Source organism: Polyodon spathula, chromosome 24, assembly GCF_017654505.1.
Source record: "Polyodon spathula isolate WHYD16114869_AA chromosome 24, ASM1765450v1, whole genome shotgun sequence".
NCBI classification, from domain to species: domain Eukaryota; kingdom Metazoa; phylum Chordata; class Actinopteri; order Acipenseriformes; family Polyodontidae; genus Polyodon; species Polyodon spathula.
Window position 1 is genome coordinate 14818922 of NC_054557.1, and position 70969 is coordinate 14889890.

The 70969-nt window shown below is 39.6% G+C and overlaps 3 protein-coding genes across 10 annotated transcripts in view; all 3 read left to right on the forward strand.

Annotated features, from left to right (window-relative positions):
• The first annotated feature begins 3493 nt into the window (after positions 1-3493).
• LOC121299204 (D-glucuronyl C5-epimerase-like) lies at positions 3494-37214 on the forward strand. 3 transcript variants are annotated; one of them, XM_041226836.1, is made up of 7 exons: positions 3494-3701; positions 4262-4325; positions 13689-14149; positions 21734-21807; positions 28526-29142; positions 31168-31410; positions 32857-37214. In XM_041226836.1, exons 5-7 carry the CDS (start codon positions 28539-28541, stop codon positions 33879-33881), a joined length of 1872 nt encoding a protein of 623 aa, XP_041082770.1. In that variant the 5' UTR covers positions 3494-3701; positions 4262-4325; positions 13689-14149; positions 21734-21807; positions 28526-28538; the 3' UTR covers positions 33882-37214. The 3 variants fall into 3 exon arrangements, with proteins under 3 accessions (XP_041082770.1, XP_041082769.1, XP_041082771.1); XM_041226835.1 differs by lacking the exon at positions 13689-14149; XM_041226837.1 differs by lacking the exons at positions 4262-4325; positions 13689-14149.
• Positions 37215-39380: 2166 nt separating this feature from the next.
• Positions 39381-57915, forward strand: LOC121299358 (membrane progestin receptor gamma-B-like). Of its 4 annotated transcripts, none has more exons than XM_041227074.1 (9): positions 39381-39444; positions 47616-47844; positions 48314-48441; positions 51124-51329; positions 51687-51813; positions 52507-52551; positions 54524-54620; positions 54895-55039; positions 56373-57915. In XM_041227074.1, the coding sequence occupies exons 2-9, from the start codon at positions 47794-47796 to the stop codon at positions 56648-56650; spliced, it is 1077 nt and encodes a 358-aa protein (XP_041083008.1). In that variant the 5' UTR covers positions 39381-39444; positions 47616-47793; the 3' UTR covers positions 56651-57915. The 4 variants fall into 4 exon arrangements, with proteins under 4 accessions (XP_041083008.1, XP_041083006.1, XP_041083009.1 ...); XM_041227072.1 differs by lacking the exon at positions 39381-39444 and adding an exon at positions 41532-41722; XM_041227073.1 differs by lacking the exon at positions 39381-39444 and adding an exon at positions 43299-43352.
• Positions 57916-60720: 2805 nt separating this feature from the next.
• The window catches only part of LOC121298783 (kinesin-like protein KIF23), an 11305-nt gene continuing 1056 nt past the window's right edge, over positions 60721-70969 (forward strand). The window contains exons 1-20 of one of the 3 annotated variants that reach the window (XM_041225996.1): positions 60721-60817; positions 61734-61806; positions 61917-62045; positions 62346-62451; positions 62586-62722; positions 62803-62912; positions 63095-63265; positions 64108-64149; positions 64615-64727; positions 64902-65023; positions 65248-65350; positions 65436-65515; positions 65610-65729; positions 66622-66781; positions 66878-67045; positions 67198-67364; positions 67464-67637; positions 67962-68171; positions 70160-70393; positions 70822-70913. In XM_041225996.1, coding sequence (XP_041081930.1) covers positions 60804-60817; positions 61734-61806; positions 61917-62045; positions 62346-62451; positions 62586-62722; positions 62803-62912; positions 63095-63265; positions 64108-64149; positions 64615-64727; positions 64902-65023; positions 65248-65350; positions 65436-65515; positions 65610-65729; positions 66622-66781; positions 66878-67045; positions 67198-67364; positions 67464-67637; positions 67962-68171; positions 70160-70393; positions 70822-70913 — 2525 coding nt within the window. In that variant the 5' untranslated portion in view covers positions 60721-60803. The remainder of the gene's footprint in view (positions 60818-61733; positions 61807-61916; positions 62046-62345; positions 62452-62585; positions 62723-62802; positions 62913-63094; positions 63266-64107; positions 64150-64614; positions 64728-64901; positions 65024-65247; positions 65351-65435; positions 65516-65609; positions 65730-66621; positions 66782-66877; positions 67046-67197; positions 67365-67463; positions 67638-67961; positions 68172-70159; positions 70394-70821; positions 70914-70969) is intronic. The other 2 variants (XM_041225997.1, XM_041225999.1) reach the window with 2 other exon arrangements.

A 70969-nucleotide genomic window follows, 5' to 3' on the forward strand; every position in this document is an offset into this window, starting at 1 on the left:
GGTTAAGAAAACAACCAGATTCGCCTTTCAATGTTATTTTGGCACAATGAGGGTAGAAAATACACTCAGTGTGTCAGACCTAAAAGACTTTCAAAGACTGTGAAATAAAAAATAAAGCAATCCCAAACCTCCTTTTACCAGTCAGGACTTTGCTTAAACCACTATATATAAACGTCCCTTACAGTGCGGCACACAAATATTTCTGAGTATTTTTTTCTACATGAGCAAGTCTAATAAGCATTCCTTAAGAGGCTGCGTTATCATCTTCTTTGTTTAAGGCCATGCTGATTCCATCTGTGATTTGTGGAACCTTAAAACCTCCAGGCCTGGTTTTACTGTACTCATTGAAGTCTGATAAAGGGCAATACCTAGAGTTCATAGCTTCTAGCATTCCCATGCTATTGGAACAAGTTGAAACTGCTCAATTACAAAAGTTACTGACTCATCCCTGCAAACCTGTCTAACATGAACCAGTGATGCTATCTTTTTCTACCAAACACCCAGGTCAGCTTGTTGTCAACTTGGGTCTGTGTGCAAACCGTACTGTGTGTGCTTTTCACATAGTGCTGAGCTCCGAACACAGCCTGGGTATTAATTAACAACAGGGCTTTCAGAACCACAGGTGAAACCTGGTTTCAGATTCAGCACGTTTATCAGGTGCCGGGAATTGGGATGTCCTATAGGATGATAATGATGGGGGGATTTTTCTGAAGAGATGTGTCCTGTGGGAGACTCTTACAGTGTATGGTACAGCAGAGACTTTTATGACTGATAAGATGCCTTGGCAAATTGGAGTAATGTTTTTTTCCTCTGGACACAGCAGACTGGTTGATGATGCAATTTTATCAAAAGGTCATGGAAAAACATCCCAATGTGGGATTGCACTGGGGAGGGGGGGGGGGCAAAACCCTCATTCAGAGCTCCAGCATCCCAGACATCATGTTCTGTTTTAGACAAAAGTATCATTCTTTAATCTCTATGTACTCTTCTGTCCGCTGAACTATTTTTAAGAAGCTAGCTGACAGACAGGCCACTTTGCCAGCATTCCTTTCTGGATGGACATTAGCTAGTGAACTGAATAATAATGACCTGATCAGGACACAACAATAGAGATCACACTCTAGGGTATTAAACAGGTTGGGGATTACATTCTCTGAAAAGATGGATGGTACTGAATTATTGTTACTTCTAATTTTGTAACACCTCAACTTGGCTCTCTGATAATAAAAGGGCATTTTGCTACAGATCAAAAGCTACCCTCTCTTCTGTGTAGTGTATAATACACAGTACATTAAAACTGGAACTGGCTTGAACTGATAAGTCACTGTTTACCTGCGACAGGTGGCAGTTTGAAGCTGAAACGCAGCATCCAGACACCCCAGGTGTGATCAGTGCCCTGCAGCTTTCAGCCTGTGAGACATGCAGTCACCACATAGCAACTTATCCCCTGGTGTAAGACTTGTTTGTGAGGCTGACTTAGACAAGGTACCAGCAGTGGCTCCAGCCCTAACACAAATATAAAGAGCTTGTAGGACAGGCGCTGGAGAGAAGGCATTAGGAGGTCTATGGCGTGCGGCACCGCAATCAGTACCTGGCTTCCCTGCTCTCTTTGATGAATACTTCCTCTACAGTTTGCTGCCTGAAATGTGCACATGACTGCAATATAGATTTGTAGTGAATATTAATAATTGAAAACGCACAGCATGGTGTTCATTCACAACACAAGGATGAACTGGAAAGGCAGCAGTGATTCATGGAGGTGTGATCCTGGAAACAGGCAACCTGGCGGCTTGTGTGGCTGATTGCAATCTCGCTAATGCTTCTCATCATTAGAGCAGTTTTGCAATTTAGTTGTGATTATCAGTCGGATTCAGCACTAGCGGACTAAGAAGACTGCAGCATGGGAGGGGCTGGTCCCCCATGCTAGAGACATTTTTCATGATATTGTAGCAGCGTGGTGGCTACAGAATTATAAACAAGACCCTTATCTCAGTCAAGCAAGTGCCAAACCCTTTGTATTTCCACATGCTCACGTCTCCTCACTGTAAAGGAATGCTAGAAATGATCTACTAGCGAGACGCACAAATACCCAGCTATGACACCCTGAAATGATCTGCAACAAAGCCCTTGCTTCAATGCAATTTCAGACTCAGTGTGTAACTGTGGGTAATGTTTAGTTTTTAGATAAAGTGAGGGGTCAGCATGTTCTTAACCAAATAAATAATCGGAGGGTTTTCTGCAGAAAGGGGGGGGCAATGGCTGAAAGTGGGATGGTATGTCACGTGGTATGTAAAGGTGCCCCTGGCACTTCAAGGAACTGATTTGGGAAGCCCTAACATTGCAACATGTGATTGGCCGGGGGTCTTGCTTCGCTCCAGTGCAAAATAAAACTCCACTGCATCAGTACTGTAGAGAAAAGTGTAAGGTACTGCACGCAGGAAATAAAAATTGACATTATAAATATCATATGGGAGATATTGAAATTGGAGAAGGAATCTATGAAAAAGACCTAGGAGTTTTTGTTGACTCAGAAATGTCTTCATCTAGACAATGTGGGGAAGCTATAAAAAAGGCTAACAAGATGCTCGGATACATTGTGAAAAGTGTTGAATTTAAATCAAGGGAAGTAATGTTAAAACTGTACAATGCACTAGTAAGACCTCATCTTGAATATTGTGTTCAGTTCTGGTCACCTCGCTATAAAAAAGATATTGCTGCTCTAGAAAGAGTGCAAAGAAGAGCGACCAGAATTATTCCGGGCTTAAAAGGCATGTCATATGCAGACAGGCTAAAAGAATTGAATCTGTTCAGTCTTGAACAAAGAAGACTACGTGGCTACCTAATTCAAGCATTCAAAATTCTAAAAGGTATTGACAGTGTCGACCCAAGGGACTTTTTCAGCCTGAAAAAAGAAACAAGGACCAGGGGTCACAAATGGAGTTTAGAAAAAGGGGCATTCAGAACAGAAAATAGGAGACACTTCTTTACACAGAGAATTGTGAGGGTCTGGAATCAACTCCCCAGTAATGTTGTTGAAGCTGACACCCTGGGATCCTTCAAGAAGCTGCTTGATGAGATTTTGGGATCAATAAGATAGTAGAAAATGGTGAAATGGTGAGCTGGCTGAAAAAAAATATATCAGAAGCTTGCGCGTAAAATCGAAGGTATGACGCTAACACTTTAAAATGTATCTTAGCTTCAGCTTTTTCAACAAATCTACCAAGCCACTCTCTCAGACTGCACACGCCCGCCCTTACCTAACACTTTCACTACACTCCATTATTTCATAGTTTAACAGCGTTACTCCCACCCATCCGTACCGCTTTGTGATTGGCCGGTTTTTTTCGATCCCGTGTCTATCATGGGCAGTAATCGAGTCGGTATACAAATTGTGATCTCCGCGCTGTGATTGGCCCCCACTGCTTCCCTTCTCTCTGTGATTGGCCTGCCTCGCCTCTCTTAGCCCCTCCCCCTTGCTCGGGGTTTCTCGCTTTGTGTCGCGGTAGTGCAGCTCAAGCTGGAGTCGTGGTCTTGTGCTGAGCATGTTGGATCTGTGGAGACCGAGTCGCCGCTGCAGTCTGGCTTAGGGGATTGCGAGAGCCGAGGAAAGCACCGAGTCCAAGGCCTGCGGAGACTGGAGTGTTATTATCAGCAAACCTGCGACTTGCTGGAGGACACCTTTCTGTGCCTCTGCACACACGGTGAGTTTGTGCTGAGTACTGTAAATGCCAGATCGTCTGTCTTCCGTTCTGTACTGTACAGTTGCATTCTCGGTAGTAGTACATTGATAAGAATATAATGCAAATACGGGTATAGGAATGCAAGATACTTCATTTAACTGATAAATACGTATAGTGCTGTGCAAACAAAACCTGGCACATTTTCATTCAGCATTGTACAGACAGAACATGCGTGGCGTTTACTTGCAGGATTTAATAATATTTATTGCTGCGATTTGAAAGAATGAACCACGTCTTTTAAGGATATGTAAGTAACAGTAATATAGCGTTGCTTACAGAAGCATACCTTGGACTGGAGACCAGTGGTTCTACAGGTAATACACGAGGAAACCAAACAACAACGATCCATTGCAGGAAAAAAAGCTTCTAAAAAACATTTTTAACCAGTTCGTTTGCGCGGTTTTGTACCTCCCTCGTGATGAATAATGCGTGTATGTATACAAAAACAGCGTGCAGTTTGCCTAGCATTAGAACGCATTGGGTTTGATTAATTATTTTTCTTCTTTTCTGTCGTTCCGTAGTTTATCGGTGTGTGCAACAGCACCCAGGGAAATCCCAGCCTGCAAACTGACCTCTGCCCGGCAGGTAAATCATCTTGCTACGTGTCGTTCTGGTTTGAATGTTAATGCGGAGGTTTAGTAATCTGTACAGTATGAAGTAGTTTATTTATACTGTCTGTATTTCTCTGAAGACTTTAATCGCAAATGACTCGTTTGTCACTCAGAATATAGCAGTTGGGATGGTGGTGGTCTATAAAGATGATTACAGTATGCCGATTTAAATAACACATAGGTAGGTATTTGCCATCCAAACCCATTCATAATCACCCGCTGCGTGAGATAGTCTTGTCGGTCCTCACTGGGTTAATGAAATAAGCAGGAGGTTAAGATCAGGGATCTTTTTTTCCCCCCACCTGATCTGCAGTCAGCAGGATGTATTTGTGTTGGGAACGATCTTGAGGAATTTTCCTTCTCCCTCCCTTCCCAGTGTACTGTAGCTGCTGCATGCCTCCTCTCTGAAGGGAAAGGCCCCTCATTGCCTTTCACTCAGATCTGGGAATCCAGCGTGAGTGAGGCTAGTGCAACGCATTGATCATTTTCATCACTGGGGAGAGTTGTTTGTATTTAGTTGTAATGTGTATTTGCAGGTCTGTAGTAAATGAGACGCACACTCTCACTCACTCACATACAGGCTCTGTTTTCTTGTTCATTCTGTCTGGTTCAGTAGTTTTTGTTATCAGGCAGCGCCCTTCACATTTTCACACCTTGCTTGCAGGTCGCCTCATGCCCGACTTCATTAATGCAGTCCTGCAGTGTTTAGAGTGTCGTGTTTAAACAACAAATCTGTAACACCCAGTTTTGTTGAGAGATGTAATTTCTGCTGTACATAGAGACACAAATCCCTTACAGTTCAAAATTGAAAACTGGTACATTTCAATGGTTAGGACGAAGAAAAAAAAATCTTGCTGGATTTTTATTTATTTTATTTTTAAAGATTAAATAAAAAGTGAGAATCCTAAATGTTGGTTTCACAGACTGTATGCTGTCTTGGACAAACATTTGCAGGAAAATAATGCATTGCAACTGAGTCTTGTTGCAGGATGGTGGATTTTACCCATCTACCTTGCAGGAGCAACAAAAGCAGCAGTCAGTAAAATTGGTTAGATTCTTTAAACGTATCATTCCTGTGGAATTTAGAATAGAATTGCCTAAAGTTCTTTCCTCGACCCAAACTAACAGACGGATTCTAATGCTGCAGCTTTCTTGCTATAAAGTAGAATGTACAGAATCCAATGTGTGGGAAAGACAAGTACTATATTTTGATTTGAAATCCCAGGGGGGTAAAAAATAGAATATATTGGAACATTTTTACAATGGGTTTTGTAAACTACTACTCCACTGACAGTGCTAATAATAATAGAAACACAGGAGAGATGAGGTAAACATTAGAAAGCTGTTGACCTACTTTCCTCCTTCATTCATTTAAAGCTCTCACTACTGTACATGCATGAGTAATAATAATACATTTTACAATTATCCTTGCTTTTAAACCAGGCTAACTGAGAGGTGGCATTGTCCTGTTTTACTTTTTGTTCACTTAAACAATAAAAGCTGTGCTGCTGGTGAAATTGAATTTGGGGATTTCTATACCACCCTCTCTTTTCCTTTTATCTGATAATGCTACAGTAAATTATGTTTCCAGGGGAACCAAGAGAACACTTGTGACTCGACCCATGAGCTACTGTCCAGTTTTCCCTGTTGGGTGTGTGGAGGTCTTCAGTTGCTGCTTGATCCTGTCTTTAGAAATGTACTCTAAACCGAAGCGATGGGATACACACCATCACTAATGTGTGAGATTAGCTGTTGCTGTACACAAGATCTCAGAAGAATAATTACAGGGTCCTGGCAGGGAAACCGTCCTAGTGGAGTTGAAGTGATATTGAATCCACATTCTAAGTAACTGACAGTAAGACTGCTGATCCTTTGTCTAGTCCTTTGAGGAGCACTGCCAGTTCCCTATCAATTTAGTAGTGGGGGGGTGGGTTGAGGAATTTAAAAACCTCTTCTGTTGATTGACGGATCATGTTTGATCTCTGTTCATCCACATGTGGTGTGCAACCTACAAGGTGACAGGAAGAGGTTAGATATTTGGAGCACAGCTTCATGTGATCAGGAGCTTCAGTGACAGTGGGTGCGACTTCTGAATTTAAACCATTGAGAGCACAATTCATTTTATATAGAGCAAGTTGTCCAGAGTAATTGTTACATTTATCTGTTAAAACTAGAGTCCCTTTTAAAGTGTTGTATTTGCCTGCTTTTATCTTCATTCCAAAAATAAATAGTCCTGTAGCAAGGGCACATCAAAAGTCACTTGACCAGTAAACAGGTAAGCCAGGAGGAAAAAAGTACAGCAATGAAACTTGGCAGCCAGATTGTACAACAGGATATGCTGGTAGGTTGCTTAATACAGCATGCTTCTGTCGTCTTTCTGAGAATCTAGGCTATAGACAAGTTGAACTAACCTGTTATTTATTAGAAGCTGGTTTTAACCAAGGATGAGCACGTTTATAGGGGCATAAGATCTATTGAAACTGTGCAATTATTTAAAAATGAAATTCATGCAGATACAGAATGCATTGTAGCATCCTACAGTAATCTACCAGGCCATAAGGTATGGTCTGATGTCAATCATTGTCAGTCTCATTAAAACGAGATGGCTACATTATTTTTATTAAAAGACCAACTTAATCCTGTTACTTTCTTTGTTTCTGTGCTCTTGTGTTGGTGTTTGCCAGGGTTTCTCCATCTGTTTTTCAGAGAGCTCCCAGGCTCGGCATTATCATTGCTCCTGGTTTGACAGAGAGAGTAAGAGCACGATCTGGAGAGGTAACGCAGCAGCAGCTCTCTCAGGAGCTCAGGCTGCTGTAGAGAAAAGGAATCGCTTGTCGTGCAGCGTGACAGTGTGTATTAACAGTTAATGTGGAGAACGAGAGCAGATGGGACTAGTTCAGTTGGTAAGGTTGAGTCAAGATGAACTGGGTGCTACAGTAAACGCACAGAACAATGTGAGGCAGTTCTGAAAAGGAGCTAGCAGAGAACAGCGTTTCACAGGAATGTTCTCTGTCTTGCTCTGCTAATCGTTCTGAAGTCCAGTGTTATGTCAGTGTAGTGTATCAGCTGGATTTATGACTCTGGTTGTTGTTGCGAGGGCCCTGTGACATGATGTTATGCACAGTTATGTTGTGTTTTTGTTATAAATCTCTATCCAGTTATCAGGAACAGCTGTTGCTACAGAGTTTAATGAAGTTGCTCAAGTGCAGCATGGAAGTCAGAAGGGACCATTCAGCAGTGTTCTCATTAGTTCCATTTCATTTTACAGTAGCTGGTACAGCTTTTAATACAACAGAACTGTTTGTTTTTTATATACAATACAGTAGCTTAATATTCAGGTTCTTACACGAGCCTCTAAGAAATGGGGAATAGATTTCAAGAATGTAATGCTCGAAGGGCATAAAACCTATGCTTGATTTTGACTGGGTGTGTGTCCTTTTTCATGTCTTTTTTTAAGCTGTTGTCCATCTTTGCATTCAGCAATGCTTGCATAGCAATCATCATAGGTCCTCCAGTTTGGAGACTGGCTTGTTTGTATTACTGTATCGTGAAGTAATGACTGAATCACGTTATCTTCAGTCTGTTCAGAACGGTACCTCCTAGAATATCATTAAATGTACACACCGCTGTGGCACCAGGACATCCATTACCAGCTGTTATCATTGTAGCCAGTGTACCGTAGCTGTGTGTTATAAAAAGGTACTGTATCTAGTGAAGGGGGGTGATAGCATCAGTGTGCTGAACATGGACAAGTCCCTTCATGCTGGTTTTGAAGCGCAGCCTGGGTATTCTGTCCTAGCTGAGCCCCAGGCAGGGCCGCTGCTTGTTCCTCACTGTTTAATTGTAGGCTGCTCTGGACAACAGCAAGAAATGTCATGGAGAATTACCTACCTCACAGTACCATCGCTGCTCATCTTTTATTTGTTTGGAGGAGGGAAACATCATTATTGAATCGTTTTTGTGTTGGTCTGCTATGTTAACGTAATGAGTGTTGTGTATTTTGTTGTAAGTTAGGTTTGGGACACGGCACTCGTGTTTATTTGGTAGGACTGCACTTTCCTTGGCATGTGAAGAAATGCTTTGTCAGCTGACTAGAGATACTGTCGTTCGGGGCCCCATTCCTGCAGCTTTTGGAAACAAAGTGTTAAAGGAACAAAAACTGTGTCCTAGATAAATGTTTCAGTTTCTAGCACTGCAGTTACTGGAGCTAGCCTTATCTGCTGTTGTAACCCATATTCAAAAATGGAACGGCACAAGCTGAGTTTTCTTCTACTCAGTTTGTATTGATTACACGTGATGCAGGAATGCATAGTCTAGCTAGCATGTATCTTTTGGCTGTGGGGATTTGGGATCTATAATACAGCAACAAAAGAATTCATATTTCCAGTAACAGGAGCCTTGTGAATTATTTTTTTTTCCCTCTCCTTGATCAGGCCAAGTAAAAAGTGCATAATGCTTTTACATGTGACTCCTGGGGAAATTGCAAGGCAGCATGATTAGCTTTTATGATGTGTCTTTCTTCAGGCTAAAGTGACTTTGCTAAACTGATGCTGAAAATAACGTTCTAAATTTTGAGGGCAGCAGAGTGAAATGCACTCATCATTTAGAGAGGTGGAGAGACCATTCAGTATTTCATTTTGAAGTGCTTGTTTTTTTTTTTAAATGTGTTACAAACTCCATGTGTTTACCCATTACCCTCCCTGAAGAAACTCGCAAGGCAAAAGATTGGGCAGTTTCTTGGCATTTTCCTTCTTTCCAAGAAAAAACACACACAAGGTTGAAGATAAAAAGCTGCACGGCAGGCTGTTGTGGAGCTTGAGGTTCTGTAGCTAGAACTACGTTGAGTGGAATGTAAGCAAATTGAAAATGTCTGTCTGTTTGTGACGAAGCACAGACGGAGAAGGGAAGCACGTGGCACACTGGCACAGGCTCGGAGTGATGGTTTGTGTTTAAGATTGATCAGGATTGTGGCGCTTGGCTCCTGTTAAGAAGCTTTCTACCGTATTGACCGCAGAAATTCAGGCGGTTCAGTAAAGCTTTGTCCTTGCACAACAAATGCACAACTGACCCAAAAGTGTTTCATCAGTCTGGGTATCCTGAATAGCACAAAAGCTGTTGAACAAGCAGTACCATTATGAAGTGTAAAACCACTGAAGCTCATTCTGTTTGTAAAGGAGCTGGATAATGGGCCTCGAGCCATCTCCTGCAGCTCAGTCTGCATTGAGGATCCCAGACGGGGCATGAAGGGTAACTTTTAGAACCAAGGCTGCATTTCGAAGCTGGGGGGTGGGGTGGGGGGGGATAAAGTTATTTTGAAGACTGTTTATCTTGAATATATGAAAAGACATAATGCAAGCCAATCAATCTACTTACTGAATAGTTATTTAAAAAATGTATGCACAGTTTGCTCTGCTGTCATTTTGACAGAGTACACCATTTTTTTAATATTAAACTGAAAAGTTGAATTGCTCAGTGTACTAGAACGACAGAAGACTCAAGTATCTTGGTTTCAATTAAAGAGCACGAATGAATACGCGAATGATTGCTTAGCTAGTTCAAAAATGCAGTTTTTGCTCCTGAAAGTCTTAAACATGGACCACACAGTGCTGTACTGTATTCCCCAGGTCCACGTGATAAACACTGAATTGATATGGTATGGATAAGAATGACTGCAAGCACAGGTTTCCTTTATTTTTTTTTTTTTTTTTTTTTTTTTTTTTTAAATAGAGCGAGCCCCTTTCTAACAAATATATAAAATAGAGCTTTTAACAGGAATTTTAAGCTTATTTTGATTATCAAATCAAGTCTGTTTAACATCTGTTTAAGAAGATGGTGTCTAATGATTCTTAAGTGAAACATTTTCTTTAAAAAAAAAAAAAGTGCACTCATATTGCAGCTACTCCTATACAGGGATGGCAATAAGACTCCTATTGCATAGCAGTCTAACCCATTCCTGGTTTTACAATGATTTTAATAACACACCTGGGCTTGTTAAATGCACACAGTGGCTAACAAACTTGTATTAAAACGGGAAATGGATGAAACTGCTATGCAGTAGGGATCTTATTTGTTTTTACAGTTTATTTGTAATTCAAAAGCAAAAATATTGTGTTGGAAAACATGGATCGAGAATTGATTAGGGGTTTGCTACGCATGTGGACTAGCAGAGCTATACTGGTGTTCTTTTCTGAAAAGAGACTAATATTGCAGATAGCAGACTGTTTGGTTCAAATTGCATGTACTGCTAAGCACTGATAGAGACGCTGCGTCTACAAACTGCCCAACAATGACTGCAAGCTAATGAGATAACAGTGCTGTGGACTAGAAGGGAACAGGCTCTAGACTTCAGAGAGATCAAAAGAGATAATGCCACTGGCATCAAAGGGGGTCGCAAGGAGATAACAAAAGGCAGATGTATGGACCTTTTGTCTCCAGGAGTGTGAAGAATGCACTGAGTTCAGAGGTTGTCACACTAGACCACACACACAGACACACACACATTAACACTCACACAATAAATTAAATTACCTTGACAATTGGTTAGTGTCAGAAAGGGGAGGTGGACCATCTATACAGAAGGGTATTTAATGTCATGCAAACATTGTAATGTTGAGTATTCTGTATGTCCTGTACCTGGGACCAGACTCCCTGCATATTTCAATAAACCTGGCAACTGATTGAAGAAAAGGACTCTGTGCATTTTCTTCAATCTACTTACTCACCATCTATTTTTGTAAGTTACTTCATATTGTATATTAAGTGACTTGGTGAAAATGAGTGCATTTTGAAAACAGCTTGATTTAAACAAAAAAAAAAAAAAAAAAACTTAGGCTATGCATTATGGATATAATATTTAAGGAAGAAAATATTAACAAACAAGGCAGATCTGGAGTGCATTTGCAAATTAAGATAGTTAAAAATAAAAAAAATAAAAAAACAAACAAAAAAAAATAAAACAAAAACCAAACCTAATTGATAATAGGCTTGTAACTCAACACCAGCTTTTGTGTAACCTGGCAATTGGCAGTTTTAAAACATCAACTTTTCAGGTGTATTCCACTGAATTTGAATTTACTCGGAAGTGAAGTTGTCACCTCTAATTATAATTCCACTTTCATAAATTGCCAATGTAATCAGTAACACAGGAAGACACCCACCTGATTCGATTGCTCTTTCAAAAGGTAAGATGTGATGGCATGGGGTTTTCAATCATTTCATCGTCGCCTATCACAATAGTCATAATGATCGAGAGTCATGTTTAAACTTTCTTCCTGAGTCGTAGTTCATTCTGTTACACGCTTTGTGTTTTTAAATCAAGCCAATCCACATGCCCCTCCCAGTTGAAACCTGTGGAATGTGGCTCTTCAGATCTGTATTGCTCTGGGAGCCTTGCTGTTCATACCTCTGTACAGTATTGTTCAAATGGAAACTGAACTCTCATAAATGCCATTGGCTTCGGGTATAATATAATGGCATGCCAGCTCTGAAACGGGCTACAGCTCTTTCCATAAATGAATGGATTTGTCAGAGTTTGCACTGTGCGTCTTTTACAGTTCCTGCAGTAGGGGGTCTGGACTGTAGACTGTTTTAAAAATGTCTCTGGGATAACAGAACCAATAACATGGCGATTCTACAAATTAGGTTTTCATGGTGTTTTTTTTCTTTTTTTCTAACTTTGTTCTGAGTCTGTGTGAAATCATTTCCTTTATTTTTCCCCAAAAGATCTTTTATTCACTTCCAAATCAGTTGCTCTAAATGGCATTTTAGCTGCCAGTTGGAGAGCGTTTTGCAAGATTAAGCCACCCAGCAGCCTGGGACATTTCTAATGTGAACAGGCATGAATATTGTTCCATTCGGGGAGACGGATTAAAAGTTGAATTGTTTCCCCTTGTTACTGCAAGCTAGGCTTTTGAATCTTTAAAGCAGACCGATTTTGGGGTATGCATGCACAAGGCTGAGGTGTGGAAGAGGCATACGTTTTTAATGAAGAGGAGAAGGAAAAGAACCCAGCTGCTCAGCTGCCTCTCGCTTCTCCTGTCTGGAGAGCACAGCACACACCCCCTCACGTGTTCAGCAACGGAAGGAGCTGCTCTTTTAATTCTTATGGTCAATACATTAGGAATGCCTGAGATATACAATAGGGCACTTGTTTTGTTACAGTTATTCTCCCGTTAACAGGAGTCCTCCCTGAAAGAGATGTGGCATCGCAGTGTACCCTGAATGACTGTTAATTAAAATGTAATGCTGTTAGTATCGCGCACATGTAGTGGATATATGTAATGCATAGTGGTTGCTGCAGCCAGCCAGTTTCAGTGATGATGGGGAAGATCTTCCTGTACATCAGAGAGTCTTTTGACAGGTGATGCTGTGTTATCCGAGGCTGCAAGAAGCAGTCTTTAAAAGCCATGGCTCTCTGGGGCCCTCCAGAGAACAGGCTTCAATCAAGAGTTCTAGCCACAAATATCAAAACAGCTGAGGGAGCAGTCCTTGAGGGTGTTCTAGTCCAGTATGTGTTGAGATCATGTTAAACTCCTCGCAGGCTGGTCTCGTCCTGTCTGCACATGGTGGCCCTACAAACCCCTGTCTACTGTATGATGGCGATCACCACTGGGGTGAATAATGTGTAAGGTAGGGTCCATTATTGCATGATTATGATGCGGTCACCGCAAGATTATGATGTGGGGGGCAGGCTTGTGATTAACTTGAAAGCCAGGTAGGGTTTCTTGTTGCATGATTAAGATGCAGTCTGGTAATGAGATTGAATTATCTTCCTGACGGGACTGCATTGGAGCATCTTTGCTGGAAATGGTTTTTGGCAGTCGTTGACTTCATTAAATTTTCTTTTTATCTTTTTTTTCTTTGCATGAATATTTATGAAATGCAATGTGTACTTTATATGCATTTGCTAATTACATGTAATACACAGCCTGATGCAGACTGCTGGAATGCATTTAAAGCAAACTAATCCAGCCGCGCCTGCTAATCGTCTGTAAATTGTTGTTTCTTCAGGGCTAAAACTGAAATCCTGTTGTTGCTCGTTTTTCAATCCATTGCATGTTTTAAAGCCATTAAGCAGGATCATTTGTTGGATTCACACCATTACCTTCATTACCTTCCAATGCCTTTCATTAGACAACAAAAATGGAACAAACATGCATTCATATGCGGCTGGCTTTTTTGTTTTTTAAATAAAACTTCTGCGTTCTGTTAATGGATTTTGCACAGTATATTACAGGGTGAAAATATGTATGACAGATTTGTTTTTAAAGAAATGAATGAAGCAGTAGGGGTATTTCTGTTCAGCATGCGTTTTTTTAAATGCATTTTTTTATTGTAGGTTGTGATCTCCTCTAACACACCCGAGAATAATACTGCTAGCTGAAGAGACTCCTCGACCAGTCTGTCTGCAAAGAAAATGACAGCAGGTACAGCAGGAATGTCGCCCTTACTGCTTGGGCACGTCACAAGCTGGAGATGCAGAGTGGGGCCATTTGTTTGGGCTTGCTGTTAGTATGGTATCCGTGACTTCTGTGCAACAAATTGAGAATTTGCATGAAGGCTGCAGGAAGAGAAAGGACTGACCGTGCGTTTTGTTAAATGAGACGGCTCTTGCTGACAGGCAGGGATATGTTTGAAATTCTTTAAACGGTTTGGAGAAGAGAGAGAAATCTATTTTTTGAAGTTTTATCTGTTCCAGCAAATTCCATTTCAGTGGAAACGGACGTCTTCTCTTGACCTAATTTAAGCGGTTTGGAGATGATCAGTAACAAAAGGGAGTGACTGACTCAGAATTAGCAGGTATGGCAATTTGTAATATGATGATTTGATGAAACCTCTTGTTCTTCCCTGCATGGATAACTTTTGGGAGAGATTCAACGTTGAAAACTGCACATCAGCAAGTTGTGCCCTAGCAGACCAGAATATAAAAAATGATTTGCGACCACCTCTAGTGAATGGGAATCTGTCTTTTTAACTCCAGTGTTTTCATAGGGCACCTTTTCCGTGTGACATGTTGAGTGCTCTGTGAGAGACAGGGCTGTCAGAAGCCAGATTTCTTATCAGCTGCGTGCCATGCAGACTCTGATTGTCTGCCCAACTCACTGTCTGTCTGCAGAGTCCCAACCCCCAGGTAGCTTCCACCAAGCGAAGCGTGCTCCAGAAACATCTTGTATTGTACCAGCATGGATTCTAGTGAGACTCTAGAAATGGCCCGCTGTGCTGTCATTGTAGCTGTCTTTCTGGGAGGAATTGAAGGAATAATTGGGTCCCTCCAGTAGGTCAGGCCCTGTTGCGTGATAATGCTGTTGTTGTTTTCAAATGTAGGTTTATCCCTGTTTTCATACCTGTAGATTTAAATGTTTTGGTTGTGCTATTTCTGGTACGATTCTGTGTTTTTGCTACCTTTCACACACTATTTGTGGATTTAGGGGAGTGATGAAATTGTAATTTTTAAAAAAAAATTTCCAGTGCCCCCACTATTTGACAGATATTTTAGTATGCTGGACTGCATCTTGTCCTTTTCTCTGCCTGGCAGACAAAGCAACCAGTTCCTGTGTAGCTGCCCCAACGCGCCTGACGCTAACATTTCATTTGTGTTTCTGTCTGTTATGTCTGTTGTATATATGAAACTGTCACAGATTGGGGGGAAGTCTGTCAAGTTTTTACATTTGTGTACTGAAGATACAGTATTGAAAATAATTAGGGTTTTTTTTTTTTTTTTTCACACACGTACTGTGTTTAAAATTCTTTCCCTGCATGCCCTTCAGTTTGAGTCATGCAGTCAGACATCTGAGGCAGTCTTTGATTAGCAAGTAATATCTTATTCACATCTCTGGATCAAATAGATTTCAAGAGGGTTTTATTTTTTATTTCCGTTGTCATACTGTATTGCCAGCATTGAAAAGATTCTTTGATATGTTACTGGTTTGAGGCGCTTTACTTTTTAAATCCTTGTACATTTTTATTTTTATTTTCTGGGGCTGTTTTATTTTTCCATTTCTGTTTATCTGTGTCTTCTTTGCTGACAATTTTTACCACGGCTTCTCTCTGGCATGCCATTTTCTTATTTGCAGATCCATGCGAGTTCTGATGTTTTTTTCTTCAAAGTTTATTCTTTTAGCTATGAAGGCAATTTGATAGACTGGTACCAAAAAGCATATTTTTAGGATCTCTCCACTCAGCTAATCAGTGAAGCATGATGGCAACACGGGCAGAGCCCCGAGCCAGTTAGAATGCTTTGTCTGGGGAGTAATTTTGTTCGGTTGACAGAATGGCATTGTTCAAACATGTCTATTTGAACTGTATGCAAACAAACCTGAAAATAATTAAGAAATCTGGTGCACAGTTGTCAGATATTAGCTGCTTCACGTGTAGCCATTTTGCAGTTCTCCTGCCCTTTTTTTTTTTTTTTTTTTTTTTATTACAGGGAGCATTTTCTTTTTAAAATTTGATAAATACACATTTTGAGTTTCTAAACTGATTTTTATTGTAAGCCAGTGAAAGTTGGAGCCTGTCTTATCTTGCTGTGGATGTGAATTTATTTCAAACAGCAAAGCTTTAAATCCTATACCAATCCAGAAGTGTATGAGATCCAGGGGAGACAGATTTGTGCTTTTTTATCTTTTCTTTGAGGCAGCAGTTGCAATTGGGGGGGGGGGGGGGGTAAATCCTGTTAGCTTGGATGTTGCATATTATCAAGATTTATTTTATTTACATTTCTGTGGGCTCCCAACCCCAAAGCATCTAATACGACTTCATTTTAGGTGTGATTCACAAATGCCAGCGATTTTGTGTTTTTCACAGAAGTTATGTCAGATCCTTGACAGGTTTGTAAAAATGTAGCATATTTCAAATTGCAAAAGAGAAATTTTCTAAAGGGTTGTTTAAAAATAAATTGAAGAAACACACACACCACTGACACCAGTATCAGCCTGGACGTAATCCTGTGAAGTAGCTGAGCAACAGGGTAGCAGTCTGCATTCAGGGAACAGGGCTGGGGATCAGTGTATGCAAAGCCGCAGAGGCTGATGGCGTTTACTCACTATATTGCTGAAAGCTTTTGACAGCCGCATCGTATCTTTTGAAAGTACCGTCTGAATTATTAAAGGCGCCTTTGTTCATTAAACTGAGCTTCCAGTGAGCAGATTATATAAAGAGGTGTGGAAGGACTGGAGTGCCATCGGGCAGCACTGAGAAGCATTCATCTCCAGCAGGCTCCAGGGCTGGTGTTGACCCAAGTGAAGTACTTTACTGTACAGCCTCTAGAGATTTGTAAGGAAGTGTTTTGTGTGTTCTGTTTTTTTACTAAAGCCTTCTGTCTGTGTGGTGCTGTTCAAGCTCATTAGAACTCTTTTTTTATACTGTATGTACATTCATGACTTTTAAAAGGTTAATTTACAACATTTTTCCAAATAGTGCTGTAAATTACCAACACTTATTTTACAGAGCAAATTTAGTTATTGATGTGAGTTTTACCAAACACTGGAGAGTTTCACAGTCAACATTACTGTATACCACTACTGTATGAGATTCGTGTTGGCAGGTACTAGGAAGTTATATATATATATAGTCATGAAATATAAGCATAAATTTGTGTATTTCATCGTTCAGAATTATATGAAAACACCACGTCGGATTATGTTGGTGGTGGTTGTACTGCAGTACTTGAGTTTATTTTAATATACAAAATTTGTGTTTTATGAAATTGATTAGAAAAGTGTTTATTTATTTATTTATTTAATATTGAAAACCTAAAGAAACATCTGCATTATAATACTGTCTGTGCTGCAGATATTGGAATACATGATATGGCCGATTTAACGAAACAATAAAACAAAAGTAGACCATAACACGCACACATTTTATTACAGAATTGGATAACTGCAAAGGAAAATACCGGAGAGCAGAGGAGTAGCAGTATCCTCATGCCTTGAGCTGAGGGCGCACAAAGACACTCTTTCAGAAACTGGGGGGCTGAAACCTTGTTCCAGGAGACCTAGTCCTGAGACAACTTTGCTTTTATCAACCCCCAAATCTCTCCTGGTGTTCCATGCAGTGGCCTGAAACCTAGTCTCCTGAAACCAAGTTCCAAACTTTGTGTTCCCCCCAGCTTTATGGAGGTGCTACACATTCCAGTCCCCCAGAGACTCTGATTTTATCTAGGACTGAACGCCAGAGTTTGGGCTTGGTCTGACTTCACTGCTCTGAGTTAGAGGAGGAGTGAATTTTAAAAACCATCATGATGACAGTTAGAAAGGGTAACAGATACTTGGTTTGGAAACCAGTTACAGTATAATGCCCAGAACAGTATAACTGCTTCTCTCTTACTCCAGCCAAGTTGTTTTTAAGTTGGGCCCTATGCAGTTATAAAATTGTGCCATTGTGTTTGCGGGTCACATGGATGTATTCGGAACACAGCTGTTTAATTCTCATTCCCTCTAATTGCTCAGCTGCAAAGGGCAGGCAGGCAGGTCTGTGCCTGTGTTTGCGTTGGGTTTCGTATGCTGATAACAATCTACTGTTCCCAGGAATCTGATATGAAACAATCCCCAGTGATTTATAGGGCTGTCTTCAGGAGTTTAAAAAAAAAAAAAAAGTCTGATTGTGAAGAGTAAATTGAGGTTTGTGAAGCATGAAATCCCCCTAAAGGAATGGTTACCCAGCACAGTAACTGCAGTAGAGGAAGGTTTTTTTTTTTTTTTTTTTTTAAGATGCTGGTGCCGAGCGCATTGGATTCTGTAAGTAAGCTAACGTCCGCGAGAAACACATTAATAGTGTAAGTAACTCCAGATTGGGGAGTGTAATCTAACCTTAAATACAGCTTGGAGAAGGTGCAGGGTTTGCTGATGCTGCGTCAGCACACGTTCTTTAACATTCATTTCACTAGACCTTTACAGTGTCTGATGCTTTCCTATTCATCTTTATATTTAACAGAAGACCAGTGAGTCTGCCAGGTAACTGTGCAGGCAAACGCTGCGTGGAATCCAAGATTAGGACCACATGCGTAATGTAATGAGGGAGCACGCAGAGTACAGAATATAACCATGTGTTTTGAAACTCGTTCGTTAACCAAAATTTCACATTTACTTTTAATGCTTGTATGCATTTATTTTATTTTTTTTCTGGATATTGCTAAAGGACAGTTTTGTTTCTAACTTGAAATCTACTTCTGAAACGGTGTGCATTCCTCCCTGTACAGCCACGGTTTGATGTGGATTTGACTTGTACAGTACTTTGATTTGTAACAAGCATATGTGCATTTAAATATGGGTGAAATGGCATTGTATGTTTCCTGTTGTGGAAATCGGAGCATGTGTTTGGCGTTGGTGTGTTTTCCAATGGCTGGGCTGTTAAAATGCTGGAAGGCATTCAGGGAACGTATCCAGACATGCAGTCTTGTGGAATCCACATTTTGTGAAGTTTACCACATCACCAGTAAGTGCAGAGTGCATTCACAGGGTATGTTTTTAAGTAAATAACCACATTCAGTCATTTTAAAACCTATAGAACAAATATTTAGTGTGTTCATTACTTTCTGCATCACTAATTTTTATATATATATATATATATATATATATATATATATATATATATATATATATATATATATATATATATATATATATATATAAAGCACATTATCACATATTAAGGTACTGTAGGTATTGAACAAGTGAGTGATGTAAATTCATTCGTTAATAGTGTATAATGTCCATGACATCCAAACTTGTTCACTCACTACATTGCCGGCTAAGGGCCAGGTCTGTCAAGGTTTTTACACCAAAATGCAATTTGAAGTGGCTGTATTCGAAACCATTTCTCATCGGGGAAAATATATGGAGCCTATAAAGTGTTGCGTCATATTGAGACGTATTCATTAAATGGAGTTATAAATCCCGGGCTCGTTTTGAAATATTGCAGTGTTTAAAGGCAGTAGTATATACCGTAGCCTACCTAATGGTTCACTGTACCCCTTCACTTGTGTGCGCCCCGTTTTCAAGCACGGTTTAGCTTGTAGTAATTTGCTTCTGTGGTGCTTTTTGTTTTCTGCTGCCTGCATGAAGTGTATTCAGGATGTTGTCACACAGCTGTCTGCCTGTGCTTTTTATTTTATTATTTTTAGGGTTCTAAAGTTTTTTTTTTTTTTTTTTGCACCTCCCAGTGAAATTTGTGTAGTGTGTGTTTCTCCTAGTACTGTGCTCGTTAGGCTGGCAGGGGTGGATATATAAACAAACCTGACTGTCGACACTGACTGTAATGCAACAGTAGTCTTCGAGTGTGACCAGCTCCAGTGAGGCGAGGTGAGCTCCTCCCTGCAGGATGCCTGATCATGTGTGAAACCACAGGGACCCCGCAGGCTTCATACATGACAGGGTCATTGACACACTCGCACTTGTGCTTGATGTGTGAACGACTGTAGCACTTCATGTTGCAATAGGTAGCACACAACCTTGGACAGATGCTGTAGCCTAGATGACTCTTGTGTTGGCAACTATATTTGTATAGATTGTTGTGTGTGGTGTGTGTTTTTCACTTCTGCATTCCATAGTTCATCATTTAAAAAATTGTGTACCCCAGTCTGCCACGGTGATATTAGATACTAGATATTGAAAGTGCTTTACAAGCTTCTGCTTTAAGTGCTTAATGGAGCATTGCTTACAGTCTGCGCAAGACATTTTTGTGGAAACCTATTTTCAGCACTCTGTGGAAAAACAACCGCCCTTCACTAGGAAAGCATTTATCTTAGTGGTGCCTACCAAGAGTGAAACAGTGAAGCGGGCCAGCTTCTCTCTCCATTCCCAAAGCGGCGTCTTTACTCTCTGTGTTTGTCTTTGTAAGCACCACCCCGTTTTTAGTTTTTATTACAGACTTAATTAAACCTGTAAAAATGACATAACCGATAATGTGCATGATCGATGCAATGCTATAAAGTTTCAGCTACCCCATTTAACTGCTTTGTCAATAAACCCATTTAATAAAAGATCAATAGGTTTCATTTGGAGCGTGATTTAACGTATTTCTGACAAGCGTTTTTTTTTTTTCTTTCTTTCTCTAGTCATGTTAAATGAGTTGGATTAATGACTGGGTGAAGTTTCAACACATTTTTCTTGATGTATTGTCGTTAGATTAATCATCCTCTTGTGGAGTGCATTTACATTTGTCTTTGTTGTAATTATAAGTGTATTTCCTTCCATGCTGTTATTTATAAGCTATTTAAAGCCTGCAGATCAATATGTATTGATGTAAATGGTATAATTTACCCTTGGTCAAAATAAATATTGTACAAAACAAAAGAAATGGTGAAGTGAATCTGTTTCTCTGAAGAGCTGCACAGAAAAGTAACACTGTTTTTATTAGGCTTTCATACTTTAAATGATCTGGTCAAAAATAAAAGAAACCGCTATTCCCTCTCTCTGAAAATCAAACCGTTCCCTTGTGTCAGTGATGTATTAGCTTGTTTCTTATTAGTTTTATGGTAGATTCAGTAAAGACTTTATTGTAGGGAATTGTTTATTATCTGACATTTGCCTAATTTGTATACCAATAATTACATGCATGATAACAATGGTAAATATTAATTTTAATAATAGAAACAACTAAATGGGTAAAAGTTAAGTTGAAAGCAATGGGGGTTAAAAGTTCCTGAGAATTACAGACATTCAGCTGACAGTGTGGATCTCTGTTCTTCTGTATATTTGTATTCCACTCTGGTCCAAGTGGCGTTTTTGAACCCTCTTTGAAAAGAATGCTCTGTGTGCACAGCGTGCCTGTGTTAGGAGTTGGGCACATGTGCTTGGTCACTGGATCAATAGACTTTGTACTTCAATCATACAGTATGTGTATTTGCAGCCATTGTATTAAGTGCCATGCTGTACAAAGTACTGCTGTGCACCATTCTAATATTTGTGCAAATGCAATTACAAAAGTGCATGCAGTCACTTGCTGACAAACTTCAAAACTTTTTTTTTTTTTTTTTTTTTTTACTTGGTTGCACCAAAAAATGGGACCTCTCAAGTTTGTTTTTATGGCTTTAAGGAAGTCTGTAACAAACACTGGGGTTTCAGAGGTACTGTCCCGCAGGTGGACTGCAGTCTTAACAAACACTGGGGTTTCAGAGGTACTGTCCTGCAGGTGGACTGCAGTCTGTAACAAACACTGGGGTTTCAGAGGTACTGTCCCGCAGGTGGACTGCAGTCTGTAACAAACACTGGGGTTTCAGAGGTACTGTCCTGCAGGTGGACTGCAGTCTGTAACAAACACTGGGGTTTCAGAGGTACTGTCCTGCAGGTGGACTGCAGTCTGTAACAAACACTGGGGTTTCAGAGGTACTGTCCTGCAGGTGGTGCCTGGTTACATGCTTCTCGTATTTCTTCTCTGTTGCAGGTTACCAGTGAGGAATGGTGGATCAGACAGCAGGATGAATTAGCGATATTATAAATGTAACATTCCAGACTGGGGTAAGTACTGTAAGAGCACAGTTGTTGTTGTAGTGTGTGTTTTTTAAAGAAACCTCCTATTATCTGTTTGTGGGCTAGGTTGTACAGACAGCTAATTCACCCCCACTGCCTCCCTACAGTAAATATTCTTCCTGAAACCACCACAGCGTAATTCGACAAGGCAGTGTCTGTTTGAGAGGGATCCAGGACTGCATGAATTCGGTTGTGCCTGCAAAGGGAGGTTCTGCTGGCTTCAGCTGGAGCGAGTCTGTCTGTAGCGAGTGCGATTTTAACATTCCCCTTTTTTACTATGACTGCGTATATATCTGCTGTTTGCCAGGGTGTGGTCTCCTAAAACAAAACCTGTATGGGATCGTCCTGAGTGTAGACGCCCAGGGCAGTCCATGAGGCCTGGGTGGCTATTCCAGCAGTTTTTAAACAGTCATGGTAACTTGAAGATTTCATGCCACACTGTAGCCTGAGCAAATAAGTACAGATGTTGTGGTTGGATTGTGTTCCAGGAGGATTTAACCCTTCCAGTGCTGACTCCAGTCCAGAAGTCTGCTTGTGTTCCGTTCCTATTAAAAATGCTTTGTTTTGTACGTGACTGTCCTGTGGGAGAAGAATATTTATGATGTAGTGTGGTTCTGCAGGAACAGATAATCTTCTTATCATTGTGTTGGTGGTGTTCAAACTGTATTGTTCTTGTGTTTTAATTGTTTAGTTTTTGTTTTTTTCATAATTTACACAGTGCTTTATTAAAAATATGCTTTTATTTGTTCATTAGACATGTAAAGGTCATAATTGCAATAAAAAGCAGAATTTGTCATGGTTTATTGCAGAGTGTAATCCCCCTCAAGTCTTTTAATTTAAGCTTGCTAAAGGTCTTTTTCATAATAACCTACCTAATCCCTCAGGACCAGTGATGGATTGGATGAGAGTATTAACTTGGAAGCAATTTCCTGCATTCTCTTGTTCTCAGATTGCTTCATATAACATTTGTGCTGTAAGTGTGAATCTTTTTTTTATGACTACTTGAGTCTGAAAGAGTGCCTATTCTGGTACCACTAGCTGCCTTCAGTGGATGTGTGTCCTAGCTCACTGCCATTGTGCACACAGGCCCAATGCAGTCCATCCAAGATTAATAATCCTTTCGATGAGTGACACTACTTTTTAATGAAGTCTTTTCGTAGGTTTTATATTCTGTATTGTCTGCTTTCCAAATGTATTCCAGTAGTTTATTTTGGTGAAACCCAAGTAAAAACAGATGTCACAATTCATTTGGACTACATGTGGAGTATTTTACAGCTCTTTGTAATCACCCTGGATTGCTTCAATCCCCTATCCATGGTATCAATCCTATGGCCATATTAGCTAATAAGTAATATGTTTGGTGTTTAATGGATACAGTACGGCAGTATGTTTTGCTACTGGATTTCATTTTAATTTACTTTTTTCTTGGCATTTTTTGCATTCATTTTTGTGCAAAACCTGTAATTCAGGAGTAGCAGCTTCATGGGTTTAGCCCAGTCTGCCAAACAAGGGGCCCCACTGTGAAAGCCGCAGTCTTACATGCGGGTGAGATGGAATTCAGACCTTTTGTGGAATTGCGGTGTTTGATTGATTTACAGCAAACAGCCTCTTGTGAATTTAATTTCTGCTTTTCCAAAAATTCACAAGAGCAGTTCTGTTTGCTGTGATTTGTGCACTGGGGGTTGGGACTCCATCTGAGCTGGCCCTTTTATGTCTCTTCCTCCCACCCCCATTCAGATATTTCTGGTGGCTTGCCTGTCCTACAGTATCAAGCTATTCCTGCATGTTCGGTGTATATGCCCATCAATAATTAACTTCAGCCTTCGACAGCACTGAAGCTGTCATGGAAACTGGGGGGGGGGTGATAGAGCCCTAAGGTCCCAGGGTCCTGAAAGGGGAGAGAAAGTAAAAGGAAGAAATGTAGATCAGTGCAGTGCGATGGGACGCACAGCAGAGTAAGTTGGGGAAAGGGGGAAGAACAGCGCTACCGTATAAATGGTATGAGGAAATAAGGATGCCTGGAGGGAGTGAAACCTTTCGATTTTTAGTTTTTATTATCGTGTCAGTCCTACAGTAGTGGTGTTTCTAAGCTGGGTGATCGTATAGTACAGCATTTCCATCACCCTTTCTTTACGTCATACAGCAGCGTCTCACAAACAGTTTTGATCCTGAAATTAGTCTGTTTTACATGCTTGCATAATTCTCTACCTGAATGGATGAACATTAATTTCTTCCAGGTGCACTTGGGCAAGGCCACATGGGTTGTGGTTGAGATTAAGAATTGAGTTTTGCTACTTTTAATGAATCAGTCAGTCTTTTCCAGTACCTTCCTGAGAGCAAACTAGAGAACATCTGATAGTGTATTTATGTATTCATAATAAATACAGCACAGACAGGTTTAAATGGGTTAGTGAGGGTTGAATGTGAGCTCGGCTAGATTACAGTATTTAAACATGAGTTTCCATGCAAATTCCTGTTATGTGCTCTGCTCTGCACGCTGTGGGGTCATCGATGGGAGATAAATGAAGGATCTCAAGGATGCTCAACTTAATCGCAAAGCTTTTCTCTCAAAAGAAATGTGAAGAATTGTATTCCAACGGCGGGCTGTCTGGAGTTATTTTAAATGCTGATCTCTGCTGGGGAAAAAACAAGTTTCTCCTGGCTGGCAATAATCTTGCTCTGCAAAGATACTGTGATTGGTTTTGTTTTTCAAGCATATGTATTAGGTTTTTAAAAATGAAAACATGAACCTGGACAAACCAAAGCATTGGTGTAACTGACTGGGAAACCTGTCCAGTTATCTTCAGTGTTTTTTTTCCCCCTTTTTTTTTTTATCTGATTTTTTTTTTTTCCCTAAAGATCTGAAATGTCTTGCACGCTATTAAAAGGTTACCGTGGTTGATCTTTCTATCTCCAATGCTGTGGATTCTGCTCCAGCAAGCATGTACAATAACAGCCACTCAAGTGTACAATAGTGAAGGGAAAATGTCATTAAGCACTTGTCAGCAGCTGCCACCAGTTTGAAGTTATTGTTTGTGCCATTAGCAAGGATTTTAATAACGGAACCCATCTGGAGATTGAGCAAATATATTGGACTGTACTCCTAAATGAGCTTGTAATTATGACAGCAATTTTCACCAAGGCTGCTTACTCCCACTAGCGTGCCAGTGCACTTAAGTGTGGTAGCCAAAGTACATTGTCAGAAAAGTCACACAAGGCTTATTATATGAGCTTGTGTCAAGCTGCGAGTGCTTGACGCGCATTGCAACATTTTCTTGTTTTATTACCTAATCATTTGCTGTTTCAGAGCAAAAGTTGGTACAGATCCAGTGCTACACTATTTCAGCAGTGCATTTTTTAAATGTAATATTCTTGTCTTGGTTGGTTGGTGTTTGAAAAAATAAAAAGCATTTATTTAAACTTCAGATTTGTTTGAACACGACCCTGCTTATTTGAACATTTATAAACTGGTGGGAATCATGCCTTGCAGAAAGTGTGAACTGTTTGTGTGTCACTGTTCAGAAAAGCAGTGTTGATGGTTTGAATTAACCCAGCATGCCTGGTTAGACACAGGGGTTAAGTCACCACAACAATAAATCACTCGCTCCACAGACCACTAAATCACACTAATCTCATAATGGCAGGATTACAGCATGGACGGTAATGACACAGATGTGCAGTCAGACAGTGCCTGGCATATTCAAATAATATTAACTAAACTGACATAAATGTCTTCACTTGTGATCTGTAAAATCCATGTCTGACCAAACCATGGTTTTATTTAAAATCAATGTATTATAAAGCTTATTCTTTTCCTAGTAAACGTACTGTACTGGTAGTAGATGTGTTTTTCAACAAAGCTGGCACACTGCATTCGTGCTGTCAGCAAAACCATGTCCTCCAGACAGAGTTGTTTTTCTAGGACGCTCTAAATATGTGTTCCCATTAGAGGTGAAACTTGGATTCAGCTTAATGGGTAAGCAGGTTGCCATGTGAGGAATGGAAAATAAGAAATGTGCCCTTTTGAGGAAGTGGTCCTCCACATTCTCTACAGATGTAGAAGTCGCAGTGATAAATTGCAACTTCTTTAATCCCCTGTAAAGACGGGGTTTGTTTGCTGTGCCCTGTGTTTGTTATGTAACTGCAGTTTATCTCTCTAGAAACTCTATGCTCTGTGATAAGTAGCGAAGGCAGGTCTGGCTCCAGTACCACTTACATTGTTCAGTCTAGTGTAATGCTTTCATGCCCCTGTTTCTTAAACGACTGTAGTCACATCAATAATAATGCTTTTTCTTTTTTTACATATTTTGCTTTTTTAAAAATTATTACCACCTATACACAGTTATAGGATCAGGCCCATTTGGCAGACGGTGACCTTGGCAAATTTGTATTAGAATTCTATGGGGGAACAAACCATAACCCTTGTAGTAATATATTTTAGTTTTTGGCCAATAGGCTATTGGCATGGATACTACTTACTGTGTCTTTTGGGTGTGCAAGTGTATTATTCAAAAGGGATAATGACTAGAGATTTGTAAATGTCTTCGTTTACAGAAATAATCTGTCTCCCCTTGCAGTGTGTGTGACCAGAGGCTTTCTTTGCTATATTGAAATACACAAAGGCTTTAATAGGTGCCACTTGATCTCTCTTCATGGAAGAACCAAGATTTGCAGAGTTTACTTTGTTTTTGTTTGCCTTGAGCTTTAGTGTTGGTTTATTCTGATGGTGCCCTTGATTTTCTTGTCTTCCACAGTCATCAACACACAGAAACAGCCCTGCATTATTGTACAGGTCTTTGTACACATTCTCAAGCCAAGGAGTTTCATGCAATCCAGTGGCAGTACCTCTAGAGATATCTAGACCCAGCTTTTCTATTAACTTTTACATGTGAGGCTCGCCGCTCCGGCTTACTCCATTCTGACAGGTCTGTCTGCAGGGATCGTTTTAAAAATCTGATCCAGACCCTGCTCCCAGCATCTGTGCATCAAACTCTACAGCGGAGTTCGTTTTGACACAGTGTCACATCCAATATGTTTGAAATGCGGTTTTAAGTGGATAGGGGAAAGTGTGCGCATTAGGGGTGCATAAAGTGATTTCCTATTCAGTGGTGCCAGCATGGCGTTGCTGTCCGGCTTTTATGTTTCCTAATTTCAGAACTTTTGTAAGCAGCTTTTATTTTGTTCTACGGTGTGTGTGTGTGTGTGTGTGTGTGTGTGTGTGTGTGTGTGTTTATTAGCAGTCTGTGCCAGTGAGTTTGAGATCAGTAATGCTGCATTCTAATTAGCTCAGACAGTGTCCAGTGTTCCATCTGGATTTGAGTGCTGTTTATTATAGCATTGTCTTGAGCAAACTACAACTACATGAGGGGATCTGAGGCTGCAGAAGATTGTAATGTTCCAATTATTTGTACTCTGCACCATGACAGGTAAGCTGCAGGACCTGGTTGACTGGGTCAATGTCAGTCAGTCTGCAGTGCAAAGCAGACTATATAGTACTTCATAATATGAAGAATAAATACACAGATTTTAAAACTTTATTTTTATTACATTTCTGAGGGGGAGGGGATAATGTATTTCAGTCCTGAAATAAGCATGATCTGCTTTTGTACTGTAAATTATCCAGTTGTTTTGCTCTAGCTGTCAGCAGGGGTATTGTGTTTCATGAAGCAGGTAAACAGTCAATCAATCTCCTCATATTAGACACTCACTCAAAGCCAGCTCTGTTTCTCAAGGTCTCAAATAATCGTCTAACATTTTCTCATTAGGCAGTTTTAATGGATAGCGTTCATAAAGTTGACGGGCTCCGCCGGTCTGGGTGCTAAAGGTTACTATTCTTAACTTTTTTGGGAGAGTGAAGTGAACCTTTTATACCACAGCCTTCAGACACAGTGAGCTGGAGCTCTATTTTATGGCATTGATTCTTCCTCCTGAAGTGTGGCTTACTGCTGTGTCATTGCACTTCCTCAACACGCAAGCATAATTATCCGGGCAGGGGCAGCATAGGTGTTTGCGCATTGATTTTTTTCAGTCAGATAAAAGGCCAGAGAACAATGTTTTAAAGACATTTAACACTGCTGTTTGACAGCAGTACCTGATTTGAATGATCTGCACTGCGGTGGCAGGACTCAGTCTGGACTGTTGGCAGCATCTCGTTTCAAAGGCAGAAGATTGATCCCTTATATTTGTACAAGCAGTGGTTTCTGAGATTCATTAATATAATGTTCTTTCTGTGTGGACTACTTACTTCTGAATTGGACTTTTGTCATCTAGCAGTCGGACATGCATGGAAGTAAACCAATGAACTTTGTAAATTAATATGAAATATGCGTTTGTCCATTTTTATCTTGGTTCCTGTACAGATACTGCCTGTTTGCTATTTAGTTTCACAGCTACACAAAGTCTTAGCCAAGACTTACTCAAGTGGGGACTTTACTTTTTCAGTTTCTTACAGATTGTTCTGGGTGTCCGTAAGAGAATTCCAGAAATGCAACCTTTTTTTTCAATCTTCCCAAAGTTTGTGAATGATGGTTAATTTTAAAAACTGCACTCTTCATAAAGTTCGGGACTAAGAATATCTGAAATCTTCATTTGCAAACACTTCCCACAGCTGTGCTACATGTTACAAGTGTATTGGATTAACTGCTTTTAGTTTGACTAAGCACAAACAAAAAATATATATATATAATCTTTTTTTTCTTTTTTGCAGGTAAACTGTGAATATGCGTTGCCTGGCTGCTCGCGTGAACTATAAGACTCTGATCATCATCTGTGCCATCTTCACCCTCGTGACTGTGCTGTTGTGGAACAAGTGCTCCAGTGACGCAGCCAACCGCTTCCCGCGAGACCAGAGCCTGTTGGATAACAGGCTGTGGAGGGAGAGCTTAGAGAAGCGGCCAGCTGCCTCGGAGAGCAACAGCCATGCAAACAACGCCCCTGCGCCAAAGCAGCAGCAGCAGTCAGAGGAAGCGTCGCCCCAGGAGCAGCAGAAGGCTCCCCCGGTGGTGGGAGTGGGGAATAGCAATGTTAACAAAGTGCTGGGAATCAAGTACGAAGAGATAGACTGCCTAATTAACGACGAGAACACAATCAAGGGAAGAAGGGAGGGGAACGAGGTCTATCTTCCTTTCAGCTGGGTCGAGAAGTATTTCGAAGTGTACGGAAAGATTGCCCAGTACGACGGCTACGAGAGGTTTGAGTTCTCGCACAGCTACTCCAGAGTCTATGCCCAGCGGGAGCCCTACCACCGGGATGGGGTGTTCATGTCCTTCGAGGGGTACAATGTGGAGGTTCGGGACAGAGTGAAGTGCATCAGTGGAGTGGAAGGTTTGTACAACGTGTAGGTGTTTGCATACCCCAAGCTATTTCTTTCCCTTTCCTCCCAATATTTTGCTTGTGTACACACTTGAAATAGTTTTGTGTAATGTTTTGATTTGTTTTCCAGTAAATCTCACATGCTGAATATGTAGTTAATGCAAAGCAAGTTGCACGCAGTGAGTTGCTATAGTTATTAGTCACTGTCGTCTTGTAAATCACTTCCATCTACACGGAGCATACATGTACTATAAAAGGGTTTATTTTAACGAGAGCACTGCCAGTTCCCATTAGCAGCAATTTGGCTGCAAGATGATTTTCCAGGAAGTAAAAACAAGTAATCTGCTGCACCTAGTGAATGACACGCTATCAATTGACTTGCATTAAGCTAATGAATACTGGAATTGCGGTGACCTAAAACCTAATAAGACCGTTTTTGCGCGTGTACCTAAATGCATCTTCTTTTCCAGAGGGGGATGGCTCATTGCTGGTAGATGTAAATTGAGTGTAGGGAGCCATTTATTGCCTTTGAGAAATCGGTTCTTAACTTGATTTTGTCCATTTCCATATACAGAGTCTTGGAAAACCTTAATGCAGTGAGAAGAGTGGGATCGCAGTGAGCTTTATTACCGTACTCTATTCTGCGCATACTGTGCTGTGGGATTTAAAAACCCATTTGATCTTTTAAGAATATAAAAAATTCAATAATCACATTTGAAAGTTTACTTGTTGTGGAACCAATCCTGTTTTTGTAAAATCAGTTTAAAGATATTTAGCAGATTTATTGTGTAATATTCTATTTAATACACTTGTGTAATATAGTAATCAATGTTATGTTATAAAAGGAAAATCATATTGATATTTAAATTGTAATCTGCAACAGTAATTTTTTTAAAAATAAAATAACCGGGACTGAACCTAGATAACAGATGTAGGAGTAGCATGTCATTGCTGAAGTCCTTCCCTACAAGGTTAATCCACTGCAGTCCAGCCTCCACGTTTCTTCTCTCCAAGTCATTAATCAAGGACTGCATTTAAAGCTTCATGGGATTCCTTACACCCTGTCTCCTGAACTTAAGGCATGAATATGTTTTAAAGGCGGTAGCTCTGCATTAATCAATGAGCCAGTTTTAAAGCCACTGGGTTTCATTGCTTTAGAAACATTTCTCTTGACAGTTTCCAGCGCAGTTGAAAACTGTTTTTGTCTCCAATGTGCTGCTGATATGTTGTTTTAGGAAAGCCTTGATTTCACTGGTTTTGTCGTTGTTGCAAGTGGTGTGCAGTACTGTGCAACACATTTCACAAATGAAGCTTTAATGTTTTAAGATTCAGAACAGTGTCATTATCAATAAACGCATGAAGCGTGTTTACTGATGAGGTGCAATAAACAGTTGGCGGTATCCTTCGGCAGTGTAAAGATTAATCAGCTCTGCCCTGTGTTTAACACGCTAAGTGCAATGGAGCAAGTGGATGTTGATTGGAAAGAATGAAGGGGGATTATATATGCAAATCACTCATAAAGCTGTTTAGAAACAGGCAGCCGTTCAACACAGGCGTGTTTTATTAGGGTTGACCATGGAAATATAAACAGCAGGTAGAATTAGAGGTGGCCTGCATTCTTCTGTAATGCAACTCTTCTGAGGTTTCTAACTGTAATGTGGCATCAATGGTGGTCAACTGGCTATTGAGCAAATTCTATAGTGCTTTCAAAAGTTAAGCACAGTGCTCTCTTGTTCTTTCACAATTCAGTAATTCACAAAGTCAAGACCTATATGAAAGGTAAAGAATACTATACAGGTAGTGTACTTTTCAAATATTTCATGATTTTATGTATTTTGGGGGGACAGGGAAGCTATGAGAGAGTGCTGTAAATACTTGTAGAATCTGGGAAGTGACCTGAAGACATGACTCATTTCAAAATAAACTGTTTAAATGTAACCGCTTCTAGCAGGAGAAGCCCAAGTTGCTTTCAGCCTCCCAGCCCTACATTGTGTTCAGAATGGTTTCTAATCCCTAACCCTGTTGGACCCTCTTCAGGAGTTCCTCTGTCCACGCAGTGGGGGCCTCAAGGCTACTTCTACCCAATCCAGATCGCACAGTATGGGCTGAGTCACTACAGCAAGAACCTGACGGAGAAGCCCCCGCACATCGAAGTGTACGAGAACGCTGAGGACAGAGACAGCAGGCAGCAGAGTGGCTGGACCGCTCCCAGGGGATGCACCATCTCTTCAGTGCATGACAAAACCAGGTCCAGCACAGTCAAGCAGTTCAGTGCACCAGGTACTGTATTGCAATTAAGCTGGTACGCGTGACGAAACAATGATCTGTGGTTTGACTGATAAGCTCAGGATAATGGAGTAGATAATGGGTGACACTGAAGGTGTATGAAGTTGCAATTAGACCTACTCCAAAATGCTGCTGAGTTCATTTTGTTTTTCACTTTTAAATTGAATTCATTTACGAATAATTGTTTTCTATCTGTTAAATTGCTAAATTAAATTGTGTGCGTATTGCACTTGTTGGTCAATTAGCAAATCCATTATTCATTCTCTAGGTGCATAACTAAAGGCAATCAATTAAAATAGTGACCTTTACATTTGTAGCACCTCATTTATTTATTCCATTTTGTTTATTATTGAAACCCTACTGTTTTAAGATTTAAAAAAAATAATAATCAATGCCCTTTACAAGAGTTGTAAATGTTTTATTTTTAAACCTTCAGTTTTTTTTTTATTGTCTTATTTTATAACAACCTGCAATCTGTTTGTTTAGTGTTCCCATGCAATATAATTTATACAAGAATATCTTTTTAAGGATTCTTTTCACCAGGCAGAGAGGTTGTCTTGTTCCTAACACTAATGCATTTCCCCCTAACTAATCAATAGCCATTAGCATGAACAAGCCTGTTACCGACGATGGCAGTGGAGTAATTGCTGTCAGCACCTAAGCCTCAGGCCCCTGAAGTGAAAGCTGTGAATGATTCCCCTGTGGCTTTACAGCAGATAAGTAGTGGAGCAGCACAGGGAATGGGATCTCTTATGCGTTCCCTACTCATACGTTGTTGATGGCAAAGTAATCACGAGGCCACAGAACAAATCCACTTACTTCAAGATTGCAGTAACTAATGGATCTGAGTGCATTATACAGCACTAGCAATGGCGGCAATCCTTGCTCGAACTGGCTCACCATAACTTTAAGGAGCCCCTCCCGTCTGAGGGAGAGAGAAAGCATCTTAGATGGATGCAGTGAACTAAAGAAACCGAGGAAGGGAAGAGGGAGTTGGAAAGAACAAGCAGTTCTATATCAAGTCTTATTAATTAAGTTTTCAGTTCTGCTAGAATGTGTGTCAATGTCAAGGAGGCTGCTGGCTTGAAAGGTTTAATATCACTTCTTGGAACTGAAAGCTGCATGAACGATATGTACTGTCATACCACCCAGAGATAGATGCGAGGATACAAGGGAGAATGTAATCGCTTCTAGACAGTTACTGTATTCACACTTCTCGGAGTTTCAGCCAAGAGGTTGAGTGAGCATTTCTTCCTATTTAAGTAAGGCATGAGCTTATACAAGCTCCCATAGGAATGCTGTTATTTAAAACCGCAAGACTTGAATATGTCGTGGGTGAGGAGAGCTGTCCTGTTTCTTAAGAGATCACAGAGCAGTTGTTTGCAAAAACAAAAAAGCGAAAACAAACGCTTATTATTTATTTACTGTTATGTTTTGCAGAAGCTTCAGGTGGAGTCTGGCTGCCCCTTGGGAACACAAAAGATTTCATCATCTCGTTTGACCTCCGATTCGTGACGAACGGAAGCGTTTCGGTGGTCCTCGAGACGACTGAGAAGAACCAGCAGTTTGTTATCCACTACGTCTCCAACACGCAGCTCATATCTTTCAAAGACAGGGACATCTACTATGGCATCGGGGCCAGGACTAGCTGGAGTACTGTCACCAGAGACCTGGTGACCGACCTAAAAAAAGGAGTCGGGCTTTCCAACACCAAGGCTGTCAAGCAGACTAAAATCACGCCCAAGCGGGTGGTTAAGATTGTGCTGAAAGGGAAAGGCTTCATCGATAACATCACCATATCCACGACCGCCCACATGGCTGCCTTCTTCGCCGCCAGCGATTGGCTGGTGAAGAATCAGGACGACCGAGGGGGCTGGCCCATCATGGTGACACGGAAACTCGGGGAGGGCTTCAAGTCGCTGGACCCTGGCTGGTATTCCGCCATGGCGCAGGGACAGGCCATGTCCACGCTGGTTAGAGCCTACCTGCTTACTAAAGATCCGGTGTACCTCAGTGCCGCTCTCAAGGCAACAGCACCCTACAAACGGCCATCGGGGCAGCATGGCGTCAAGACCGTGTTCATGAACAAGTATGACTGGTACGAGGAGTACCCCACCACCCCGAGCTCTTTTGTTTTAAATGGCTTCATTTACTCTTTGATAGGCCTCTACGACCTGAAAGAGACTGCAGGGGAGCCCCTGGGGCGGGAGGCTCAAGTGCTGTACAGCCGGGGCTTGGAGTCCCTCAAAGCCATGCTGCCGCTGTACGACACGGGCTCCGGCACCATCTACGACCTTCGGCACTTCATGCTGGGGACGGCGCCCAACCTGGCGCGCTGGGACTATCACACCACGCACATCAACCAGCTGCAGCTGCTGGGCACTGTGGAGGACTCGCCTGTCTTCAAAGACTTTGTCAAGCGCTGGAAGAGCTACCTGAAAGGAGGCAGGGCAAAGCACAACTAGAGCTTTCAACCAAAACCCAAGGCGTTTCACTCATTCAGGCTGTACTGTGTCGACTATTTGTTTTTGTATGAAATGAACACACAAAGCCATTTGAAAGTTGTATACAGAGTTGCTATTGTTGCTGTGTTTTTGTTTTTATTCATTCAGCCATTTTTTGAAAAAAGAATACTGTGTTGATACCTATCAATGTAAGATTATTTAATAACACGTACTCACACACTTGCATTTAATAATGTTTTACTTTTTTCTTGAGTCTCAGTGCTGCGTGTGCAGGCTGTGGTAGATATCCATTTCCCTTGATTGTGAATGGAGCTGTGCCATTGGGTTTGGATACACCTGTCCTTCTACCCTTGTTTGAGTGGGTGTTTCCTGTTTTAAACAGCTGCTTCAGCTTGGGGTCAGACCTGACCCTCTACATGTCAATCACAATCGAGAAGGCTTTTCCAGTGACCCTCCATTTCATTTTAACACCTGCCTCAAAAAAATTGTTTAAAGGGATGTACAGTACTGGAAATACTTGTGCTGATCTTCACTCTGCAAGAGCATAAAAAAACTGTTGGTGAGAGACCGGGTAGAGGTATTTACCAGTTTGTATCTTAGAGAGAGAATTTAAAAATCCTCTTTTGGTGCTAAATTCATTTTCTTTCTTTCTTTTTTTTTTAATATATAGATATATATAGATGGATGCTTCATGTATTGTCACCAAGGGTGGGCTGGGTGCAATTACAAGCATTGCATTATTATTATTAATATATATATATATTTATTTAAAACACATTGGGATCTGTTTGCATAATTTATTGCTAGTGGTTTGGCCTAAAAAAAAAAAAAAAATCAAAATGAAGTGTTTGAGGAGTAGGTGTGTCTTCTGAAGCAAAACTGGTGGCTGCAGCAGTCTGCTGGTTGCAGATGAGCCTGTAGGATGCTGCATTGTGATTTGATGTACAGGTTTAAAATACAACGGAAAATACCTTTTCAAACGCGTTCGCTTTGGTACCTGCCATTTGGCTGAGTTGTGTATGAATTGTCAAAACGTTTAGTACTGATTCAGTTGAAGATTGTGCTGTTGCAAACCAGAAAACCATGACCCAATTTCATGCCTTATAATGTGGGGTTTCTAAAGGGACTATAAACATGTACTAGAGCCTTATCGGGTTATTCTGAACTTCTTTGAAATGTACGAAACTTTAAATCAGCACATGGGTTAATCACGATTTCTTTTTGGAAATACAGTGCTTGCACAGTCCCTTGCTGGCTGTGCACTAGAAATTTACTCAGTTTGTCACACAGCTACCTCTTCCACAAGAGCATAGTAAGAGGCAGTGATGTTGAAGTTTGGTCCTAAATGTAAGTTTCGATACAGTTTAATTCCGAACAATCTGCACCTGCAATTTTGCATCTTTATCTCGTTATTTACAGTCAAACACAGAAAGGATCATTCTCCATATGTCCCGGTGCTGCTTCTGCTTATTAAAGACAAATTAGCATACAATCATAAGTGAGGTAGAAGGATCCATATGTCTTCACAATATTATATGTATATTGTAAGGTGTCAACTCATTGAACAAACTGACTGACTGACTGGCCCAGTGTACAGTTCATGAGTCATTTATATACTGTATAAAAGTTAACACAACAAATTGTATGTTGTAGAAACACAATCTTTCACAAATTTCACTTTTTTGTATTATGACTATAAACTGAACTATTTCAGGACAAGTCAAATGAAAAGCAACAAAAGCGTTTTTAGAATGTTACCAGAAGTTTCTTTTTTGTGTGTTTTAAGTTGCAGGTGTGCATTGCTGGTTTCATTACAATGCCACTAACGGCCGAGTGGCCCTGTTTTTAAAATGCAACCCTAAAGCTGGCAATGGGTCTACATCACAACCACTGGGGACTTTTTTGTTTTGTGTGACGTGTATCTGTGCTACTTTGTCATGCAAAAGGCTAAATGAAAAATAACTTGCTGCTTTTTTTTAAATGTGACCTTTTTTTTTTTTTTGCAAAAATGGAGCTGGCTGTGAAAAAAACATTTTGTGTCAAGTACACACAAACTGGCAAACTTGCTTTTCAGAGCTTATTGAACACCTGGGATTTCTGAACAAGAATCTTCTGATGTCCTGTGGGGCAACCTGTAACGGCAAGACCCCGTGGCTACTTACAGATCTGTTTCTGGAGGGCTTGAAATGGTTGGGGCCAGTGCAGCCCTAAAATGCCTTGTTGCATAAAAATGCTTGTTTTGCTTTTGGCCTAATGTGTTGTCCATTTGATAGCACAATATTGGGGTCTACTTATATTAATTTGTTTCTGGTGAAATGTTGAAATTGGGTTTCACTAGGTTAACATTCATCAATGTACTACATACCTTTCTCAGGGCTAATGTACGCGAGTAGTAGGTAACCTATCAAATAGCAGGCTACTTTTATCGATTTTGGGAGACATCTTTCAATAAAAAATGCTTTTCTCAAGTACAGCTATGCATAAGGTCACATTTTATTTTATTCTTGCTTGTTTGCTTCAATTGATCAACACAACCAGTAGGTACATGAATGAAGTGTGTGTACAGAGCTTGTGTGCTGTTAATACCAAAGTGTTCGAAGCCCAGATTTCTATTTATTTTAAATAGATACTGTACTGTTAAAAGTGATTGCATACTGTTACTGTCTGTGCTGACATTTCCAATGGCCTCATTGTGTGTTCAGTGTACTAGGCAACTTTGTAATGCAGTTTTAATCATGTGGCTGCAGATGTGCTCATGAGGAATAACTTGAACAGTTTTTAGCAACTGCCTGCCACATAAAAATCACCTGCCTTTGCAAAGAAATACATGTACAAAGTGAATAGGACTGTGCCACTGACTTTGGGAATTTTGTTTTCCTTTAAAAAAAAAAAAAAAAAAAAAGCAATACTTTAATATGGACAGCTATACAACTCAATCATTTCATTAACGAACGTCGGCAGCAGTCTCCAAGCGCTATTGAAATTGTTGTAAGGGGGTTCTATTTACAAGAATGCTCCGATTTTGTGCATTGTTCAACGTTATGAACACATTTGCTTTCCGCAAGCTGTCTGTATGTTTAGGCAGCACTAAAGCACAATGGTAGAGCCTTGTGTCGGTGTTCTTTATGTTCTGGACAATGTGCAAGACTTTCCCTACAAGCTGCTATTCTCATTGAAATTGTAATTATCGTCCAACATGTACATGTGGAGCTTCAGATCTCATGTCATCTAATGATATAAATGTTTACTGGATTCCTCATAGGGGTGTCCTGTAAGATTGTACAGACTTTGCAATTTAAGCACAATGTGCACATTCTTTTTTTTTTTTTTAAATGCAGAAAGTGTTTATATAAAAAAAGTTAAAGTAAATCTTTGTGGTTTTAAATTGCTTTCTAAAAGTTGTAAAATAAAAATAAAAAAAATAAAGTTTTGTGCTTTTTTTTTTTCTCCAAATTTATTAGAAGACAAATTTGTCAGGTTTTTGGAACTGGCTCAGTACTGTAGCTTTGAATGCCTGCACTAAACGACCTATATTCACACTTGCACTGTGATAGGGATATATATATATATATATACTGTCTTAAGGCTTGACCGTTTTGCTTAAAGCCTTTCTATTTAAGAACTACCTCATCTATGATGAATAGCCTCTACAAAAGATGTGGACTTAATTTAAAGAGAAATATCATACACTTACTCCTACATCTGTGTAGCCACGCCGGCAGTATTTCAAGTTTGAGGTAGCTGTAATGTTGTCCAGTAGGCACTCTTCCTGCAGGACCAGCTGCCTTTGCACTTCACTGACTCCCCGCTCACCCACTGGGAGGGTCACTGATCCAGCTGAAGGTACATTGATGTTTACGGGTGACGTAAGGAAAAAAAGAAATCTATCCTGTCGTTGCCTGATCTGTGCAGTGCACTACAAACAGTACATTGACCTTAAAACACCTTGCTCAGTTTTCTGAACACTTCATTAGATTTAATTTAAAAGCTTTTTGCTAGACGTTTTGTGCAATGTAAAGGTCAGGATCAATTGCGTGGTATAAACTTGACTTTCTCCCCAAAGTGGGAATAAGCAATAACCTAGCGATGCCAACAGATCTGATAAAGCATTCTTCTGACATGGTCAGGAGAAGCTGCACAGATCGATGTTCATAGCTCTTTGAAGAAGACTTCAGTTTATTCAACAGTTCTGGATGATGTACAGTATGCTTGTTTTATTTTGTATCCTTTTTTTCAAAGCAACTAAGGGGAATCCTCTTTTCTGTTGAATATCTCCATGCTTTCCTTGCTTGTTGGTGTTGGCTATTTGGCAAAGCTACTGAAAAAGCAAATCCCAGGCAACTCCATTCAGTGTTGATGCCCATTTTTGTGTTTACAATAGTTTTATTTGAGCAATGTAGCACAAATTATTATGACACACGCAGGGGTGTCTCAGTGTTAAAACTCACTCGTCCCAAGGGAGCACATTTGCAATGCCTGACCCGGTTTCTGCCTAATCAGAGCTGAGCTGCTTAATGTGCATTCATTATTGATCACCCAGCCAGTCTATTTAAACGGGCACGGAACAAGCTGGACAAATCAGACCGACCCTGGGAACCTCTCTTGCTCTCTACAGCATGGCGTGTCACAGTGTGTGTGCTTGCTTGTGATTGCGTCTCTGCTCTACCTGTGCGTCGCCTGTGCATATCTGTTTTTCTTCTCCCCTTGCTTTTATCTTTTGGAAATACCCGAATTGCGACAACTGATTTTCCTCTGCAGAAACATTAAGTAAAGCACGGCCTATAAATGAATACCTTGGAGTTAACAAGCATAAGTGTCTTAGTAATAATTTATTATTAGTGCATGTTTTTTTTTTTTTTCCCCCACATACTTCTATATTTTGTGGTAGCAGCAGCGACCTTCTCAATTATAAACTAAAAGAAAAACTGATTGGGGTAACACGTGACGCTGAGGGTGTATGACATTGCAAATCCATGCTAAATTTATCAGTAATCTCAGAAAAGCAATAGAAAGGGGAGACTTTCTTCCTCCAGAGCATAAAGCATTATGAACATGTTGCTGGTAAATTCTTTATACAGTAGGTCTGAAATGCCAGTGTTTCCTTTTGTAGGGCCTGTATGGGCTGTTTCTCTTTTTGCCTGTTAAACGATAAAGAATGCCACACTCAACTGCACTGTAAAGGTGATAGAATTAGTTTTTTATTGAATACTTTGTCATAGTGTACTTTTAAAACTTGGCTATAGTGTTAATTCCACTGCGGCAGTCTAAACTGCCATGCGAGTCAAGGAAGCACAGCGCTAACAATCCTCTGGATATTTTGGTCACAGTGTGTTGACAGCACCAGATTCCATCCACCGTCTCTGCAGCCAGAAATTTGTTTTTTGTAACACACTGCCACCTTGTGGTACTTGCCTTTCACTGACAGGGAAGATGGCACACGTTCATGTAATGAACTCCAATGTTAAGCTGTAATGCGCTGAACCCACTCCCTCCTGTGAGCGTGTTTCCTCCCTCGTACTGCACGCAGAGAACAGAGGAGCAGTACAGAGTGCAACAAAGAGAGGTAGGTGGAAGTAACTGTGTTCAGAAGCCAGTGAAGGGTAGATGTGCCTGAAATTAACCTGCCTAGTTATACATTAGCAATACAAAAGGATCCTGGAGATTTCACAAAAAACTGGAGGATTGCTGCAACTTCTAAGCGTCTGTTTTGGGACAATGTGCTGTGCCTTCAGCACCCAATACCAACCTTTACTCGCACATACAGTATTTAAACAGATACTTCATTCGTCTACCTTTTCACAAGAATTAATTTCTTGCTGATTCGATACCCTATTAAGTGTTGTTTTATTTGCTGATTCACCTTACATCATTATTTTCCATGCTTGCCAACTATTCCAGCTATATATATATATATAAAACACCATTATTATGAATTATTTGCAACTAGTTTCTTAATATTGTGGTGCCTTGTTTGAAACCTAGGCGTTAAAAGCACTCCTGTGTACCTTAATAGAGCTCTCAGAGTAACTTACCCTTGCAGCGACCTGATAAGAAATATCTGAGCTCGGAGATGGGCGTGTGCCTCTGTATTTGTTAAAGGTGTATTGTTCCAATTCTTCGTGTAAAATTCTCTCTCCCACACAGAAAGCAGCACATGGTTATCATGTATCAGGGCAAGGGATTCGTTTTCACAGTTTATGGTTTTCATGCAGAAATACTTTGAACCGCTGTCTTGGTAAATGCCTAGGAATTACAAGTAACGCGATTTAACTATGTGCTAAATGTATTTATCTGCCTAGTTATCTTTATCTATCTGAAAGCACACTAAGGCAATGGGCAGTGTGTAACTGCACAAGACAATCCTAACAATGGACAGTGTGTAACTGCACATGACAATCTGAAGTATGTACCTGAGATTCCTTGGAAAAGCCTCACACCTCTGTGTATTACGTTATCAGTTAGGAAACGCAAACAAACATTGCTACCGTGTAAAACTCGAGTGAAGCAACAGCAAGCTGCAGTTAGATTCTTGTACCGAGCAGTTGTGTTTGCTAGTTTGCTGTTTACTGTAGTTTGCAAACACAACTCGTCGGGATATATAATGTACCTGCTGCTTGTTGTCGCTGTTTCACTCGAGTTTTACACGGGAACAATGTGCTCTCTGTAACTGCTTAGGAAGCTGCTTGTTCTCTCAGGTTACTGTTGATTATCATAATAGAAAATATGGGAATAGGTGAATATTTTGTTGTGTACTGTACACATTTGACCTTTGTGACATAGTTTTTAAATGTGTTATATTTTTGTTATAATCTGTTCTAACAACAACGTATGATCAATTGGCAACTAGTTTTAGGGCGGTTGCAGTTTTCAGCCATGTACTAAGATCTGAGAGGGTGGTTCCATATCAGAAAATGTTTACATTCATGATTATTCATACCAGGTTTCATGCTTCTGACCCAAAGTACAAGGTTCTGGTAATATCTCTAGTTGAGCGCACCACTGTAAATGGCATCACCAGGGCCTGTATTTAACACATGCATTAATATCATTCAAGTCTGTTTCCCATTACATATTAATGTATTGTGGAATCTTAATGGTAACGCATACATTTGCAATGTGCACTGTAACTAATTATTACTGCAATCCTATATAAAGCAGCATTTCTGATCAGTGCTGTTCAAAGTGCTAAGTGAATGTTGCATGGATTTTCAGCTGTATTTTAGTCTCTACAGCAAGATGATGGAGGATGCAAACAAACTGGAATGACAACAGGGTCTTGTTACGTAGAGTGCACAGAAGGCTACGGAACACAGCGGTAAACACAGACCAATTGATTATATTGTAGTATTAAAAAAAAAAAATTCCCACTTCAGCTTCACTAGTGATACTTCACTACATGCATTCTAATAACCCCACCAGGACGAATAGCTAATAATGCAAGTATGTGTACAGTGTTTCAGTTTATTTTTTGTCTTCTTGTGGGCTATAAATTAATTCGTGTTTAGATAGCTAGACAGATAGATATTGCAACGCCTTACCTTGGGCAAAGATGGGCTCGTCTGCGGGAGGAGCGCACACCTACTTCCAGATAAGTGTCTCTAGGTAACCGGTCATGCGAGCCGAGCTTTCTTCTCCAATCAGAGCAGCGCTTTGGTAGGCAGACAGGTGAGCCCGGGCAATGCCGGGTGCGCTGCGCTGTCAGTCAGTTAGCCGGAGAGCTGCCAGGGCAAGTGAATCAAACAGTGTGCAAAAACCTCGGCACCCAGTACATGCTGCTATAGAAGACTGGAGGATCTCTGTTGTACTGGATCAAAATATATACACACATATACATACCACGGGTAAGAAAACAAAACAATGCCGTATTCTCTGCAGTTACAATGTTACATGCTTTATCCACAGTGCTGTCGTTGTTGCAGGGGTCGCGTCATTCAGGTCAGTTGAATCAAACATTTCAGTTATTTACTCAAGATCTGGCTGCTCCAAATCATTGTGCTCCGAGAGATTTCTGCACGCTGCAGTTCTGGATGCGTGTAATTCAATGAGGCAGCAAGGTGCGTTTGAGTGAGCGTATTGACTGTTTTGATATAGCATTCGTGGGATTCTGAGAGGCCAATGTGGTAATTCATTTTACTTATTGGTTTTCATTCCCTATTGCTTTTAACTGTGTCCGAAGAAGACTTTGTTAAAAAATAAAGACTTAATGAAATATCTAACATTTACAGTAACTAAATACGTACAGTGTAATTCACCATGTAACGCTGTGCTGACACGCATAGCACCTCGGCAGGTCTATATAGACTCTCGTGTTTAGGTAAGCGCACCGTTGCTATAGAGTACAATGATGCGCGTCTACACAGAATACAGTCTCTCAAATAGTTTCTTAAGTTTAATACCGATTTTGTGATTTTTAGTTTTACAAGTAGTTTTAATATACTGTATGTATAACTAAGGTCGCTTCCTTGTTAAAATCCCATGTTGGAGGTGTCAGCCGCCCCAGCTCTGTTTACTGTAAACCAGCGCTGCTGTAAATAGAAATAATAAAAGGAGCCCAGCTGTTTACACGGTACCATTATTTCATACTGGGCTGAGTAATAACACAAGAACAATGCACAGCGTTGTGTTATGCAAACTTCTAGCTCTGGGGCAGAAAAATAAATAAACCAAAAAAAACCCTCGAATTTCATCAGTGTCTGCAGACTGAACATGTTTGTTGTACGTGTGCAGGTGTAAAAAATATGATCCAGCTTTTACTTTTTTAGCACGCCTTTAACATGCTTAAAGGGAGTTATGGTAGCCAGTGTTATATGATATGTTAGCAGTCATGGTGAGGCCCCTGTATTCATACAAAGCATTTGGGAAATTCTTTTATAGGACAAATCAATAGGGAAGACTTGTACTTTAGCATTGATTTGGAAAATACAGTTCACTTTGATACATAAGTGTGCAGAAGGAATCACTGAATCCTGCACCCTGCTTTGAACTTGTATGGTTAGAATATTGTGAAGTGCTGTTTCATCTGCAGGGGGTATCTGGAAGCAATGCACCTGCCTGTGTTTTACACTGTCACTGTGTTTCTGGTCAGGCTCGTTCTGAAGGAGTTGCACATCCACCCAGCTCACTATAGTTACTATTGCATGTGTAAACTGGATCTACAGGTTTTGCCGAGTCATATCGGAAACACACAGCAAAGTTCATTGCCGGTCCCTCTGCAGTCAGGGTCTGCTGCTGCAGAGACTGAAAGCGGCACTAATCCCAGTCCTGCAGTTAACTGTCGGAGGCTTGGAAAGGTGGGCAGGACTTTGCACTGTATATCATTATAGTATTAGAATATATAATAGCCTGATGCTTTCACCTTCATGGTCAAGGAGTGGTAGTAGAACTGTTATACACAGCTTGTGTTACAACAACGTTTATCAGAAGACCCACACCAGAACGAAAAGCCGGTTCTGGTTCAGTTCTGCAATACAGGTTAGTTGTAACAGGCAAGTGGACCATCTCCATCCGAAATGCACGCTCCATCCAATGGCAGTGCGGGGATTGCTGTATTATTGATTCAAGTAATGTCAATACGATGTTTAATAAATTACCACTAGAAACGGAAAGTGCAACTTCACAATTACTTATGATAGGAAAATCAGCAGTGTGCGTGTGAATGTTACGATCAAGCAAGCAAAACAAACTGCCATTACTGTTCAATGCTAAAATAGACATTTTATACAGAGCTGTTCTATTGGAAACTGTACAACCTGCGCATGAGGGAATGAACTAAACACACTGGATGATGTGATTTAGGTGGGTTTGTTTGTTCACTCTTTCAGAGTTTTTGTTTTCCGTACATCATGTGAATATTTTCCCCAGCCACACCCAGTTAACGTCTCTATTGAGTACTCAAAAAGTACAAAAGGTGACATTAAAGAATTTGAAAAATAATCTAGAATAAGGAAAACTCATGTGAAAGGAGCTTGAAGCTATTCATTATTTAAAGACTGGAGTAAAGGTTTTTAAAACATCCTCCAAAATATCCAAAGCCCACAGAGCGATGGTAAAAGTAAATTCAGAAATAAACAAGGCAGACTCTGGTAAATGCATAGTATAACCATGGGAAAGGCATGGGAAATCTGCAAAATTACAGTGTCAATTTACTATGGTAAACTTTCATAAGGGTGAGCACCAGCAAGCCAATTTCTTTTAATCTTTGATCCGTATCTCTTTATTGAAATCTTTTGAAAACAGCCAAAAATTTTCAGCAATGCCTTAATCACATAATCTAATATTAAACATTAGGTGACAAGACACAGTGTTGAACATTGTCTGGGGACAGTCGATGTAAAGCAGTCACATTTGGTTATGCAAATACCGTTACTGATATGTCTAAGAAAGAATCCGCTTTCTCAGGAAACATTTAAAGAAATTGGTTTTATAATTTTTCTTGATGAAAATGACACTGAAAAATCTACTGATAAACTGTAGACGTTTAGGTACTATACACTACCTGGATCTTCCTTGCATACAGTATTTGCGTTGGGGGAAACCATGCCATTATACAAGAATGTGCTGCTGTATCACAGCATTTAAACCATAGAAACCAGTGATTAGGATGCAGAACGATTGTTTGGATACACTTCAAAATCCAGGTGCATTAACAACATGTAGTTACACTGGATTTGCAGTTTGTTAGTATTTGCAGCATGCACTTTGCACACAAGTGTGTGACTGTAAGGATGGAACTCCGTACGTTAACAACATGCATTTAACAAAGCTATAGTCTCCATAATATCATTTTGTTGTAAGTTCTTGCATATGTAATAAATGTAAGGCATACAGTACAGTGTACTGTAGCTACAGTGATGTAAACTGCCAGAACCCTCAGTTTTATATCAGCTGATGCAAGTTTGCAGTTTGAAATTGAAGTGCTTCCTGCACAAGCTCCTCTTCTCTTATTGAAAATGAGAGAAGTTGTTAAGGATGTTAACCGGTGGTACAAATTAGAGCATTACAATTGAATTCCCTGGAGGCAATGTTTTGTTTTTGCAAAAACAAAAACAAGCTAAATGCAAAAGAGCTGTGTGGCAGGCTGGCGAGTGGATAGAGGCCCAGAGACAGACTGCAGTTCAAAAAAATAACTATTTTATTATAAATAAACAAAAATAAAGTGCACAAGGGCAAAATAACAGATACTCAAACACAAATAAAGCAGAAACAAAACTCACAAAAATAAAGTTTCCAGGCTGGGCAATGCCTTCACTGGATTTAGAAAATTCAAAAACCACAAAACAAACACCAACCTGCTTCCTCAGCTCCCTCTCCCCAAATGAGAAGCAGAGGCCTCCTTTTATATCAGGTGGCTGGGCGCTGATTGATCGTTAATCAACCTAATCAACTAATCAACCCCAGCCACCTGAACATAATAAACCCAGGCAGGTAGGGGAAGTTAACCCCATCCCTGCCAATTTCTAAAGAGCAGAGCTTTGCTCTGCCACAAGCTGGTTGCAGGTTTCTCAGTGTGAGCAGATGCTTGGTGGAGAACCTGCCAGAATTCTAGCTTTTGTTTTGGCGAGTTTAACATCTTCTAAACAGTAATTGGCTGATTGTTAAGACATTGAAGAAATTGGATGAAAAAGCATGTTAGATTATTAACTTACTGCAATCAAATACAGCCCATTAGCAACAGAGGTGACACTGGGGAAAATAAGGTGTAGTAAAGCATAGCCACTGCTGGTAAGGTACGGTCAACTATCTTAAAACAAATATGATAAATACATGGTAAAAGTGCTCATTCATCTTGATGGGTAAAAAGCTAAACAGCCAAAGCATTTTTTTTTACTGTTATCATTACAATGTGTGGCTGATTAACAAGTTTAACAGGCACGTTGCTGTCGAGATAAACAACGAACAAACAAAAAAAAAAAAGAAACAAAGCACTGCTTCTTGCCAGCATGGAAAGGACTCTGAACACAGAGCTAAGGCAAGACAGGTGCGCTGCATCATAGCTTTAGAGTGATTGCAGCTTGAAATGTTGTTAACATTAAGAAATGTGCTGCGACAGGTAGCAGATGGAGGGAGAGTGACTGTGTTGCACCTTAATATAAATGTGTGCAGACTGATCAGTTTATTCTCTGTGGAACATTTCAGCAGGACTGCAGCCCCTACTGGATGCTATAGTCATGCGTTCCAGTGCAGCTCATCAACTTGACTGTGTTCCTTGTTTTCAGATATTTTCATCACCAATGAGGGAAGCCATTTAAACAGTATATCTGAAGACGTGATACTTTATTTATGTTCAGACAACCAGGTCTGAGACTACTGGGTTGAATCTGTTCACCCTTGCAGTAGGAAAACAAAGTAGGGAATGCATGTGCGTCAGATTCAAGCATTTATATAATTGATGTTGTGAAATGAGTATCTAGGAGTGGTCTCTACAGTAATGGGAAGTACACAGGTTATTTGATTTGTAATTAGTCAGGTGATATTTAAAACCTGTTTGACTCATTCAATCTCCACAATCCCTTGAACTCACAGCACAGAACAACCAGCATTCATTAAAAAAATAATGTTTGGAAGTTTGCTTTTCATTTAAGCTACAGCTTGTGCATAATCTGTTTAGAGACCGTGTAACAATAATTGTTTTCCAACCTTTTTTTCTGCATTAAATTGTCATGATTTCTGGGATGCTGTCCTTCTGATTTCTGAATTTTCCAATTCAGCAAAATAATCTTTTGCTTTTATTCTTCTCCAAAATATCACACCTGAAATAGATTTTACATTTTGCAGTCATTTAAACTGCGTAGCCCAAATTCTCAGTATTTAGGTTTTCAGAAAGGAGAGGTCCACTTAGTAGTAGAAAATAACAATTTCTTGATTGCGAAAGATATTCCTGATGGACACATGAACAATTGGCAAACAGTTATTCCTGACATGAACATAATTGAAGACAGATATATAATACATTCACATTTTAATTTGACTCATGGCCTTATCCATTGAAGCTTGCTAGCCTCCCCTATGCTGGCCGAGCAAAGATGAATGCAATACAGTGATTAAGAATGACTCGGCCAGCAGGCAGGACAAGTGGCACTTGGGGCCACCTTCCCCCTAGACAAGGCACGCTGCAGGGTGGAGGCAGGGAGGAGGAGGACCAAACAAAGAAACAACGGGTTTGTGGGCAGAGACCTATTTGACTGGTTAAACTGGTAACATATGAGATTGATGGGTGGAGTCTCCTTTCAGAAAGACATTAAGTTTCCAATTCTTTACGCTGTGTTAGCGAGTCAATTATTTTGTATCTGCTTTGCATCATACAGTAATGCCTGTTTTTCTAGTTTTAGCCTCTGTAGGTAAATGACATCTGTTGTCAAGGAAGTATGCATCTTGAGCTAAAAATACAGAGAATTCAGTTCACCACAGGTGCCGCTGAAAGGTGGTCCTCTTCATTCCAGGCTCCATCGAACTGATTAACGTGCTTTTGGGACATTTCCTCTTCAGCCTGAGCACACAAAAAAATAACCTAAGGCACGGTGGGAACACATAGTGGGTCCAATCAACAACACTAAGGACAGTCTTAAGCAATGTTTTGTTAGGGGCGTGTTATATTGTTGATGAATTAAAATAAGGTACTTTGCACTTTGCAGAAGTCAGGGTTATCTGCAGGGTTTGCTTCTCTCGATTGCCTGTGTTGCTATAGCTTCAGCACTCAGGAGATGTACAGTAATCCCTGTTTCTTCCTTGGCACAGCTGCCCTGGAGAGGAGTCGCGGGTGACAGATCGCAGAGTGAGCAGAGGGAGGACTGGGAGTGGTAATGCTTGGATGAGGTCAGTGAGAGCAGCAGCAGCTTCCCACACAGCCTGCCTGCCTGCCTGAGAAGCAGAGCCACTCGCACTGTGAAACATAGAGGAACCGCACCTCTTAGCCATGCTGAGCCTGAAGCTTCCCCGGCTCTTCACTATCAATCAAGTGCCAAAAGTAAGTACCTCAACCCTTCAGTGCGGTCCATTATGCACAGCAATAGCATCCCTTATAAAAGTCTACTATAATAAAAGCATTGTAAAGACTAACGAGGTACGCTAAAGCATATTTATAAAGATGGCAAACCAGGGTAAACTATGGTAAATGCACAGTATATAACCACAGGAAAAGCATGGGAAAACTGCAGAAATACAGTGCAAAAAGATCATGGTTAACTTTCATAAGGTATCAGGCACAACAATGGTATAAATCCACATTGTCCGCATATAAGTGCAATTAGGATAAGAATCATTTTTAAACCAGCAAGTGATCAGCAAGTGATCAGAAAGTAACTGCTACATGAAGAATATGGCTTTAAATGCATGTGGCAGAATGGATTGAAATGAATCCAGGGTAAGGGACTACGGTTATTGAGAGACTTTGACATTATATACTTTATCTCTTTCAATGCTCTTGTGTTGTGCAGGTGTATCATGAAGACAGCATTATCTTTGGGTATCGTCACCCAAGGAGCTCAGCCAAAGACTGCATCATCAGTGTCTTCCAGCTGACCAATGAAACACTGAATATCTGGACACACTTTCTGCCTACCTGGTACGGTTTTGTCAGTTGTTTAATTTAGCGTGATAGAAGGAGGATACTGAAATGATACAGAAGACTATCTGTCTGCAGCTTGTACTTAAACACATTTTGCTGCTGATACTGAAACACAGTGCTTGGCTCTATATAGTTCCGGCACAGCAGTTTTGCATGAGGGTTTCCTAGGGGTCCAGCAAAGTGTCTTGGTTAAGTTGCAATAACTTTTCAATGCTATGATGCAGAGTCTCTGATGTGAGTTTTGAGATCTTCCACTTTGCACAAGAGCAAGAAAAAACAATGTCATCATTGGAGAACACTGGCTTTGAAACCCAAGCCTTGACCTGCCTTGTGGCTGTAAAAAATGTATTTATTCATAACCGGTTTAGATAGACAAAGCAATGGCTTGCTCCTTTAAAGGGTTTGGGGGCTCAGTATCACTGTAATTTCCACAAAATGCACATTTTATAACTGATCCACCCTGCTTGCACCCCACCGCCATCATCTTAATTCAGAACATGGTTTTAATCTGGAGTGTCAGACTGGTGGCAGAATTGGAAACTTTATATTATTCTCTTTATTTTTTTTAATGCTGTTTTTCTGCTATGTGTACAGATGGTTTGCACATCATATTTCAGACCTTCTGCGGCTTCCAGGTTGTTTTATACAGTAATAAACGCAATTCTAACAGATAAGTACGTTTCAAGCAGTGACATATGGTGAGAGAAATTAAAACACGGTTAATTTGTAAACGAACCAAACCAAGTTCATTTGGCTGTCTAGATGGTGGGAAAGCTTAAGCAACAGTGTGATTGGAAGTAAACTCAAGTCAGTAAAATGTGTTCGCTTGACCTTTCTTCTTTTCAAGTGGGGCTGTTTTCTCAAATCAAAAAAGTGTTCAATTATTAGATCCAGTTGTCTTGGATACAAACGGAACTGCACTGTAAGGTGCACTTGTATGTGACTTAAATGTGACTTTCCTTTCATAACCACAGACCAAGGAAACAGTGTTATCGTAAATGATTAATATTGGGAATATTGGAATTCCACCCACATGCTTAAGCAAAGATTAAACTTTGACACAGGTGAACTTGACAGTCACTGAAGTCATAAAACTCTGTTTTGTTTAGCAAAGAGGGTACATATTCTTGATACCTGACATTCAGACAGAAGGGTTATGCTGAATAAACTGTTAATGATTAGCCCACATAAATCCAATCCACTTTCCCCTTGTTTTGATCTGTTTAGGATTCCTGGAAAGTGAGCTAGCTCTCATTATGATTAAACAGTGAACACATCTCTCCTGCTAAACGTTAACACTCCTCCTAGTGCCATTACCCCTCTATTTGGAGACTCTGCGTTTTCAAATAGTTACAGTACCAGTGACTTTGCCATTGTCATTGTAGATCACTGTGAAGTTCAGATTAAAACACAAAGGGTCTATAGTATGGGGATGTTGCCTACTATGGAAGCTGTTTCACCTCTATTGGGTATAGGGTACATTTTCAGAAAATAATACAGAATCGCGTGTATGTCCTATTTTGCTAATTTTAAGGACAAAGCAATTTTTGGACAAAGCAAAGCAGCGAGTACATTACCCTGGAATGTGGATCTGCAACTAGTTAAAATATTACAAAACTAATCCAGCTTGTAAAACCCTATGAAGCATACCTGTTTCCTTTGTCATGCAGCCTCTGTGCTTTGTTTTGTAAGCTGTTCTCTGTGGTGCATTTTTGAAGTCTTCAGGGGAAATCCTTATTCGAGTAAGAGACACACTCCCGAGGAGGGCTTTGGGCTGCATTGTTGTTTTCATCGTTAATGCAGGGTCTATACGATAAACGTTTCTTAATTAGTTTACAGCTTTCACAGTAAACATCAGGCTGGGTTTTCAGAGCTGTGTATTCCCATTCGTCATTAGGAATTTCTGTTCATAAACAATAAAAACACTCTGTGAACGCACCGAAACCGACAACTCATTCAATCTCTCCCACGTTTGCCCATGTAACAAAACATTCATTGAGGGACCCGCAAGGAATGTATCTCTGTCTATCTATCTATCTATCTATCTATCTATCTATCTATCTATCTATCTATCTATCTATCTATCTAATGATTTTTGTTACATAGGCAAATGTTGGAGATATTGAATATACTCTCAATGGCTTGCAGTGGCAAACCTTTACTGTAATCCAAAAGAGATGAAACAAACAATGATGATATTTGTTGTGGGGTGTAAGGTTTTTACAGCTGTTTGGGACCTATAGCTGTTTATTGCAATTCATTACGATACAGCATCTCTCTCTCTCAGTACTGTGTGTATCATTCCCTCTGCTGCGATCCTTGATTATCTGAGAGTTGGCAAGTCATTAACTGACCAAACCAGAACTCAAAGCCGCATCCTGAATCTGGATAACGATATGCAAAGCATTGCACAATACAGTCAGTTGTCAGACAGCGATTGCGATTTTGACTGTGATATGCTGAACTCCTCATCCAGATGTAGAGGGAGTATATGCAATGAAGTTTGGGTTCACATGTCTTTTCATATAGACTCTGAAAACAATGAAACCTGACCACACTAAAGCGTAGTGTCTCACATGGTGTAGCACTTTTATAGCAGACACACATTATTATCTCCACTTCAACTTTATATGTTAGCACAATGGGCTCTATTCACAAAGCTATAATTTCTTCTGCCAGGTACTTCCTGTGGAATCTGCTGGCCCTGTTGTACACGCTGGACGTGTGGAACGACGCCTTCTCCTGGCCGTTGATTGCATTCCTGGTCTCCTGCTGCATCTACCCCTTCACCTCCAGCTGTGCGCACACCTTCAACACCATGTCTCCTCGAGCCAGGCATGTCTGCTTCTTCTTCGACTACGGAGCGCTCAGCCTCTACAGTTTAGGTGAGGGTTGCACGATGAAACCAAGTGGTCTCAGTGTGGCTGTCTCCTTGAATTAAAACCAGCTGTGAGATACGTGAAAAAACACACACATGGCTCGCAAAACCAGAAATGATATCCTGGGCCCTGGTCACAAACTTTACTTTACTTGATCAGTTTTGGTATCAATAAAACATTTATTGGGTGTGTCCAAAGTGTGTAGGAAGCTTGTTCTTATGTGTTCAGTGCACACACATACATGGTAGAGCATGGTAAATATATGTTATAAGCATGGGAAAAAGCAGAGTAGACAAACATAACAGAAAAAACAACAATAAAAAAGCCTTGAAATCGTTAATAACCTTTATTTCTCCCGTGCAGGTTCTGCCATTTCCTACTCTGCGTACGTTATCCCAGATCAGTGGATAAACAGCTCCTTCCACCATTGCTACGTGCCGATCGCAGTGTTTAACACCATCGTTTGCACCGGGCTCGCCTGCTTCTCCAGGTACAGGCCTCGCTCATTGCCATGCTCTTCAACATTGTTTAGTTGTACCTATGAGAGTAAACAATCTGGTCTCCAAGGTAGTCCTTGGGAGTGTAAAGCAATAGCTCAAAAATAAATAAAATAAATTAAATAATGATACTTATTTTAACTAGGGATGAGCAAAGGTAGAGCACCCTGAACTTCATTCAGATATAGTTGAAGATGGGTAGGAGCTTACTGAGCGACTGTGATGGTGTTCTGTGCACCCTATAGAACTTGATATGGAAGACCAATGGATAGAGCAGTCCCTCACAAGCCTGTTTAATATTGGGAATAAATGGCATCCTTAGCATTTGTTGAGTAACATAGAAAAGCTGTGGTCTCAATATGGATTACTCTACATGGGGGCTATTCTGAACTATTTACATACTCCCTGCTGTAGACAGAGGTGGTCATCATTGCAGAGTCATCCTGTACTGGTCAGCACCAACCTGGCTGCCCATGACAAGAACCTATTGACAGTGCTAATGGCAAGTGTTTCAAATTTCTGTATGAGTTAAAACACATGTGTGACACGACCACATCGTGGTCAATGTGAAAAAAAAAACAAGTAAATTATTTTTTATTATTTGTTTTTTATTTGCCCCGTCTCTTAAATGCTTTGCCTGAATGCTGTCTAACCTCCCATCTCTCCATTCCTCACTGTCCATGAAGGCTTGGTATACCTTTTGTCCATTATAACCATGACGTCGTAGAAAGGTAAAAAAATACAATAAGCGTCCCAGACTGTGTTAATGTGGACTGCCTGCTATGTCTTGTTGGCTACCAAACTATGTGGAGCACAAACTAAACCACGTGTGTATCACGAACCACTGAAATGCTGCACTCCAACCGGGCACGACACGGCCGAGTGTAAAAGATGCCATTGCTAAACTGACCTCTGGTCATCTCAAAATAAAAATGAGACTTTCTAAATGGAAACTGTTCCCCAAATTTCCCTAGAAATGCAATTGCAGGTTAAAAGAAATGCCAAGAGATGGTTTGAAGATGCCAGAATTCAGTTTAGAAAGAAATCTATTGCATTTGTGCAAAACAGTATCAGTAAAAATGTTACATACATGTGGGTTTGTTTTCTTTCGTTATATGCACATGCTGTAGGCTGCATCGTTTGGTAGACCTCAATAATATCTTGGCTGGGTATAAAAGCATGGACCAGTAGAAACAAAATATGGCTTTTGTCTTTAGTCATGACCCTTACCTTGCAGAGAAAAATACAAACCTTAAAAGCAAACAATTTGTAGAAAGGGGTACAATGGTACTGGTGCTGTAAACTCACTTCTAAACTCTTATAATACAGCATTTGACAAACCTAAAAGGCTTATCTGAAGTTAAACATTACTAGAATAATCTAGAGCCAAAACGATACTTACCAGGCAGCTATTGTCCTTGTAAAGAACAACAAATAATCCAGTTACAATTAATAACGGTCTCTGCATGCCATTGGTTATTCCTTTATAAAGTAAAGACCCATGCCAAAATGTTTCTGTCACATTTCATGACATGGTTTGTGATTTGTATTTTGTGATTCTACTAGGCCACAGCAGAGTTCAGTTTCCTAATGAGGCTTTTGTTTTCTTTGGACTCAGCTGCATGAACTCAAGAAAATCATAATGGATTTTGTGATCAAAATGAAAGCGATTAAGATTTTTTTTTTTATTTAATAATGGAAAATAATTTTTGCTTGCAGTTTGTAAAATTAATTACGAATCAAACGCTTATTTGCAAATGTTTACATGTAAAATGTGTGCTTCATTATACATTTGTTTTTGGATCCATCTGCAGTGTGTCTTATTTTAAGGGTGGGACCAGGAAACCCAGATTACACTTTAAATTAAAACTCAAACGTTTTCTAATGTTTATGCGGCCTCATTGTCATGTACGTACACATCAACTTGCAGCACTGCGGTCAAGCAGCTTAAACTCCAGGTACAGAATGAAGCATTAAAAAGCTTTTCATTCAGTTTAAAGAAACATGCCAAGCCATAAACAAACTAAAAAAAAAAAGTTTAATTTATGAATACTTTATAGAACTAGAGTTACATCATGGTTTAGGTTATTCCAGTGCAATAAGCTGTATAGTAAATATTGATTCAAACTAAATACCAAAGCAGATCTTTATTGTGCAGTGAAATACACTATATTACCAGGACTGCATGTGATTCATATTATTACATTTTCTTTTGCATGATGATCATACAAATTATTTACTTTATCAAATGTGTCTATATCTGCAGTAAGAGAACGAAAAAAAAAAAAACCCTAAACCCGGCTTGTTTTAATATCCATGCTGCTGAGTTTGATATTACATTCTGTGATAACACAGCAGGATAATTTTAGGTCAGTTCCTTAAATTATTGAATAGTTTGATGTGTTGCAAATTATACTATATGTAAAGCGACCAAAAAACAAATTGGTTCATTACTGCCTTGTAATCCCTTCATTTATTTTTAATACTGACTTAGCACTGTTCCTAACTCTGAAGGCAATTATATTGCCAGTTTAACTGAGTAAAGGTAATTTCACATTTAATTAGATTGACTCTCTGCATGCATAGAGACATGTACCAGTATTATAAATACACATTTAAAAAAATCTCATAGAGTACTTTCAGCCCTGCAATTGAAGGCTTGTATTGCATGGTATGTGACTGTCATTCCTCACCGTGTTATAGGTTTCCAGAACTGGAAAGACCGAAGCTGAGTAAATCCCTTCGCACGCTGGCCTTCGCATACCCCTACATGTTCGACAACATTCCGCTGTTCTACAGGGTAAGTAGATTGCCTGACATTTAGAGGGGCTTTACTTTTAAAACTGCTATTCTTTATCTGGTCCTGCTGAGTGTAATACCCCTTATACAAGTTTACCATGGTACATCTTTACAGTAAGTTTGTTCTGCATTCCCCAGTCTCACTATGCTTGACCACAGTTAGCAGGGTAGATTTTTAGTACCAACAGTTCCATAATCCCAGAGATGCCTGCTGGCACTGTTAGACTGTGGCATCTCTGTAAGCGCTGCTGCTGCTGCCTCTGTATTCTCTCCAGATATTCCTGTGCTCCGGAGAGGGCTGCACTGACAACGAGACGAACGCCCTGCACTACAGACACACAGCCCTCGCCTTCCTCACCTGCTTCCTCTTCACTATGCACCTCCCCGAGAGACTCGCGCCCGGGAGTTTCGACTTCTTTGGTAGCTATTCTTCAAAAACACTTTCCAGGCTTCTTCCATAGTGTTTTTTTTTTTACTCTTTTCATGCATGGTGACCTCATATGCGGACGGGTAAAACTGTCATGTAGTCTTTATATGGGGCAGATAGAAGGTGAATAAAATGCATGAGAACCTCCTATGAGGATGCCAATGAGAAATGCATGTATTCTCTGCCCAGCGAGTTTCAATATTTCATGCATGAAGGATTAAACTGTGAAGGTTGTATGCATTGAACCATGCCTTTCTGGTGCCATAACCTTCCTTTATCTTTACATGTACCAGTGTCTTTGAATCAGAAGCCAGTACCGGTTGTTTAAGATGCAGTGCGAATTAAACTGTTTCAGACTGTTTTGGCTTTGTACCTTAAACATTTAATGTATTAACAACAGGCTTTAAAAAAACTAAAGCATCCTTAAACTCAGTACCTGCATTCAGTACTCTACTGCCTATGAATCTATCAGTTTTATATAAGCATGTGCCTGTAATTTCATACATTATCCTTCATCTCCCCCTGGGTGTAACTCATTGGCTGCCATCCAGTCCTTTATTCAGGTAACGCACATGGGTGGCACTGGTATACTCCCAACGGGCATGATCATTCGCTAAATGCAAGAATGCAAACCACAGCTGTTACCACAAAGCTATGTGCTAATGTTCCTAGATATCGGTCCAGTTCAGCTCTCAAATTGTGCTCCCATTGTTCCAGAACTCAAAACAGCAGTATGTACTAGATGTATTAAAATGTTGAACAGAAATCAAATCTCTGCCCTGTCCCTGTCCCTGTAGACAGCTCGCGCTGTTCAGACTGAACTGTGTTTTTAACACATTGCGCAACGGAGGGGCTTGCTATACAGGTCTTAAAGGGGGACATAATATTTTTCAAATTTCTGTTACCTTTAGCTCTCATATTCTCATGAAAGCATCTTAGTCTTTTGTTAAAGGATGCAACAACAATAAGTTTCAGTAATATCAAACTGTGTTTAATTCCTAGAAACGTGCAACAAAAATAAGTCTTATATAAACTTGACTATTTTTACACTGGACATGAACTGGTAATAAAACAGCATTGATAAAGAAATATGGGCAAAACAAAGACAGACAGCTGCAGCTAAGTCGATATTGCTACAATAATGGCATAAAAGACTATGAAGCAGCACATAATAGAGCAATCTAGGTCGCTTATTTATTTTACACCCATGAACAATATTTCCAATGGATTTCTTTTCAGTCGAGGGATTCTATTATACAGAGCACTGTGCAAGAAAAAAAAAAAAAATGTAGTATGTATTTCTTATTGAATGTATTTTTTATACAGGGCACAGTCACCAGCTTTTCCATATCTGTGCAGTTCTTGGCACGCATTTCCAGATGGAAGCTATAATGATGGACAAGACGCTCCGACGTGGCTGGCTCTTGAGCCACGCTCCCGCCACCACTTTCACAGGGACTGTAGCTGCTGTTCTAGCCTGTGTCACATTAAACCTCTGCATTATCCTCGCGTTCTCCTTGGCCACGTGCTGGAAACCAGACTCCTCCAAGAAACTGAGACAAGAAAAGGCCTCTACCACACTATATAATCAAAAAGCTTTATGAATGTCTCTTCCAAGAAAGGGACACACAGCATTTGCACTGCAGGCTCAGGTGCACAAAGGTGCATTGTTGTATTAAGCGCACATTAGAGCAAGCACATGTTGGTATTTTTGGTACTGGACAGTATCTGCCCAAATGGCTTTGTGCCTTACTAATTAATTTGTATTGAACTGTTGCTTTGTTAGGAAAGTGTTTTACATTGGAAAATCACAATCAAGGCATTTATTGAGGTTGTTCTGCTAACCCCCCTACCCAACCCAACCCGCCCCAACCCAACTAGATGCTTTTGCACTTGTTTTTGTATCATCTTTTCCAACTATTTCTAAAGATCATTTTTCTATTACATAATCTTGTATAGTGTCAAGAAAAAAAAAAACCTGATTGTTAGCTAATTGACTGATTAAACCTTCCTCAACTTTATCAATCACTTTTGATGTAGTTGACAGATTTAAATAATAGATTTAAATAATTTACATGTGCAGTACCTTCTATACTGTATGATCTGGTAGAAAGTGAACATCCCACACCCACAGTTACAAGTGAGGATTCTACTACTGCTCTTCTGCTCCTGGCTCAGTTTTAATGCTATTTTCTTACAGAACGTTTTTTTTTTTTTTTTAAATGTCTCTTGGATACAATAAATGACAAACCAAAATATTAATACTAGTGTTTGGTTGTTTATCGGCAGCCGCAAAAGGAATATGTTACTATGCCTTCAATTTGTAATTCTGTAATATTGAAAGACTGCGCACTGGCAAATTGAGAAGGTACTGTGATAATCTTATCTATGAACATGATGTACAGACACACGCCAGGACTTCACCTTTGTAAACTAAATATGACGGGGTTCAATTGTAAATGATGTTTTAAATATTTTGAACTGTGTGAGACTTTAAAAAACAGCAAGCGGGACCACAAATATTCAGATTTTAAATAATAAAATAAGTTAAAGCACCTTGCTTTAGGTCCTGGCAGTGCTCTTTGATCAAGGTGTTTCGCTGGTCATGGACATACATCTTTTGTAACAGGTATACAGGTGGGCTATTCGTCTATATTTTCATTGATGGTGCCATTATATATAGTGACACTTTGATTAAAGGCCACTTTGGTACAAAGGCCAGCCTGCTATATTTTTATTTCAATATTAGGGTCACACATTGCTGGTCCCTTGACTGGCCTTAATATGGAGGTTTTAGTGCACATGGATCCAGATTCTCTGTGGTTTTAGTGCACATGGATCCAGATTCTCTGTGGTTTTAGTGCACATGGTCCAGATTCTCTGTGGTTTTGGTGCACATGGATCCAGATTCTCTGTGGTTTTAGTGCACATGGATCCAGATTCTCTGTGGTTTTAGTGCACATGGATCCAGATTCTCTGTGGTTTTGGTGCATATGGATCCAGACTCTCTGTAGTTTTAGTACACATGGATCCAGATTCTCTCTGGTTTTGGTGCATATGGATCCAAATTCTCTGTAGTTTTAGTACACATGGATCCAGATTCTCTGTGGTTTTGGTGCACATGGATCCAGATTCTCTCTGGTTTTGGTGCACATGGATCCAGATTCTCTCTGGTTTTGGTGCACATGGATCCAGATTCTCTGTGGTTTTGGTGCACATGGATCCAGATTCTCTGTGGTTTTAGTGCACGTGGATCCAAAATCTCTGTGGTTTTGGTGAGGAGCTGCTTTATTAAAAACTGAGGGCATATTTATCATGCTTAACAGAACGGGGAAAATAAAAGTTATCTGTATTGCAGAGCACATGGACTACATAACCAATCACGTGTCTTTTTAAGGTCAGACAAACAAACTAAAAACTGATTTTTTTTTTCTGTCTTAAAAACTGTTTCTGATATGTTATTTTTTTATACTTTATAACTGGAAATTGTTCTGAATTGTCAATAATAATAAATGACAATATTTGTGCCTCAACAAGTCTAATTGCATCTTTTTAAATTTTTTAGAATGTATCACCAAAGTAGTATAATATTCCATAATAGGTTGCTGAATGAATCTTTGACCAGCAGCCCCTGTAGAATAGTAAGCTCATACATAGGTTTGAATTGAATTAAAGCGTATGATACCTCTATAGCTATGCTTATCAATGGCTGTGGTGCAGCCATCATTTTTACTTAATCCAGTCCATAGCATACACACAACAAACAGAATGGATGAAAAGCCCCATGTATGTAGAAAAGCAAGTCTTAAATATTGACAGAGAGCTAGCAGACTTCACATGCTGGAGGGAAGATGGACCGGTACTGAAGATACATGGGAACAATTATCTGTCAATCAGAGCAAACTAGTTAGATTACAGGCCAGCGCTTGTGCATGCTGTTAACTGTAAAAGTGTAGGCTAGCACAGAAATAGTAGAAGGGGTCTGCATTTCAGTCCTTACTGTTCCACAGTACAGCATATTAAGGTGGTTAGGAATGACAGAGCTGTGGAGACCAGTAATGCACTGCAGACCTACAGCTCTTAGCTTGGGATGGCTGTGCCATTTAGTTCCTCAATTAAAAAAGCTATAAAAGTCTTATTCATGATTATGATGATACAAACTGAAACAGGCATGCTTATCTTGGGAGTCATTTTTGCAGTTAATTCCATTTTCTAATCCCAGTAAGGAAATAAATATGTTGTCTATAATACATATTTTGGTTCATTTATAAAATGTAATTGCTTTACAAAGAAAAAAGCATATAAATTGAATTTCTAATAAGCTATTGGTTTTTTCAACCCACCACTATCAATCTGCCAAAGCCAGTTGGAACAGACCACTCAGTTTCTTGAACATATAAATGCATTTGGTGACACACTTTCGGTCGCCACATTTCAAAACTGACTACTTTCTCGTGAATTCAACATAGTATAAAATTTGTATTATTCCAAATGCTTTTTTTTGTAAGGCTGAAGCAAATTCACTGCCATCGTGTGGATATATTATACACTGCAATTACTGTAAATCGAACATCAGCAGGTGTCTCTGTGTCCAAAAACAGAACCATGAAACAGGATACAAAATTCTATCAAGAAGCCCCGTAGCAACCAAAACAAACACATTTTGTTGTGCGTCTGTCTCCATGGAGATGCCGCTTTACATTTGATTCAAATTGACAAGTCATAAAAAACAAACAAACATAAAAACAGGTTCCAGCACAAAGAAATCTACCGTATACTAATATGCCTTATCACGGGAAACCATCTAGACATGCTACTTATTTCATACAGGAAGGAAACTCGTTGACTGCTCGGGGCACCACTGTGGTCACAGGACACAGGCCACCAGCCACAGAAATGCCCCAGCTCCTACTGCGCAGGGTACATCCAAACCTCTTCAGAGAGACGAGTGTTGCGATCTATTTTGTATGAGACTCGCACTCGAAGATGCTGTGCAGACAGAAAGAAGTCTCTGTTATAATCTTACAATTGAAACGGGCAGAGATCACACAGCCTTAACTGCAGCACTAAATAACAATGGTCTGTTAATGAGCCAGGAAACAATCTCCCATGTCTCAAACGGGGGCTGAGTGATACTTGCACCATTGCAAGATTGCAAGTCAGTTCACCGCTTGGTATTCTGTCTCCCACTAAAACAACACTACATTACAAACACCAAAGGGACGCACTTGAAAAAAAACAAAAAAAAACAAAATAAAACGACACACACACACACACACACACACACACACATATATATATATATATATATATATATATATATATATATATATAATAGATATTATATATAATATATATATATTACAGAGGTAAATTCCATAAAAACTAGTGACACCAAACGCCGTTTGCGGCTAGAAGAATATAATATTTTTTAATCAGTGCAAAATTTAATTTTTATTAATTAAAAATATAATATATTATTATTATTATTATTATTATTAATACTGACTAATAATAATAATACTAATAATACTAATAATAATAATAATACATACATATTTAACCTCATTAAAAGCAGCCAACCACCAAGAGCTGCCGAACTGAACTGCCGGTAGTTGTAACGCCCTCCTCCCGCTGATTGGCGAGATTTGAAAAATGACGTGTGTTCCCGAGCCGGAGGGAAAGTTTGAATCGAGATTGAGTGAAGAAGCTTGTTGACGTGGAGGAGACTGAAATAAAAACAACGCCGCCTTCGTCATGATTAAACCACCGTGAGTATTTTATAAATGTGTAGACACAGTACGCGCTGCTAATATATATATAATGTTTCTTGAATGAGAAAGTGTGGCGCAGCTCACCCGAGCGTTTCCGGCCTGTGCATCGTGAGGGAATTGTTGCCTAATGAGTTTTAATTTAGGGTCTGCGGTGGCAATTATTAGAGCAATATAAACATCAAGGGATTTTCACATAATATATTGTAAAGCATTGACTGTAGTTTATTGGGCCTAAATGACTAATATTCTCCCAGCTTCCGAATCAGTAAGATCAAGCCAGTTTGCAGTCGTTTGGGTTTAAATTGCGTTTCTCATTTAAAAAAATAAATAAAAAACACGACATAAATAATTGGCCTTTGAAAACGGTACTATATTGAACTATTTCGTTGCACAGAAACTTAGTTTTCTATTAAAATACAACTGTAAAGATTCTGCTCATGATTTTTTTTTTAATTGTGCAGAAGGGAGCGTGGTGTTGTAATCGGGGAAATGTAGGTACAGTGTAACAAACTAAATGGGGGAAATGTTTGTTCTTTTAAAAATCATATATATTTGTATTTGCCCCGTGAGTACTGAGTACATATCTAGTATGCGGTATTAACACAAGACCTGGGTAACCGTATGTATAGATATTTGTCTCGCACACTATTTGTAATTCTGAACTACAGAAATGATACTTGTATCAATTAAAATTAATGGCAGGCTATCTATACCAATTATTTTTTTTAAAAGTGCTGCGAAATATACTCATTGCCAGTTGTTGCCAGAATCTTATTGTGATGTTTGCTTCCTAACTGGATCTCGATATAACAAAACGTTCAGGTGCGAACACAAGCCACCACAACGTTTTGCAGTATCCTAACTTTCCTCAAGTAGTGAGGTTATAATTTCTGATTTCTCCCCCCTCCCCCAGGAGGGGTAAAACACCCCGAAGACCTGCCCAAAAGAAACCATCCAATAACAGCAACCTTAAAGATCCAGTTGGTGTAAGTTGATGAGAAAAAATAATAAACAAATAATGTATCTCTGACCTTTTTTCTTTTTTTTTATTTTAAACCTCAGTGTATTTATATTGTGGACTGTATGATTGATTCAGGTGTACTGCCGGGTCCGCCCGCTTGGTTCAGAGGACCAGGAATGCTGTATCGAGGTGATCAGTGAAACAACAATACAACTGCACCCTCCAGAAGGGAGCAAAGTTAACAGGAATGGAGAGTTCAAAGAGGTAACTGTATTTGCATCTTCAGCTAGTACATGGTAAAATGGAAAACAAACACGGACAAATCCATCAGCTAATATTATGGTTCGAGTGGGGCCGTTACTTTTATAATTTGGACTGCTGATCTTGGTCGTGACCCGTGCATTCTGATTCATAAGGCGTAATGGTGATAGTTGATTTACCATAGAATTGTTTTGCCTGCACTGGGAAAGGATAATGTGGAGTGAGAGAGAGGTAACAGGAAGGTTAACTTTGCAATGTTGTGATTCCGTTAAACACAAACATTTGTTACTTTAACTCTTGTAGACGCAGTATTCCTTCAAGAATGTGTTTGGTCTGAACATATCTCAGCTTGAACTGTTTGACAACGTGGCAAAACCACTTGTTGATGATGTCATTCATTGTAAAAATGGTAAGCAGCTTGCAACATTATCTAAACTGGTTTGATGTTTAAAATAAATGGTGGCAGTGCAATAAAATGCTGCCTGTTACTGCAAAACTAAGTTTTTAAATATAGCAAGCCAAAGCATTTTCATTTTCTTTTAGGTTTGCTTTTCACGTATGGTGTGACAGGCAGCGGGAAAACCTATACAATGACTGGCTGTCCTGGGGAAGGGGGTCTTCTTCCCCGCTCTCTGGATATGATTTTCAATAGTATAGGTCCTTATCAGGCAAAGCGATACGTAAGTAAATTGGCAAGGATTACCATTATTTTATTTTAAAGTAGAATATAAATGAGATTTCTGATATGTTTCTGCTTTAGGTTTTCAAGCCAGATGACAAAAATGGCATGGAGATTCAGACCTCAGTTGATGCTTTGTTGGAAAGACAAAAAAGAGAGAGCCAAACATCTGCACCGAAGACTCTTTCTAGGTAGGGTTAAGTCTTTGAAAAGATTTTTGTGGACTTGCGCTTGTGCACTGTTTGTTTTTCACCAGGTTGATTCTGGTTTGAATTCTGTTGCATACACTGCACAGCTCTGTAATTCATTGCTGATGAACGTAAATCTATGCTTTAAAAATACCCCACAACTATAACATAAGTTTCTATTCCAGGCAAAGGCCAGATCCAGAGTTTGCTGACATGATCAATGTAGAAGATACTTGCAAGGCAGAGGGTATCGATGAAGACAGTGTCTACAGTGTTTTTGTTTCATACATAGAAATCTATAATAATTACATCTATGATCTCCTAGAGGAAGTCCCACATGATCCAATAAGGCCAAAGTAAGTATTTCACTTAACGTAGAGGGGATGTGCAAGTGTCTTTCATGTACGCTGCGAGTGACCTGGTTAAAACATTCCAGTTATTTACACAAGTATCTACCAGGGTGTTTTCGGTTATGGGTATCTGTCAGTGGCACTGGAACCATTTTTAAAGTAGGGGTGCTGAAAGCCATTGAACAGAACTGTAACCCCTGTGTTTGATGGAAGCCATGCAAAGCCTGGGGGTGCTACTGCACCCCTAGTTCCAGCGCCTTGCTATCTATTTCTGCTTTGCACAGTGCTATTGTCAGTATCACCCTGAAAGCTAACATGCCTTGGATTTAGACTGTATCCATATAGTGGTGACAGAATAAAAAGAATGAGAACAGTAGAACTGAAGTTAAGTAACTAAGAAAGTTGTCTTAATTGGAAGCTTTTCTAGCCATTTTGCAGTGCAGTGTTAATGGTAAATTAGACTTTGAGCTTGGGTCAACAGTTGGAGTTAAAATGATTAAGTGCATTGTTGGTCAAATCTGTTTTGTCTAATAATTTGAGGAAGATATTTTATTGTAGCAAATGATAGGGCCTCATGTTTCCCACAGTCTTTGTTCATGAAGGTATATACAGTTCATATTTTTATGGTATGTACAGGATTGTCATGTGCTCTTTCTAGTTACCTAAAATGGTTAATTGCCCCTTTTGCTGGAATCTTAATGAACATTTAGATCCTGTAATCTCAATAAGTTAACGCAAGCTAACAAAAAGCAAAACATTTATGAAATCTCACTTTGGGGGAGACGGACAAATTTTCACTTTTCAGCATAGCTTGCTTAAGACTTCATTCACCCTATTTTCTTTATTAGGTGGAACGGGTGCGGCACTCCTGTGCGGAGCACTGAGTTCATGTACGTGGCCAGTGTGTAATGCTATTGCTGTCTCCTTTTTTCTTTAATTGTTGCTTTTGTGCTTTTTGTGTATTGGTACAGTAGCTGTTGGCGCTCAAGCTTAACAGACTTAGCTTAGAACGACTTGGTATTGGGCTGTATAAAGCTTGCATAGAAATTACTTTTTTTTTCCCGCAATTGTACTGTGCAATTACAAGAAGCTTATTTGCAGTTTGCTTTTGTTTTTACCCATCTGGCTGAAAGTGACACTTAAATTAAAACTGCTAACGCAAAAGGCACGATTGACCTTCATTTGCATGTAATCCAGCTTTCACAATGTTTTCAAAAGAGGCAACTAAATGCTTTTATAATCTTTAAAGATGCCGTGTAATTTGTACCCAGCTAGAAACATTAACCAAGTTTAGGTTCACCTGTTTGTATCTTCAATGCAGTCTTAGTTCTCTAACTCTCCTGTGCACTTTGCAGACCTCCTCAATCTAAAATTCTCAGGGAAGATCAAAACCATAATATGTATGTGGCTGGCTGTACAGAAGTAGAGGTGAAATCGACAGTAGAAGCCTTTGAGGTTTTCTGGAAAGGTAGGCTGTTGCTGAATTGGACTGTTGCCTTATCCTTTTTTATTGACAATTGTATTGGTAAAATGTCAGTGTTTCTCAAATCTACAGTAGTATGCTATGACTACACTACCGTAGCACGTTGCAGATTTATAGTAATGCTTTAGTCCAATCCTATTTGCTCTTTCTGCTCTACAGGTCAGAAAAAAAGGCGTATTGCCAACACTCAGTTAAACCGAGAATCCAGTCGTTCTCACAGTGTATTCATCATCAAACTGGCTCAAGCACCTTTGGATGCAGATGGAGACAATGTTCTGCAGGTAGAAAGTTGAATAGTCTTTATTCTGCATAATGGAAATCCAGATTTTCCATCACATCGAAGTTGTTTTAAACATAAGCATACTTGACTTATGCAATATAATTGATGAAGGTAGAGTCTCTACAGCGATACAAAAACAGTTGAGCCAAACGTTCAGTTTGTGGCTTACCAAAAAAGTTCCAAGAAACCAGTTTGACAAACACTGATTTATTTTTTTGCTGTCAGGATAAAGATCAGATCAGTGTGAGTCAGCTTTGCCTGGTTGATCTGGCAGGAAGTGAAAGAACAAGCAGAACGCGAGCTGAAGGGAGCCGACTGCGAGAGGCAGGTGCGCTGCTGGTAGATGTGATTTTGATAATTGTATCCCGGTATTGACATTTTCACTGCTTTATGGCATCTTCTCTGTTTTATAGGGAACATAAACCAGTCCCTGATGACTCTTAGAACATGTATAGAAGTTTTAAGAGAGAACCAGATGTATGGAACAAACAAGGTTGGTTATGTAAGCAAATAAAACATGTAATTTAACCAAAAAGTTGTTGTCAAAGCCAGATTAAACTTTTTTTTTCATTTATTTTTTTCTGTAGATGGTACCGTATAGAGATTCTAAAGTGACCCATCTATTTAAGAACTATTTTGATGGGGAAGGAAAAGTGAGAATGATTGTTTGTGTCAATCCTAAAGCAGACGATTACGAAGAAACTATGGTAAGACTGGTGTGTTTGTTAGGTCACTGTCTTGCTGCAACTGTCGCTACATCCTAATGAAACTAGGGCTGTCGCTTGATAAATTTGATTGGTTAATTTATGGACATTAGTTGACTAATCGGTGCACATTTTTAATAAAGGTAATGATTTTATAGCGTCTGTCCTGCATAGTAAAATAAAATGGGAATTTGGTCTTTTTTTAAAAGCATTGTTTATGATTATTTTAGTAAATGTAACATTTTCACAGAGCGTCAATACTATGAAGTTTAATAGCAAAGTACAATGTAAAAGAACTGAGTGGATTTTCTTTTGTCTTTCATGCAAATATATATATATAAGATCTTATTGGTTCCTTGTGAACAGCATTTTTTATTTTTATTAAACATTATATTCAAAGAATAGATTCAATAATAAAAAATAAAAACACAACTTGCATGTGTTACAGGATCTATCAAATGCACAGATTCCAATACTTTGTTATATTAACTCTACTGTTCAGGGATCGGTGCCACAAACAGGAAATCCATTTTTAAAAAATGTCCTCCCCTTCTGTTGACAAATTAGATATCAAGGTTATGTTTTAGTTGTTTTAAATAAATGATGTGTGTAAGTGTGCTGGTAAGTGAAAGCCTATATATTTATTTACACTTGTGTTCTCTGAAATAATACTGGGGGAAAAATAAAGACCTTTTAAAATCCTGTTGTACGTTTTCACAGGGATTTAAGGTCTGAATAAATGTTAGTAGCCGTCTACAGTGTTATGTTTATTAATTTGCTAATACATAGTTTGTAGGATGACATATTCAAATGCATAAAGTAATGTAGGATGACTGCAAACGATACTACTACTATTAGCTGGGGATGGGGTTTGTTTACTCCCTGTTTCTATTAGCTGGTGATGAGGTTTGCTGAGATGACTCAGGAAGTGGAAGTTGCCAGGCCTGTTGACAGGCCTATCTGCGGCCTCACACCGGGGCGCAGGAACAGAAACCAGGCCTTCAAGGAAGAGTTGACACGCAAGCTAGAGGAGCGTGGAGGCCCAGTTAATGGAGGTAAAAGTCAATTGAAGTAGTTTTTTCAAATGACTTTGCAAAATTTGTGTTAAGTGATGAGTTACCACCTTTTTTTCCCACCAATCAAATACACAGATTTAGAAAACCCTTCAGCCACTGAGATTCTTATACAGAGCTTACCGCCTCTGCCTCCTTGTAATCTTGTGGATGTTAATGACGACAAAACCTTGCCCAAACTGATTGAATGCCTGGAGAAACGACACAGAATAAGACAGATGATGATAGATGAGTTTGATAAAACAGGTGAGTGGGCCTACTTTTGCATAAGTTTAGTGTGTGTGTATGTATAAAAATGTGTGTGTGTGTTTTTTTTTTTATTTGGCTGAACTGGCAGTCTCCTAGAGTTCTTTAGAACTAATGCTGTATTTGACAAAGACTTGGTGGTTATTTTGCAGCTGGATTGTTTAAATCTATGCTCCAGGAGTTTGATGGTACCCTAATGGCCAAGGAGAACTTCATCGAGGAACAGAGAGGAAAGCTGGGTGACAAGGATAGGGTTATCATGGGGCAGAAGTCTGAGGTTGATCGACTTGAGAAGAAGGTCAAAACCCTAGAATATAAGGTATAACGTCTTTCTACTTTTATTGAAATCAACACCTGCCGTGTAAGACATTGATATCTTGTACGCTAATTGAATGCTCATTTGTTTTTGTTTTTTTAGATTGACATTTTGCAGAAAACGACTAATATTTATGAAGTGGATAAACGTTCCTTAAAACAAGAGTTGGAGACAAAGGACCAGAAATTGCAGCGAGAATTATCAGAGAAACGTCGAATGGAAGCAAGGATGCAAGGAGTGGTGTCTAATACAAAGATGAAATGGGAGAAGGAATGTGTAAGTGTAAAGTTAGTAGCATCCAGTAGTGAATGTGCTATTAAAGTAGGGGAAACATCTTCCAGCTGCATTTATCTACCACCTTTGAATCATAGGAGTCCTACTTTTTTCTTTTTAAATTTTATATCCGTGTTGATTTCTCTTATGAGCTTGATTATTGATTTGCAGTTGATTTTTGGAAGTAGGTAATCAAAGTAATGCAATCATGTACATAAATAACAAAATAGCCTGTTGTCTTCTGTGGTTCAATTAGAAGTAAGTATTCTGGTGGTTTTTTTTTTTATATTAATGTTCTGAATTTATTTACTGTTGCATTCACTCCAGGAGAGACGTGTGGCTGCGAAACAGATGGAGATGCAGAACAAACTGTGGGTGAAAGATGAAAAGCTGAAGCAGCTCAAAGCCATTGTAACGGAAAGCAAGAGCGAGAGACCAGAGCGACCAGAGAGATCTGAAAGGCCTGAAAAGCCAGAGAGACCATCCAGGGAGAAGGACATGGTTAAGAAAAGATCTGTGTCTCCATCGCCTGTACGTGTACGTTTAGTTTGTATACCGATTTTGTCACCTTTGATACAGTGTTAGCAAAACCCTATTGTAACATGTTTACTTATAATACAGGTCAGGGGCAATTAAACATTTGATTTCACCTATAATTAAATTATTTTAGATTATGGGTTAACATTTGAAATATGACATATAGGGAGTGGGGTGAGAAGGAAAAAGTTGAATTGATTAATCGCCTTTGCACTTGAAGCTTGGTACTGTTTATTGTCTGTGCACTAAGTTTCCACATTTACTAACTGGGTCTCCTGTTTGTGCAGTGTCCTCATCATTTTGTTCCTCAGCTCCCCCTCCACAGGCAGGCTCCTGTCTCTTCCCCTCACCTGGTCAGGAGGGGCCAGCCTTCCTCCAGCAGTCTGTCGGTAGCCTCCTATATTGCAGAGTGGGAACAGAGAGTTCCCCAGGCTCCTAGACAAGTTTACGATTCACCTGATCATAGGACTAGACAGGAGGAGCTCACGGAATACAGACATAACAGCAACCAGAACAGGAGTGTTGCCACAGGGTTAGTGGTGTAAGCATATGACACAGCGGTAGTTAGATTGCAGTGGCTGTTGATTCCTGATTTCTTGATTTGATCCAGGAATGCTACTTACTTTTTAAAGTAATTGAGCAATAACACCCAACCTATCAGTCACTGCAGCTTGCCAATTCATCACCAAAAGTTTTTTTTTTTTTTTTTTTTCTTTTTGTCGTCCCAAGCTCATGGCGACGGGTTAAACAAACAAACTGGGCCAGTTGTCTAGCAGTAGCCAGCACTACACAGTCTGGTATTGCTATTGACAGGAACACTATTGCAGAGTGCTTGTGATCTCAACGGTTTTTCATTTGATTCAATTACAAATTATATTTAATAAATTATATCTATACTCTGTGGTAGTAGGGAATGCCAGCTGGTTCATACTTTGTTAGTCTTAAGCAGGTGAACGCAGGCTCTAATTGATTATGTAGCAACAATTGGTACCTACTCATTAATCATACTTTTTGTATCCTGTTGTCATTTCCAGTGTGCAGTAATGTAAATATTGGAAATGTACATTGCTGAATAGCTTCACACATTCCATACCATTCAACAAAAGCTACTTGCAGTCCTTTCTCTAGTTCCATAGAATGCTCTATTTGCGATTTGATGCACTGGCCAGTTTTGATGCAATGAAGTTTCAGTAACACCACAAACGTAATTCATTCTTTACTAATGACTATCATACAATTTTTGTTACAGAATAATTAAGTAAAAACCAAACAACCCACAAAACATGCTGTACCTTCAATAAACATAAAATCATGTATAGTTATATTTAAAAAAAAATTATATAATGGCTTCTATAAAAATTTACCTGTCTGTTAAACTTGGCTAGTTGTATACTTAAATATAAAATCCACCTAGCTACACAGCTAAATAATTAGTGTAATAAAAAAATTTACTTGGGCTATTTCATGTTCTATTTTCTCTTTACCTCTATTTCCCCTTAACAAATCTGTCTTAGCTTTCTGCTTTCTCATTAAAATAACCTGAATATCACAAGTCAAATGGCTAAGGCCAAATTAAAGGTTATTTTAATGCTGTCTTTTCTATGGTTCTGTAATCGGATGGGTTTAAATCAGTAAATCCAAATACCTTGCATGATGGCTTAAGGCCAAATTAAAGGTTATTTACTAGGCCTTATCGAGTACTCAGTAATCCAAATATCGTTCTATGCCTATCAGTACGCCTTTTTTTTTTTTTTTTTTTTTTTTTTTTTGGCTTTTGTTTTTGCATCTTTAGAATGTAGAAAATAAATGGTGAAATTGTAAATGTACAAGTGACTTCACACTGTAATTAACAATTTGATTTTTTTATTACCTCTTTTGTACTACAGTTATGTAAAATTCACAATCAGGCCTAGAAAATGTTCATCTCTGTATGCGCGTAGTTTTATAATTCTCATGATTTTGTTGCTTTACTGTTTTAATTTGCATAGAACGCACCACCGGTTCACCCTCGACACAGACGCTCGCGCTCCGCGGGTGGGGAGAGATGGGTAGATCATAAACCAGCCAGTAATTTGGAGCTAGGTACAGTCATGCAACCACATGTACCCAATGCAATCAAGGTGTCAGTTCCCAATGAAAAAGCTTTGTCAAAATGTGACAAATACATGCTGACACACCAGGAGCTGGCATCGGATGGGGAGATTAAAACAAAACTTATAAAGGTAAAGGGTGTCTGTTCTATTTTGTGTTCTTCGATTTTTCTCCCTAAAGTGAGCTCGTTTTTAATACGTTAATCCTTCCAAAAAGTCACTTTCTGTCGACGTTTGACAAAGATAACTTGTCTTTGAAATTGCAGATTGTGCATGTATGTTCATTTGTGTTGTGTATATATTTTGCAATTTATTTATAACTCAATTTGACATTAACTACTTCAGATGGGAATCTTGGCAATTTTGTTTTAAAGTTTCAAATGTACCAGTGATTTTTATTTTCTACAACAACTGGTTAAACAAATCCTAGATTAATACAATTCCAAACAAGAGGCTGCAGAAGAGTCAAGGTGACCAGCGGTACATTTGGAAACATTAGCAAAGTGATGACCATGTCCGTATCACTTCTGATTTGCAAGCCTTGATTTTGTTTCTTTCAGGGAGAAGTGTTCAAGACAAGAGGGGGAGGACAATCAGTTCAGTTCACAGACGTAGAAACATTAAAGCAGGAGTCCCCAACTTCTAGTACAAAGTTTGTATTCCTTTTGGGTGTATCGTGAAACATCTAATTTTTTTACATAAAAAGAT

Coding starts and splice junctions, on each gene's coding strand:
- LOC121299358 (XM_041227074.1), top strand. CDS start 47,794: ATGCTGAGCCTGAAGCTTCCCCGGCTCTTCACTATCAATCAAGTGCCA. Junction 52,552..54,523: donor AACCATGACGTCGTAGAAAG/GTAAAAAAATAC, acceptor ACCGTGTTATAG/GTTTCCAGAACTGGAAAGAC. Junction 54,621..54,894: donor ACATTCCGCTGTTCTACAGG/GTAAGTAGATTG, acceptor TATTCTCTCCAG/ATATTCCTGTGCTCCGGAGA.
- LOC121299204 (XM_041226836.1), top strand. CDS start 28,539: ATGCGTTGCCTGGCTGCTCGCGTGAACTATAAGACTCTGATCATCATC. Junction 29,143..31,167: donor GTGCATCAGTGGAGTGGAAG/GTTTGTACAACG, acceptor GACCCTCTTCAG/GAGTTCCTCTGTCCACGCAG. Junction 31,411..32,856: donor CAAGCAGTTCAGTGCACCAG/GTACTGTATTGC, acceptor TATGTTTTGCAG/AAGCTTCAGGTGGAGTCTGG.